General features: G+C 35.9%; 5 protein-coding genes and 2 long non-coding RNA genes across 18 annotated transcripts; 3 read left to right on the top strand and 4 right to left on the bottom strand.

The window, feature by feature from the left end:
• The first annotated feature begins 3,953 nt into the window (after positions 1-3,953).
• LOC116028432 lies at positions 3,954-4,677 on the top strand. Its single transcript, XR_004100148.1, has 2 exons — positions 3,954-4,063; positions 4,519-4,677. It is a non-coding gene; the product is annotated as an uncharacterized LOC116028432 (long non-coding RNA).
• Positions 4,678-11,976: 7,299 nt separating this feature from the next.
• LOC116029698 (ATP-dependent DNA helicase PIF1-like) lies at positions 11,977-12,886 on the bottom strand. Its single transcript, XM_031271742.1, has 2 exons — positions 12,880-12,886; positions 11,977-12,782 (listed from the first exon to the last, which is right to left on the bottom strand). The coding sequence occupies exons 1-2, from the start codon at positions 12,884-12,886 to the stop codon at positions 11,977-11,979; spliced, it is 813 nt and encodes a 270-aa protein (XP_031127602.1).
• On the bottom strand, positions 12,886-14,635 carry LOC116029697. Its single transcript, XM_031271741.1, has 2 exons — positions 13,738-14,635; positions 12,886-13,637 (listed from the first exon to the last, which is right to left on the bottom strand). The coding sequence occupies exons 1-2, from the start codon at positions 14,633-14,635 to the stop codon at positions 12,886-12,888; spliced, it is 1,650 nt and encodes a 549-aa protein (XP_031127601.1).
• A 5,085-nt stretch (positions 14,636-19,720) lies between these two features.
• Positions 19,721-22,052, bottom strand: LOC116029696 (replication protein A 70 kDa DNA-binding subunit B-like). Its single transcript, XM_031271740.1, has 9 exons — positions 21,906-22,052; positions 21,527-21,797; positions 21,272-21,368; positions 21,106-21,190; positions 20,890-21,008; positions 20,668-20,806; positions 20,289-20,573; positions 19,965-20,192; positions 19,721-19,879 (listed from the first exon to the last, which is right to left on the bottom strand). The coding sequence occupies exons 1-9, from the start codon at positions 22,050-22,052 to the stop codon at positions 19,721-19,723; spliced, it is 1,530 nt and encodes a 509-aa protein (XP_031127600.1).
• A 482-nt stretch (positions 22,053-22,534) lies between these two features.
• Positions 22,535-30,712, bottom strand: LOC116028899. 12 transcript variants are annotated; one of them, XR_004100245.1, is made up of 7 exons: positions 30,430-30,712; positions 30,216-30,249; positions 25,455-25,539; positions 24,888-24,942; positions 24,250-24,374; positions 23,228-23,300; positions 22,535-22,908 (listed from the first exon to the last, which is right to left on the bottom strand). It is a non-coding gene; the product is annotated as an uncharacterized LOC116028899 (long non-coding RNA). The 12 variants fall into 12 exon arrangements; XR_004100242.1 differs by having other exon boundaries at positions 22,536-22,908; positions 24,250-24,400; XR_004100239.1 differs by having other exon boundaries at positions 22,536-22,908; positions 24,250-24,400; positions 24,888-24,945; positions 30,430-30,711.
• Positions 30,713-53,023: 22,311 nt separating this feature from the next.
• LOC116029695 lies at positions 53,024-53,821 on the top strand. Its single transcript, XM_031271739.1, has one exon. It carries the CDS (start codon positions 53,024-53,026, stop codon positions 53,819-53,821), a length of 798 nt encoding a protein of 265 aa, XP_031127599.1.
• A 2,253-nt stretch (positions 53,822-56,074) lies between these two features.
• On the top strand, positions 56,075-56,778 carry LOC116029694. The gene is made up of 2 exons (XM_031271738.1): positions 56,075-56,329; positions 56,425-56,778. Exons 1-2 carry the CDS (start codon positions 56,075-56,077, stop codon positions 56,776-56,778), a joined length of 609 nt encoding a protein of 202 aa, XP_031127598.1.
• The last annotated feature ends 10,340 nt before the right edge of the window (positions 56,779-67,118 follow it).

Below are 67,118 nucleotides of genomic sequence, written 5' to 3'. Positions count from 1 at the left end.
GGAGAAAAATGTGTTTTGAGAAATTATATATTTTTGAAGAAGATATTTATCATGAGGAAATGATATATTTTGGAAATTATATGTACATATTTAGTCCTGGAGGATAAGAATACTTGCTGCCGGGGTGAGCCGGAAATCTCACAAATTTTTTTTGGAAAATATATGAGAATCTTGGGCTGCGGTCCAGATTATTATGAGCACTAGAGCTGCGGTTCTATTTGCTATTGAGATGAGAATCTAGGGCTGCGGTCCTATTGGTGGAATATTGGTTTTTTTTTTATTGGTATCTAATCCTCCTTGACAAATATGTTATTTTGGAAAATGATATCTCCACATGTATTTTGGGAAAATATTTTATGAAGATTATGAGACTAATGATATATATATATATATACGATTTTTTGGAAAAGAATATGATTGTTGAAAATCATAAAACCCAAGCCTATATTTTACGGGGTGAAATGGAACTTACTTAGCTTATGCTAATTTTGGGATACACCCGTTTGTTTTTGTGTTAAAATGATTTTTGCAGGTGAACATGAATAGGATGGAGGTACAGGTTGAGGTCTACTCTATCCTATAATAGACACCTTGTAAGGGTTATTTCCATATGTATTAAGTTTGATGTTGATGTTGTATATTGATGTTGTAAGTTTAGCCTTAACGTTTGGGTATAGGAGAGATACCTAAGCGTGGCGGTAACACCCAGTTTTCTGCTGATAAGATGTAAGCTTCCGCAGCGTTTATTACGGATTTTGTAATAAATGTAAGAGTTGAAAATTGGGGTGTTACAAATTGGTATCAGAGCTCAAGGTTGAGATCTAGGTTTGAATTTTAAGTTTGAACCTTTGGGAATTAGATTGGAGCTTAGGTTATGAGATCTCTATTGAGAATAGAATTCCCTTCTTGATTTCTTCTTGGAATGAATTGGTGCAAGGTGACAACCTTCTTTCCTAAGTTGTGACTTTGATCATGTTGTTCTTGACTCTATCCCTAATTTGATCCTGAGTTTCGAGGACGAAACTCCTTGTAAGGAGGGTAGTATGTGATACCCCGAAATTTTAAACTCAAAATTTCTTTGCAAATTGAGATTATTTTGGATTTATTATTAAATCCAATATTATTTAAGAATATTTCGTTATAATTATGTACCTTTCAAAACAAAGGTTGTTTCGCGAACTCTGGACCAACATATTGCGAATCAAGTTATTATTTTAAAAATGGGTCCAAATGTTATGTGAATTTAACCTATTGTAAAATTCTTATCTCAAAGGATTATTTTGTGCAAAAATATTAATATTAATATTTTAGTACCAAGCTTATGAGATAAGTTTCATCTATATTTTATTATTATTATATATATATGAATAAGCTTGGAATATTTTATTATTATTAATATTATTATTATATATATGGATGGATAAGAATTCCACATATTATATTATTATTATTATGTATCATATGTACGTGTATATAAGATGGGAAGAAAGAAGAAGCAATTTCATTTTCTTCATTCCCATCCTTTCATTTCGTGAGAGAGAGAGAGAGAGAGAAGGAAAAGGGAAAAAAAAAATAGCTTCATCTTCAAGCTTGACTCCATGGCCAATTTCTTCACAAATTCATCATTCTTCGGTAAATTCTAAATCTATTCGGTTATAAAGCTTTGTTTCCTTCCCTAGAACATGAATCTAGGAAAAGAATTGTTAAATATGTTGATATTGATGATGTTTTCTACCTAGGGTTTTGGTAGATAGTTGAGGTATTTAGCTCCTTAAAGCTATGATTTATGTTAATTGATGATGATTTACGGTTAATTTGCATAATAGTGTATTTTGGGTACATGGATTACGAAATATGAGTTGAAGAATTGATTATGGAATATTGATATTGTTTGTAAGAAATGATGATTTAAGCTATATATGGTGTTATTAATGGATAAATTTCGATATTGATGTTATGTTGGTTCATAGATTATGAACTTCGATTAGTGTTGAAATAAGAATAAAAATTGTATGTTGGCGGTGGATTATAGCTAATTATGAATCTTGTTTTAAAGAGGATTATGTGATGAAATGATTAATTCGCAGGATTTGATATTAAAGTGGTTAATAGGTGATTCAAAGTGTTGATAATAACTGGGGACTTTGAAGGTAAGATTTCATGTTCACTAAAATTATTATTTACCCCATATATATGTATATTCATATATGGTATGCTATGATAACAAAACTACGTGTTTTACAAAATTATGTGCATAAGAATGTTCATGTGATCACAAGTTCATTGCATAATATGTGTGTGGATTCTCGAATTATCGAGAATGGATTTTTACGGGTCAAACCCGTATGTTGAGTAAATGCTTGGCTTGGAATTTTAGTATATGTACATTCCTATGAAGAATGATGTATTCTTATGGAGTGAATTATTGTGGAGAAAAATGTGTTTTGAGAAATTATATATTTTTGAAGAAGATATTTATCATGAGGAAATGATATATTTTGGAAATTATATGTACATATTTAGTCCTGGAGGATAAGAATACTTGCTGCCGGGGTGAGCCGGAAATCTCACAAATTTTTTTTGGAAAATATATGAGAATCTTGGGCTGCGGTCCAGATTATTATGAGCACTAGAGCTGCGGTTCTATTTGCTATTGAGATGAGAATCTAGGGCTGCGGTCCTATTGGTGGAATATTGGTTTTTTTTTTATTGGTATCTAATCCTCCTTGACAAATATGTTATTTTGGAAAATGATATCTCCACATGTATTTTGGGAAAATATTTTATGAAGATTATGAGACTAATGATATATATATATATATATACGATTTTTTGGAAAAGAATATGATTGTTGAAAATCATAAAACCCAAGCCTATATTTTACGGGGTGAAATGGAACTTACTTAGCTTATGCTAATTTTGGGATACACCCGTTTGTTTTTGTGTTAAAATGATTTTTGCAGGTGAACATGAATAGGATGGAGGTACAGGTTGAGGTCTACTCTATCCTATAATAGACACCTTGGAAGGGTTATTTCCATATGTATTAAGTTTGATGTTGATGTTGTATATTGATGTTGTAAGTTTAGCCTTAACGTTTGGGTATAGGAGAGATACCTAAGCGTGGCGGTAACACCCAGTTTTCTGCTGATAAGATGTAAGCTTCCGCAGCGTTTATTACGGATTTTGTAATAAATGTAAGAGTTGAAAATTGGGGTGTTACAAATTGGTATCAGAGCTCAAGGTTGAGATCTAGGTTTGAATTTTAAGTTTGAACCTTTGGGAATTAGATTGGAGCTTAGGTTATGAGATCTCTATTGAGAATAGAATTCCCTTCTTGATTTCTTCTTGGAATGAATTGGTGCAAGGTGACAACCTTCTTTCCTAAGTTGTGACTTTGATCATGTTGTTCTTGACTCTATCCCTAATTTGATCCTGAGTTTCGAGGACGAAACTCCTTGTAAGGAGGGTAGAGTGTGATACCCCGAAATTTTAAACTCAAAATTTCTTTGCAAATTGAGATTATTTTGGATTTATTATTAAATCCAATATTATTTAAGAATATTTCGTTATAATTATGAACCTTTTCAAAACAAAGGTTGTTTCGCGAACTCTGGACCAACATATTGCGAATCAAGTTATTATTTTAAAAATGGGTCCAGATGTTATGTGAATTTAACCTATTGTAAAATTCTTATCTCAAAGGATTATTTTGTGCAAAAATATTAATATTAATATTTTAGTACCAAGCTTATGAGATAAGTTTCATCTATATTTTATTATTATTATATATATATGAATAAGCTTGGAATATTTTATTATTATTAATATTATTATTATATATATGGATGGATAAGAATTCCACATATTATATTATTATTATTATGTATCATATGTACGTGTATATAAGATGGGAAGAAAGAAGAAGCAATTTCATTTTCTTCATTCCCATCCTTTCATTTCGTGAGAGAGAGAGAGAGAGAGAAGGAAAAGGGAAAAAAAAATAGCTTCATCTTCAAGCTTGACTCCATGGCCAATTTCTTCACAAATTCATCATTCTTCGGTAAATTCTAAATCTATTCGGTTATAAAGCTTTGTTTCCTTCCCTAGAACATGAATCTAGGAAAAGAATTGTTAAATATGTTGATATTGATGATGTATTCTACCTAGGGTTTTGGTAGAAAGTTGAGGTATTTAGCTCCTTAAAGCTATGATTTATGTTAATTGATGATGATTTACGGTTAATTTGCATAATAGTGTATTTTGGGTACATGGATTACGAAATATGAGTTGAAGAATTGATTATGGAATATTGATATTGTTTGTAAGAAATGATGATTTAAGCTATATATGGTGTTATTAATGGATAAATTTCGATATTGATGTTATGTTGGTTCATAGATTATGAACTTCGATTAGTGTTGAAATAAGAATAAAAATTGTATGTTGGCGGTGGATTATAGCTAATTATGAATCTTGTTTTAAAGAGGATTATGTGATGAAATGATTAATTCGCAGGATTTGATATTAAAGTGGTTAATAGGTGATTCAAAGTGTTGATAATAACTGGGGACTTTGAAGGTAAGATTTCATGTTCACTAAAATTATTATTTACCCCATATATATGTATATTCATATATGGTATGCTATGATAACAAAACTACGTGTTTTACAAAATTATGTGCATAAGAATGTTCATGTGATCACAAGTTCATTGCATAATATGTGTGTGGATTCTCGAATTATCGAGAATGGATTTTTACGGGTCAAACCCGTATGTTGAGTAAATGCTTGGCTTGGAATTTTAGTATATGTACATTCCTATGAAGAATGATGTATTCTTATGGAGTGAATTATTGTGGAGAAAAATGTGTTTTGAGAAATTATATATTTTTGAAGAAGATATTTATCATGAGGAAATGATATATTTTGGAAATTATATGTACATATTTAGTCCTGGAGGATAAGAATACTTGCTGCCGGGGTGAGCCGGAAATCTCACAAATTTTTTTTGGAAAATATATGAGAATCTTGGGCTGCGGTCCAGATTATTATGAGCACTAGAGTTGCGGTTCTATTTGCTATTGAGATGAGAATCTAGGGCTGCGGTCCTATTGGTGGAATATTGGTTTTTTTTTTATTGGTATCTAATCCTCCTTGACAAATATGTTATTTTGGAAAATGATATCTCCACATGTATTTTGGGAAAATATTTTATGAAGATTATGAGACTAATGATATATATATATATATATACGATTTTTTGGAAAAGAATATGATTGTTGAAAATCATAAAACCCAAGCCTATATTTTACGGGGTGAAATGGAACTTACTTAGCTTATGCTAATTTTGGGATACACCCGTTTGTTTTTGTGTTAAAATGATTTTTGCAGGTGAACATGAATAGGATGGAGGTACAGGTTGAGGTCTACTCTATCCTAGAATAGACACCTTGGAAGGGTTATTTCCATATGTATTAAGTTTGATGTTGATGTTGTATATTGATGTTGTAAGTTTAGCCTTAACGTTTGGGTATAGGAGAGATACCTAAGCGTGGCGGTAACACCCAGTTTTATGCTGATAAGATGTAAGCTTCCGCAGCGTTTATTACGGATTTTGTAATAAATGTAAGAGTTGAAAATTGGGGTGTTACAGACTAGCTCCACATCTTCCACGATAACTTCCTCCATTAAGCTTAAAAAATAAATAAGCTTAATTTCATATTCAAACTCATGCCTTCTTACATATATAATCTAGATCTTGTCCATTACATCACACATACTCATGTGTTCAAGTGGAAGCAAACGATTTACAAGTCTCATGACATAATGAACTCTATGATACAATAATTCATACCATTTTATGTCACGATTTTGACTTTTGGGTCAAACTAGCTACACTTTAAACATAAAATAAGAGATTTCTAAAATTACAAATTGGCTCATCAAAACTATTATAATTTTATTCCTAACATGCAGTAATCTTACTTTAGCGGATGTGGATGATGAAGACCTTTCCATGCAGTTGCCCAACATGCCCCTTGATGAACATGGTAACGAAAAAGAGTTTTATGTTGTTGGTAGGTTGGTATCGGACAAACCTGTCAAGTTCCAATACTTTCAGGACACAATGACGGGAGTTTCGAGACCCGGAATGGGCTTTACGATAAAGCAACTTCAAACTCACCATTTTTGATCCACTTCTATCACGAGGTTGATATTATACAAATATTGAATGATGGCCCTTGGAGTTTCGAACAACATCTGTTTGTGATGCGTAGACTTCTCCCTAACGAGGATCCAGAGGAGGCTAATCTACAGTGTGCTGTGCTTTGGATTCAGATCCATAGATTGCCAGCTAGGTTTCGTTCCGATGCAGTTGTGTCGGCTATTGGTGCTCTTTCTTGGGTACCTTTGTGAAATCAGATGACAGAAACTTAGATGGCTCCTTGCATACGTTTTTTAGGGTTTGAGTTGCTATTGATGTAGGGAAACCTCTAAAAACTAATATGAAGTTGAAACGCGATAATGGAGCATGGTCGATTGTTGAGTTTCGTTACGAGAGACTTCCTACGTTCTGCTTCCTATGTGGTATCATAGGTCATGGTGAAAAATTTTGTCATAAGGTGTTTCGTGGCAATGCAACAGAAGTAGATAAACCCTATGGCCCCTGGTTACGTGCGGGGCATCGTTGAGGAGCTGAGCTTAATAATCAGCGTTGGGTTGCACCAGCGTCAAATAGTGAGAGACAGAATTGGGTTGCTCCGGCCAAGGCTATTGATATCGAGTTTGATAATGGCTTGAAAAGGAATCTGAATTCTAATACTGATGGTGAGAATCAATTTGGGAAAATAAAAGAGTTAATGCAAGTGTGTGTTCCAGTGAATAATCCTATTGTTGTGCATGACAGTGTGTGCGTAGAACAGAAGAAACGAATGCTTGAGGAGGAAAATGAGGGTACTGGAACATCAATTACTATCATGGACTATGAGAATGCTAGTTCAAAAAACTTAGAGAAGGCGGGTTTGGAGTTTTAAACCCACCGAGATCAATGAGCATTATAGCGTGGAATTGTTGGGGGCTTAGCAACCCAATGGTAGTTCGAGTGTTAGCAGATTTAATCCGCTCTAAGAGACCAAGTATGATTTTCCTAATGGAGACTTTTTGTAACAAGCAAAAGATGGAGTTGATTCATGTACAATTGGGGTTTGCGAATATGTTGGTTGTGGATGCTTAGGTCCATTGGGGTGGATTAGCTCTCCTTTGGGCTGACACTTTGGATGTGGAGGTAACTAGTTTTTCCCGTAATCATATTGATGCTACTGTGGTGATTGATATTGGTAAGCCAGTGTGGCAGTTTACAGGTTTCTATGGGTTTCCCGAAAGGCAATGAAGGCGAGAGTCATGGAATTTCCTACGTACTATTGCTGGATTGAGTGATCTTCCATGGGTGGTGATGGGCGATGTTGGTTTTATCAACCACGGATGGTCGATCGGTAGGCCAACACTACCGAAAAATTGCTAAGTGAAATTCGAGCAGCATTTAGGCTCTTTTGTATTATGAATTGCTTAGCCTTTTTCAAGGCTTTACACCCCTATCTATACAGGTTAGGAGGGGTTTTCTCCCTTTGGTAACCCTAAACTATCATAAATGCTTTAAGATTTCTTTCCGTATTACATTTGGGCTAACTTCCTAAACTAGTTTGATCTCCTTTCCATATCTCCTGCATGAAATCCGCACCTATCTCCTACTGCCTTTAGGAAACCTTCTAAACTGCCTTTAGGAAACCTCCTAAATCGCCTTTACCGCGCCGCCCTTCGGCTTCAACTCCTAGATCGGTCGGACCACCCTCTTTCCCCGGCATTGAGCATCAATACTAAGTGCACCTAATGTTATAACTAGTTGCACCTAATGGTATAATTAGTTGCACCTAGGTGCACGAATGTTAACAAGGTAAATTACTTGCACTTGTAAGTGATTTTACTTGCAAATGTGCACCAACTACTTGCACTTATAACACATTTACTTGCACCAAAGTTCAAGATATTTACGAAAATACCACTGCGTCATTTTTTTAAAATTACATCTGATTTGTTGATCTGGACACATGGACGCCTGTGGATCGTTCTTATTTCTCTCCTGGGCACCCGTTCTCATTAGAGCGCGCCCCTATATATATATATGATCAGTATGTATGTATGTATATGCATAATATGAGTATGTATACATACGCATATTGTGTATGATATTTATTTTTTTTTTTTTTTGAATACGATATTTATTATATATATGTATGAAAAATGTAATTTTGTGCTACCACAATATGCGTATGTATACATACTCATATTATGCATATACATACATACATACTGATCATATATATATATATATATATATATATATATATATATATATATATAGAGGTCCTTATTCAAGTGAGAACCATGCCCCATGTGAGAACGTAAGGACAAATCCATACCATTGATCTAGTAGATCTAACGGTTGAAATAAACAAACTTTTGTAATATTTATGAAAATGACTCTGCTCATTTTAAAAGTTTATAATATTTATGAAAATGACCCCGCTCATTTTTTACTTGATTTCTCATCCATCAGATCTTACAGATCAATGGTTTGGATTTGTCCTCACGTTCTTACTTGGGGGCATAGTTCTCATATGATTAGGATTATATATGTATGTATGTATATATATATATATATATTTAGGATTATATATGTATGTATGTATATATATATATATATATATGGTCATAATCAGGTGTGGCCGCCCCTTAACGTGCGGTCAGTGCGACCGTACCACTATGTATACATATATACACCAGTCAATGTTAGAAAATGCACCACACAAATATGCACCATTAGGTACGCATCACCAAAAAACACACCAGTAGGTATCTAAATATACACCACACAGTGTTAGCAAATGCACCATTAGGGGCAGGGGAGTTATGGTGCATTATTTTGGTTGTTATATATATATATATATATATATATATATATATATATATATNGGATTTGTCCTCACGTTCTTACTTGGGGGCATAGTTCTCATATGATTAGGATTATATATGTATGTATGTATATATATATATATATATATGGTCATAATCAGGTGTGGCCGCCCCTTAACGTGCGGTCAGTGCGACCGTACCACTATGTATACATATATACACCAGTCAATGTTAGAAAATGCACCACACAAATATGCACCATTAGGTACGCATCACCAAAAAACACACCAGTAGGTATCTAAATATACACCACACAGTGTTAGCAAATGCACCATTAGGGGCAGGGGAGTTATGGTGCATTATTTTGGTTGTTATATATATATATATATATATATATATATATATATATATATATATGATCGCGTTCAAATGCTTACTGGCCGCCCATGAGAGAAATGCGGACGAATCACAGCGCGCCACGTGTCCGGAATGTAGTTGCACCTAACGTTATAACTAGGTGCACATCATGTTATAACTAGGTGCACATAGGTGCACCCAGGTGCATAAATGCTAACTAGGTAAATTACTTGGACCTGCAAGTGAAAATAGGTGCACACGTGCAAGTAAAATGTATTACAAGTGCAAGTAAATTGTACAATGAGCATCAATACTAAGTGTACCTAATGTTATAACTAGGTGCACATAGGTGCACCCAGGTGCATAAATGCTAACTAGGTAAATTACTTGGACCTGCAAGTGAAAATAGGTGCACACGTGCAAGTAAAATGTATTACAAGTGCAAGTAAATTGTACAATGAGCATCAATACTAAGTGTACCTAATGTTATAACTAGGTGCACCTAATGCTATAACTAGGTGCAACCTATGTTATAACTAAGTGCAACCTATGTTACAACTAGGTGCACCTGGGTTGCACCCAGGTGCATGAATATTAACAAGGTAAATTACTTGCATTTGTAAGTTAAAGTATTTGCAAAAATAGGTGCATGAATATTAACAAGGTAAATTACTCGCACTTGTAAGTGAAAATAGGTGCGAAAATAGGTGCACTTGTAAGTGAAACTAGGTGCACTTTTAAGTGAAACTAGGTGCACTCGTAAGTGAAACTAGGTGCACCAAAGTTCCAGTTATTTACGAAAATGCCACCGCATCATTTTTATATGTGTGTGTGTGTGTGTGTGTATGTGTGTATGTGTGTATGTGTGTGTGTGTGTGTGTGTGTGTGTGTGTGTGGTCGCGCATTCCCGTGCGGGCGGTGCGGTTCACACCACTATGTATACAAATATACACCACTCAATGTTAGAAAATGCACCACAATGAAAATACACAAAAACACCAAAAAACAAACCACACACTCAAAATAACGCACCATAACTCCACTGCCCCTAATGGTGCATTTCCTAACACTGTGTGGTGTATATTTGCGTACCTAGTGGTGTGTTTTTTGGTGATACCTACATAATGGTGCATATTTGTGTGGTGCAGTTTCTAACATTGAGTGGTGTATATTTGTATACATAGTGGTGCGGCCGCACTGACCGCACGTTAAGACGTGGCCACACTTGATCATGACCCTATATATGTACATACATATATGTATGTACATATATCTATGTACATATACATACATATATGTGTACATACATATATATGTGTACATATGTATATATATATATATATATATATATATATATATATATATATATATATATATATATATATATATATATATATATATATATATATATATATATATATAATACACAATGCGTGTATAAACTAACAATTTAATAATTTTTTTTAAAAAAAGAGTTTATTACCGAAATGGTCCCTCGTTGCAAAATTACCAATTTGGTCATCGACAATTTTTCTTACCCAATTGAGTCCTCAGACTTTGAAAATTTTAATCATTTTGGTCCTCCGTTTATTTTGGTGTTAAACAACCGTTAAATCAGGACTAAATTGGTAATTTTGCTATAGTCAAGGGACCATATCGATAATTAATTTTGACTGAAATGGTCCCTTGACTATAATTAAATTACTAATTTGGTCCCGATTTAATAGATATCAAACGATAAAATAAACGGAGGACCAAAATGGTTACATTTTTCAAAGTCTGAGGACTTAATTGGGCAAGAAAAATTGTTGAGGACCAAATTGGTAATTTTACAATAGTCGAGGGACCATTTCGATAATAAACTCTTTTAAAAATATACGAACCATAGGCTTATTTTCATAAATTCATATATTCAAAATCATAATCAAGAAATAGCTACAATTTCATATGCATACAATCTACTAGGTGTAGAAATTCCTATCATGAGAATTCTACACAACTCAATAACACAAGTTTTAGCCTTACACTAAAACATAAATTTAAGGGTAAAGCATGAGATAACAAATCCACTTACCTGAGAGTTTGATTCTATCCAAATTTCCCTACAACTTCAAATATTCAAGGTCTCCTCTTCTATCACCCACATCATCAACAACAACACAAACAAATTACAACCCTATTTCTATTCTATCCATAAAAAAAAAAAAAAAAACAATAAAGAAAACTAAAATCTTACTAGGCTTGAAGGGATATTCCAACTCTTGAAGAAACAAGAAGATGATAGGTTTTTTTTTTTTTTTTTTTAAGATGAAGTTGATGGCATGGGAAGAAGAAGAAAGGAAGATGAATTCTTCACTTCTAATTTTTTTTTTCGGTCAAGGGAAGGAGAAAAAGGAGTAGAAGACATCCACTAATCCTCATCTAATCATAATCTATATCTATATCTATATATCTATACTAGTATTATACCCGTGCGATGCACGGTCTAAAGTTAAATACTGTTATGTGATTTTATTATGTAGTTTACAATGATATAATCCATAGAACTTACTTTATTTAAATGTTGTAATTTACATAACACATGCTAATTTAAAAAAACATTATAAAATAAATCTTTTATAGTACACAACATTAATAGGCAAAAAGTTACAAATTATTAAAAACTTCATGGTACACAACATTCGTAGTATAGTTACTACTCTCACCACCTTCATTGGGTATTAGAATTTTTAACCCAGAAGGGTTACTAATCCTTGAAGCAGCCACATATAGTTGACCATGAACAAATACGGGTTTCTTTAGTAGTAACCCGACATGTGTTAAAGTCTGTCCTTGACTCTTGTTGATAGTCATTGCATATGACAGCATTAGGGGGAATTGCCTTCTTTGAAATTTAAATGGCAATCTTGTATCAGTTGGAGTCATTGACATCCTTGGTATCAACACGACATTACCGGCATTGTGGCCTCCGACAATCTTTGCTTCTACAACATGATCAGATAACCTAGTAATGATCAATCTTGTACCATTACAAAGTCCCATTGAGTGATCTATATTTCTCAACAACATTACGGGAGACCCAATCTTCAAAGTTAAAGAATGGTTGGGTATGCCCGAAGCTTTCAACCCGTTTAGAAATTCTGGAGTGTGCATATCATATAGTATACCATTTGTTGAGTCAGACTTACATACACTGTCGCAACTTAGGTATGTCTGGCTCTCAGCAACATGCAAATCACTCATATACTCATTTACCGCATTTACCACATCTAGTGTTGGCGCAAGTATGACACGATTCTCCATTTGTTGAAAGTCGGAGCCGCCCTGCCTGAACATTGGGAAGACACTATCAACTATTGTAGATATGTAGTCACCATTTGATGGCAATAACATTTCTTTCGGTATTTCAACTTTTGCATGGCTATCATTAGGTCCTCCTAATGTTCCATTTCCTATATCAGCCAACCAAGATGCAAACTGTTCACTGTGTAGGTTATTAGCGGACGCAGCAAGTGTTTTAAGACGCAGGTTTTTGGTTAGGCGTAGTACCTGGCATTACTCCAAAAGGTAGGATGAGTTGATTGCAGCTGAAACAATATCTTGCCTAGAGCCTTTAGGAACGACTGGCAATATTTGTCGGAAGTCACCCCCTAACACCACTGTCTTCCAGCCAAATGTCTTATGCACGCTATGAGGATCGCTGTGCCGCAGCAGGTCGCGCATTGTCTTATCCAGAGCCTCAAAGCAGTGTTTGTGCATCATTGGTGCTTCATCCCATATGATTAGCTTGGCTTGGATTAGCAATTCGGCGAGGTGACTACCTTGACTAATGTTGCACGTGGAGTCCCTGTTAACTGCAATTGGAATGGCGAACCGTGAGTGAGCTGTTCGACCTCCTGGGAGTAGCAATGATGTAATACCACTTGATGCAACATTTAGTACCATATCACCTGCCGATCGTATCTTCGAAGATAATGCTTTCCAAACAAAAGTTTTACCTGTACCTCCATAACCATATACAAAGAACAACCTGCCGTTTTGAGTTTGTATATCCCTTAGAATGGTGTCATATACAACAAACTGCTCATCAGTTAATTGCCTCTCCATCTTCTCGCATTCTTCTCTCATTGCCTGCTGGTCGTAGTTAAGCTCATCAAACAACAATCTATTGTTAGCCAATAATGCATCATCATAATTTGGAATTGGCATTTGCAGGTAATCTTTCAAACACTTGTTGTACAACTGCAATAAAAGCTCTAGTTCAAGAAGACCTAGGTTTTTCTTCTCATCATCACACAAACACAACCCTGAAATTTTAAACATACGACATAGTGATTTTATTAATGATAGAGCAAAACTTTACTTATTATGTAAATAATATGACTTGAAATGGAATTAAAAAATTACCCATGTCTTTCAACACTATTCTCCTGTTAAATTGTACATCCTCACATAGATGGTGCCAGACGTGATTCCACACATTCTTGGGTCGATTCACCAAGTTTGCAGTGAGTAATATGACAAATAATTTCCTCATAGATTGTGCAGTAGACCAATTACTTGCTTCATTGATTGCATCAATGTATTCTCTATCATCGTCTAGCAGCCCTCTAGTATAGCATGCATCTCTAAAAGTTTGGTATACAACACCTTGAACTATCTTGATGTCTTGAAAACTCGTCGGACCACGAACTACGTTTAAAAGACATCTCAAGTAGTAGACTTCACCACTTCTTGGAGATACAAAAAATATGCGTCCAATAGAGAACCTCCTCTTCCTAGGATGCCATTCCCTAATATCTTTCTTCCACACAAATTTGCTTGGCATGTCAATATAAGCCAACTCTTTAGCTGATGCATATTTCTTGTTAGCATCAAACCATGCTATGAACATACTTTGATTGACAGTCGGTCTATTAAGCACATTTTCGATCCTATCATCATCCTCAAACACAACGGTTTGGCAATCTGGCAAATGGAAACTTAGTCTCTCAACAGGGGGGTGCCTAAGCTGTACATCGAAACTCAACAACCGCCAAGCTGCCTCGCACGCGGACACGTAGCGACAATCGTAATACATTGTAATTTCATCCACAACTGCATTTTCGTTTTCATCATTTGTGGTCTTGTAGAATTCAGCAGTGACCCTGTCATTCCCTTTGTTGACATATTTGAACAAATATTTGATTGATCTGGATTGGTTGCACCATTCTACGTTTATATGTGCCTTATATTTCAACAGGAGGTATCTATTATGCGGAACACAGTATCTGCTGTCCAAATGCACAGCAATACTAGGGTGCATGCTTAGCTTAATTGATCTTCCCATGACCACAGCACGTTGAATATTTAGCTGTTCCGCTACGCACAGCCTTATTAACACGCTCCTCAAACCAGTAGATTGCGTTGCAATGTTCGGATATATTGTTTGGGTCACCAATATCCATGTAGGCAACTACAAAAATGTAAGCAACTGAGATATATAATGCGATTTGATTAAATAAAGTGTAATAAAATAATAAAAATTAATTTTGAAGATTGCAATTAGAATAGCATACCAAGAGTTGGTGTTGGTGGTATAACCAACTGTTTCTCTGGTTCAAAGCATTGACATGTAGGGTGTTCATTAATGTTCAAGTGTGAATCTGTTTGCAAAATGACACAATGAAAAATAATCGAATATGATATGCAAAACAAATTTTTCCCAATGAAAATATAGCATATATTTTGCTAAATGTACTAATAACAATTCATTGATATTTACTGAACCAATAAAATAAACAATTGTAGGCAAGTATGTATGAAATTTTGCAAAAATAGTTCATAACATATAATACGTACCTTTATCGGGGATTGGCAGTTGTTCATGTTCGTTGCCTACCTGGAAGAAATCTTGTGCTAGATTGCGAACTACTGAATGGTCATCAACTGTATGATTGACATGAGTTTCGCCACAGTTACCTGTTTAGAAAAGAAATGCGTTATTGAACATTTTTTAACCATGTATCATTGCTAATAATATCTAGGAAAGGATTACTATAAACATAATAAAACTAAATGACCCTATCCAAACTAAGTAATAATTACACTAACATATAATAATGTTAACTTATTTTTCTCCACATAGAGTACATATGGCATTTTTTTTTTGCTTCGGAGTGTTGTATGAGACAAAATTGCCATCCAGAATTAAATTCGTATTTAACGGATAGTAACAGTTCACGTGTAAGGCAAATGAAACTGCATTTAAATGTCTACTACGATTTTGTTTCCTTGTCATGCCAATTGGATATAATAAAGTGTACACATTATTAAGTAAAATAACTAACCGTGTGTGACATCGGTTAAAGTCCCGTTCACTCTTGTTGTAACAGAAGTAGGCAAACGTCCATCACTACTGTACGGGGTCCCGTTGTTTAACTCTGTGTGGTATAACATTCCATGACACCGCGTTTAGTGGGGTCCCCTTTGAACATACCAAAAATATCTCAATTGATGCATGCGAAAAAAGTATTTATTATGTCATAATAATATGGACAAAATTGATAACTAACCATTAGTCAAATCATGTAACGGGACTTTTTGTTTTTTCCTCCATCCTAAACCTGCATGTAAAATGTACTATATATTACTATTCAATACATCCAAGTGGGTCAACACATAATATAATTCTTAAAAACATCTATCGAACCGTTAGTAAAAATTATTAATATGGAATAAATCTCGGGTCGGAAATTGTTTTTCACATACCTTTTAAATCAGGTGACGTCTCTGATGTGTCATTCATGCAATTAATACTGGATTTGATTAAGTTACCACCTGAAAATTATCATGTCGTTGAGTCAAATACATTGTTTGTAATATTACAACAATGTATACAATCTCTCTACAAAGTAATGGTTATAATAAATGAAAAGATATAAGAACTTACTCTTAGTCAGGATGCTCAAAGGTTAAATTATTAAAAACACCGGATATGCACGAAACTTGTGTCTGTAAGCCTTTTCCATTGTTTGGAGTGTTAGTATAAGTATCCGTTATTCCCGCATTGCTTATGTTCTCTGAAATATTACAACAATATAATATATTTAATAGGTCGATAGTAAACAACAAAGTCTGCCCGTTATGATGTTATTATCAGTAATTCATTTACAGGCCCGAAGTACTATTTTCATTCTATAACATAGATACACAACTATTTAAATATAAATTAAATAATCAAAAATCACGTAAATATATAATAATCTATATATATATAATACGTATGTAGAAGACAAACTCTAAACAATAAATTAATCCATTAATTTATACTTATATAATCTATATTAGCTAAACATTTTAGGACAAAAAAACAACACGCAGTGCTCTTTCCATCTGCGATTTGCGTTCAGACCCAACCTAACACGCAGTGCTCTTTCCATTTTCTGGATTGTGGTTACCAAATCGATGTTCAGATCGATTTTGTGTACTAAATTGGAGCTGTATGAGCTCCAATTTGGTCGATCTACCCAGTCTTCGACACAGAGATGGCGAAATCCACAAGTCGAATCCCGTTGTTAGGTTTTTATTCGCAGATGCCGACGATCAGCGATTATGTTTTGTGGATCTAATCAATCGAGCTAGGGTTACTGGTAATTACTGAAAACCGTAGTTATACATACTAATTCTGTGCTGTTTTTGTTTCACAGGTTAGATCTGTTCGACATATGTGGATTAATTGATTCCAGGCTAAGGATTACAGAGACCATTTAGGTACGGTTATCATTTTTTACAATCTGCAGTTCTTGCTAATCTAAGCTCTAGATACTGTATACAATATTTTGGTATAAATCAATAGCTAGAGTTTACATTTAAGGAATACATACTTCTTAAAAAAATGGAGTATTGTTTAGAACAGTTTATGTTTACAGCGTAAATTTGATGAACTGTACATGCTAGTGAATACAAATTTGATTCTTAGATAATATGAATTGAAGTGATTAAGGTGATAATGTAGAAGGGAATGCAAAACTGATTTGAGTTTACTGTAGAATACCTTTGTTCTGAGTTTGAAGTTTCCTTTTGCTGCCTATGACTGCTGAACTGGTTATCTGCCTCATATTTGCATTCCCCAATTTGTATCTAGGCTGATTTGGGACAAAACTGTTTTAGCTGAACTTGAGATTGGTATTTTAATAGAAGGGATGGTTTTTGGCTGGGTAGATAATATGTAGTTTAAGCTGGGAATACCAAAAGACACTAACATCATTAAGGCAGAAAAGCATAATGATTACTTAGTAGGACTACAACAGTATTTAATTTCATAGTCCACCCAGTTAAAAAATGAAATAATTTGTAGTTTTTGAGTTAAACTGTAACCTAGATATTAGAAAGAATACTTAACGTACTACTGATTTGATTTTTGTTTAGTTAAACTGCAATTATTAGTTTGACCTTTATATGTTTCTAATGTACTAATTTTGTATACCAATTATTATTAATAGCAGATTGTGTTATTTTCAGCCTGACAACAAAGATTTTAGTGCTGTAGGGGAAGTTGTGTTGGAGCTGAAGTTTATGTGTAACCTTCTTTCTTTCATACAACCAAATTTATGATATCAAGTCATACAATATTCTTATAGAACTATAAGAATATTGAGTAACCTTCTTTATTTCTTCTAGATAGAATGTAAAGATTTAAGATATTAAGTTATTGAGTTTTTGTAGAAATTAATACTTATTCTAGTTATGCTCCCTTTTTTATATCATTGTCTTACTTCTAAATGACTGTGCAAATCCATATTGGTATTGAAATTTCTTGTACAATTTAGTCTATCTAAATTGGTCAACCTATTTAGTCTACAAATTTGTCATGCAAATACACTGTCGAAATGGTTGTAGTAAAATCGATTACTGAAAATACAATATGGTATTGTGTGTATTCAAAAAAGAATGCGTACTATAAATACGAATTAGTAGACATTGATGCTTCTAAGGAGTTCATGGCTGAATAATGCACTTAGAATGAATAAAAAAAGGGGAAATTGCCCATTTAGTACTATATTTAGGATTGAATTGTATTCTTGTATTGTATTATTACATAGAAATTCCAAGCATGCTGCCTTGTAGGTTTTAATTGGTCTGTTTGGGATAATAAGATACTACAGAATAACTAACTTTAAGTGTTAGTGTTAAGGTTTCCCCTTGCCTTTATATTAGCAAGTGCGTTAGAGTGCACTTATAGTGCATTCTGTTTATACGTAACAGAACTTAGGCTTTCGAATACACAGGTATCATATGTACTTTGACTCCATTAGTAGACGTTGATGCTTATAAGGAGTTCATGGCTTAATAATGCAATTAGAATGAATAAAAAACAGTATTGGTTCATTTAGTATTAGTTCTGGGATTGAATTTTATTCTTTTAATGTATTCTTACATAGAAATTCCAACGTTAATGCCTTAATGGTTTTAATTGGTCTGTTTGGGATAATAAGAGACTACAGAAACACTACATGCTTGCTCAATAACAGTAACTAAAGAGTCAATTGTGTTTGTTAATAAATATGACCTTGTTAACAGGTCATACTTCTTATTTCCATTTGCCTTTAAGTGTTAGTGTTAAGGTTTTCCCTTGACTTTATGTTAGAAATTGCCAATGAGTCCACTTATAGTGCATTGTATTTATACATAACAGAACTGAAAAGTGCATTAATAGAACTGAAAAGTTGAGACATTAAAGACCATGGGTGCATAAAAAAGTTGAATAGCTGATTTATTTCCATTATGGTTCCAAACTGGAACCATTTATTTACTACTGTTAATATTTCACAAAGACTTTATGTTAGAAATGTTTATTCATTGCTATGTATTATCTATGTGATTAAGTTATGTATTCTAAAATTAATAGCATATAGGTCCTATTAATACAGAAGGAAGAAAGGAATACACAGAGCAGGCAAAGGTAAGGTGTACAGTTATTTTATAGCAGCTTAAGTACTAATTTATTCACAACCCATGGATCAAAAAAGAGTATTTGACATTTACATTTACATTACTACTCATACATTGTTGTATATTGAAGAATTGTCTACACAACAGTATGTAGGAATAATACTTCCACATGCAGTCTTGGAATCCAACATTTTTACAACAACTGTAGAAATTATAACTGACCCCTAACCTGCAAAAAAAAAAAATACATGCAGAAACCTACTTTCAATTCCAAAATATAGGTACTGGATGAAAATATTTAATACAACCCCAGAATTCATCAAGTAGCAGTTCCAAAACATGAATAAAACATAAAAATAGTGTTAACATTGGTCTAATTAAAAATGAAATGCAAGCAAAACATCCAGTTTTTGAAACAAAGAGTCATAGTCCATCCATGTTCATTAGAAACATCTTTTCAATCAATCTTCACTTTAATGTCTTTCAATTTCTTGCAGCCCTTGGTGGAAGAGAACTGATCCAGCAAGCATCTCTTCACCGGTCCGTCAGAGGTTTCTGCATTGTTCGTAGGTGGCAGCATCTGTATCGGGCTCTCAGCTTCATCACTGTCAAACCCCTGAAATGGATAAACACTAATCAATATTGCAAGGTATTTTCTTCTTTCTTTTCATTCTGTAGTAATTAAATGAAGTATTTGTTACCTGTAGGAATTCGTCATCACCATCACTTAATTGCACAGTAGAGTTAACTTCCTTGTCCGCCCTATCCAAAAGTTCCTTGCAATACTGTTGAACAAACTTGCTTTCAGTGTTAATCCTTAAAATTGGGAAGGCATACGACTGATTGATAAATTGGTTTGTATTTGCCGATACTCTAAATAACATTATCCTGCCAATTAATCCAGTAATTTCCTTTAATGGACTTGCAGTCTGTAATTTAGAAATGAAAAATATTATTAGTATAGAACTATTACTTCTAAATAAGGAAAATTTTTTAGAATGAAAAAAAATGATAAGGATACTTACATTCTTATTCCTCTGATATAACTCACTGGCAAATGTACCAATAAGTTCCATGAACTCTCTATCCCACAACAAAAAGGCAGCAGTACCCTTCATGTCAACAACCCTAAGTCTAAGTTTGTACCTTAGCACTCCATTTTCCCAAGTCAAGTTACACTTGAAACATTTAAGAACACCTTCTGAAAGTTTAAGTTTCTTGTTGCAACCCGGTTTTCGACATGAAGTATAACACCAATCATTGGACTTTTCAATACCATTTATCTTGGAAGCAACCCAGAATTCTCCATGCTGCCAAGCGAAATTAAAATCTGCTTAACTTACAGATTAAATATTATGATACAAATTCTGAACAAATAAAGTAAAAAGAAGTTTTTTTTTTTACCGTTTCATTCTCATAGATCTCAGAAATGGTAGTCATCTGCATTGATCTACTGGTTGAATCCTCAATACTGTTTGTGAAACTGAAGCTTGTCATTGAACCTATACTGCGCATTGGAGTTTGTTCCCCAATGTCCACCAGACTGTAGTAGTTTTCATCATTTAAAAGCAAGATTTAGAATAAAAAACAATAGAAGAAAAGAAAATGTATTAAATTTTATGATACCTCTCTTTGAAGTTCTGCATCTCAGGGCAGTCCACATCAATTAGGAGTTGAGTAACATCATATGAAGACGATATTTTCACATCACCATCAAGAAATATAAAATATATATGGTCAATAAACTGTTTAAATCAACTGTCTAATAAGCAAAAAAAATAAATATGGATTTTACTAACCTCTAGCACCAAGCTTGATTCTACAGAATTGGATTAACACTACAATAGGGTCCTTGGAAGCAGATCTGTACAATGGTTCAAGTTTGGCCACATGTTCATCCCAAAAGGTACAGTTCAAACGACTACCCCTATTTGAATACATTTAACATATTGTTAGTTAAAATGAAATACAAATGAAATGAAGGTAGATGAGTATTTTGTTGACTTACATAGTATCTTTTAAAACAAAGTCTATGAGGACAGTATTCTGTCCAGAAATTGGTTTTTCTTGGGGAGCATGTATTTCAACAATACGGCCAATTAAATCTAATAACATTTTAATAAAGAAAATAACTCAGCAGACAGGAAGATAAAACAAAGTATATGCTGCACTATCTAATAATATGTATTGGAAAATATACAATAGAAATAGAAATAGTATGTAGAGAAAAAAAAGCTTAGTATGTAAAGAAAAAAAAGCTTACCAATCAACTCCTTCACATCTAGTGATGGATTACCTTTCAAAGTATGGAATGGTCTCGGTCTGTACATGTGGTAAGGGAAATTATCTGACCTAGATTCTTTCATGATAGTCTCGTGATTGAACTGCAGCATGAACTCGTGCATGCTAGTCTTGTATGTATGCCAATTTGCAACGACATAGAAGTTCTTGAAACAATAGACATTGCCTTCTAAAAAGCTTTCGGGGAATTTTGGTAAAACATCCTTTGGTATACAGGCATGGATTACTGTTGCCTGTACATAGCAAGTGTTACACACTAAACCCTAAATCTATAAATCTTATATGATCAAAATACTAAATAATTATTTTTTTTTTGCAGAAATTTGGATGATGAAAGATACCTCTTCGTCGTGCAGCACCAACTCCTTACTCTTGATTTCTGAGGATCCTCTCCTTTCCATTACAGTGTATGATCGAACCACTCGAACCTTGACAACACTCCTCCTCTTAAACGTCGTCAACTCATTTAAAAGACAATACATTCCCATGATTCTGAAGTTGGAATGCAAATGGGATATCAGTTTCAATTCGATTAGTAGATTGCCTGAATTTCAATTTGATTAGTAAATTGCATTTATTTGGGATCCTTCACTAACCTGTAATATATAAAGCTGCGTATTAATGGACATTTTGGCCTTCCCGGTGAAGGCACACCTGGGATGTCGAACCGACAGCAACGATTCCTTTTCTGATGTAAAGGGAATAATTTCGTTTACAAACGTGTGCCCAAAAAAGTAGAGTATTTGAATTAATTATGTTTCCTTTCACAGTAGTTAATCTTCCCTTTACATCGTTGGTATTTCCTTATTAACGTTGGTAATTCCAAAACTGCACCGTTTTGCAATTCTCGGTGATACCATAATTATAGCCAAAAACTAAGCCGTTTTGCACTGGGCGGGAACTGCATTTAATGCTCTTCTTCTGGCTTTTTTATTATAGAAGATATATATAAAGAGACAAGTTTTGGTAAATAAAAAAAATTCCGTTTTCCCGCCCAATGAAAACTACGCCGTTTTAGGCATTTTTTGGGGAATTCAAATTCATTAAACATATTTTGGATTCTAGATGTCTTGGAATCCGAAAGGTTGCTTTTGCTTACATATCAGAATTATTTTTCAACATAACATTGATATTAAATACATGGGGAAATGCAATATGAATTTAAATTGAAGATGACTGTTGCCATCTTCAAGACCTAGGACACTATAAATAAGTCTTCACAACTTTGGAGGAGAATGATGAAATGATATGCGATCTTAGGGCAGCAGTGATTCCTGAAGCCTTGCTGGAGAGGAAGCAGCTATCTTTAAGTGGTGGATGAAAGCCAACATTTCAATTGAAGCTCTGCAGGAGGAAAAGATCAAGAAAAGAGGTGAAATATTCCATTGAAGCTCTGCACTTTCTCTATTCTGAAATATTTATGCAGTGAGCTTTGGTATCTATGTATTTGTTTGTCTCTGTTTTGGTACCAGATATTTTGTTCCTTACTAATAGGGCTGCTGTTTACTTGGAGATGGGAAGGTATACACTTTAATTTGTAATTTCTGATGTTTTCAAAACAAATATCTGTTGTTCTTTATCTCAGGTTCTATTCATTTTGACGCAAAACAAAGGTATATCTAGGTAATATCCATGGCCTTAAAGGTTAGAATGTCATACGTACCTAACACACTTTCTCTTCTTTGTGTCAGCTATCAACTCTTTGTGTGTGTCTTCTTCCTCTCCAGTTTGAAAGCCTACAAATGTTTCAAATGTTAAGTCCTTGGGAAAAATATCTCAGCAGATCACACACATTGAGGTATTGTTTTCTATATCTTTAATGCCTTCAATTAAGTAGAATATAGGAACACTTATACATGCCTTCAAATAAGTAGAATATAGGAACACTTATACACTTATATAAGAATGAGGAGAAAGTTGGCAGTAGAAACAACATGCACTTTAAGTTTTAGTCATGTGATACCAGAAGTGTAGATTTCTGAAAAGTCATTTGTGAAAAAAAAAAAAATTGTTCTAAGAATTAAGCATGGTACATTATGCTTTCTGATGTAATTGATGCTACTTTATGAGACAAAAGCATATTAGCAATAAAAAATCAGCATCAATTGCTATTGAAACTTTAAACTAATTTCAAAAGCAACTCCAAATGGATCCCTCAGACAGCTAATATATATTGCTTCTATGAAAATATCATGACTGTAATCAGTGTATATATAAATATATAAGATTACTTTTAGTTGCAAGCAAACAACACAAAAATTTATAATGCAATACAAGCAGTCATGAAGAAGCTTTAGAGATCAGTTACCATAAGCTGGATGAGGAAGAACCATATAGATGCAAATAAAGGTACAATTCTGAGCTTAACTGATTTTACCTGAACAAAAAGGTTTGTGTTTGACTAAGTACTTTACAACTTTAATGTTTGGTTCTTACAGAGCATATTTTATTATCTTCCTGTTATTTGTTAACTTTTTTTTTCTTTTTTTTTTGGCCTTTATCACAGTGAAATCTATACATTCAGTTAGATGCAGTAAATGAACTCTTGGTATATGGTGCGGAAGCAAGCACTTGCATTTTTATACTGTTATAGAAAGTTCAAAAAATTCTTAATTTGTTGATCATGTAGGTTGACATGGGGAATAAATGGGTATTTATGATGCTATCCATAAGTGTGAGGGATACCTGTGGATTCTGTAGAAAATCAGATATATCAGTTTTGCAGGATGGGCGTTTCATTACATACTTCAGTGTCCCCATGTTCTTCTTCCTCCAAAATTCCTTTGTTTCATGAAAGACTGAGCTGAATTCTGCACCATCCTTAATTCTTAGAATTCTGCACAAATTATTCTATTATTTTCCATTGTTCTTTTAGGCTTTTTTTTTGCAGGTAATTAAACACATCATCTGTCATGAACAAACATTTTAATGCGATTGAAGCTGTCAAACAAGCAATCAATAAGACGATATTGTATTGGTTTAGCCCATACAAGAATAGTGGTGTTCTAAATCTATTTATTTTTTAGTATTGGTTCTGTATAGGGTATTCTTTTTTTTTTTTTTGGTGAACCTGTATAGGGTATTCTGTTTTCAAGTGTAAAGTCAGCTCCAGTATTTTTAGTTCTAATATATGAACTTTCTACTTTGGGTACGTTTTCATGTATTCTGTTTTCAAGTGTAAAGTCAAATGTATTTTTAGTTCTAATATATGAACTTTCTACTTTGGGTTTTCATAACATAATACCAAATTTTATTTTGCAACATACTTAAAAACAAAAATTGAAAGTAATAAAAACTGTAATATTAAAGGTATGATTCTGTACCTCAAGTTGATTCCTTACAAAGCAACTATGGAATTGGAATTCTGTGTTATTGCACCTGCTAAATAAAGTTGGTACATACAAATGAAGGTTTATCAGTAACTATAAAAATATATTCACTTTTATGTATTCACTTACTGTACACATCTTATGTCTTATATTTAATAAAAATATAATTTCAATGAAAACATTTCTGTAGGAAACTTAAGGATACAAATTTTTAATATTCACAGTAAATTCTCAAATTAAGGTAATACTCAGTATATAAAATTTGATAGTATAAATAATCTCTTCCGCACCCATTCACATATATTGGTTTTCAACTGAGTTCATATCTCCACAACCATACTCAGGAAAACCCACCATAGGCCACAGAATGATAAAATTTGAATATTCACACTAAATTCTCAGATTAAGGTTAAATTCAGTGTTCTTGATGTAAATAAGAACCAGATTAAGCTCATCATCAATAAGCATAATGTTTATGTTGAAACGAAAACTCTAAAATATTCCTAATGTAGATACTACAACCCTAGGTTAAAAAATTGAGATATTATGTAAACATTCAACCTCGACTTTGGGGTATCATCTGAAATTAAACCTGGAGAAGTGCTACCCAGCTCTCGCTGGTAGATAAATCCGGTGAACTAAAACCCTGAAAAACAAACAAAAAAAAATTATTACAGATTATAGTATATGTCACTCTGCATGATAGGAAATTAACAAGATCATTTCTGAAATCTATAAAAATGTAAAGATCAATGGATTTCACACTTCTCATTCCTAAGATTAAGCCCTGAAAATTCCAGAAAAGTAGAGAGAAGTAGAAGTATCGTGTGTGAAGTATCATCCGAAATCTATCAAAATGTAAACATCAATGGACTATCCACTTCTCATAACCCACAGATCTACCACTGGAAATTTCCACAAAAGTAGAGAGAAGTAGGATGTATTAGAACTCTCTGAGTTTGAGTCACGTTAGGACTAGCTATTCTACTCTACCTGAGACTCCCCTTGTATATATATCTCCTATTCCTCATCATTGTAATTGTTCAATTGAATCAATACAATATTCAGTTCTCATCTGGTATCAGCTAGCCAAGGTTTATTTTCCAATGGCTGACGGCTCTGTTAATTCTTCCGAATGGACCGTTTCTGATGTAGCTATTTCTTTTGCGGTTTCTTTAGCAGCCGCTTCTCTGTCTGCTGCGCATCACTATGTTAGCATTAAGCTAACGAACAAGAATTTCTTGTTTTGGAGGACGCAGGTTATTCCGTTTCTTCGTGGGCACGACCTCATGGGTTTCGTTGATGGCACGAACTCTTTCCCTAATCGTTTTCTTCCCGTTTCTGAAGGCTCCTCCGCTGCTGCTGCTCTACCCAACCCGCTGCATGCTCCATGGGTGCGCCAAGATCAAGCGGTCCTTAGCATGTTAATCTCTTCACTTTCGTCGGAAGTCATGTACCTCGCAATTGGTTGCACTACGTCGCGTGATCTCTAGTTGGCACTTGAGCAGGCTCTCGCCTCTTCCAGTCAAGCTCGGATTATGCATATTCTTGGACAGCTGCAAACAATACGCCAAGGTAATGCCTCCGCCGTCGACTACATTGCTCGTGCGCAAGTTATGGTGGAAGATCTAGCTCTTGCTGGCCGTGCGGTTCCTTTGGAGGATCAAAATATGTATATTTTCAGGGTTTTACGTCCAGAATATCACTCTGTCGTAGCCTCTTTGAATGTTCGAGGTCAGCCGGTGCATCTTCCCGAACTCGTCGATCTCCTTGGCTCGCATGAGTTCGCTACCGGTGATAGCTATGGCGGTGTTCCAGCCCCTACAACTGCGGCTTTTGTTGGCCAGCGTGGTAGTGGAGGTCTATTGCGGTCTTGGCGAGGCGGATCGAATCGTCGCGGTGGGACTCCGTCGCGTGGCGGTGCTGCTTTCGCCGACCAGCAGCAGCAGTAGGGCGGTGGTGTGCAGCGTGGACGTGGCTCGCATGGTGGTGGCAGGTCACGTGGGCGACGTGGTGGTAATTGGCAGCCTCAATGCCAATTATGTGGCAATTATGGCCATCTTGCACCAGCCTGCTTTTCTTTAATTGGCTGTGGACTCCAAGCTCATTTAACATATGCTGAGGATGCGCCGAATCTTGTGTCTGACTCGCATCTTTGGATTTCAGACACTGGGGCGACAAATCACGCGACCCTTGATATTGTTGCGCTCTCTACATCTGAAGAGTACACTGGTGGTGATGCTCTTCGAGTTGGTGATGGTACAGGTTTGCTTATTAGTCATACTGGTCATGCTTCTTTTTCTACCCCGTCTAAAGTATTTAGGATGTCTGATATTTTACATGTTCCTGGTTTGTCTTCCTCTCTTTTATCTGTGCAACGCTTTGCAAAAGATAATAAAGTCTTTTTTGAGTTTCATCCATCCTTTTTTGTTGTCAAGGATATAGCAACCAAGGAAATTCTTCTTCGCGGCAATAGTTGCGGTGGTCTCTACACGCTGCCCATTCCGAAAAACAGTCCCCGTGCGTTTATCTCGTCCCGTGCTTCCTCTTCCGTATGGCATGATCGTTTGGGACATCCTCATCAACGAGTCTTAGATCGTATTCTTCCTTTTTGTTCTGTTAGTGGTTCTAGTCGCAATAATCGTTGTACTTCTTCTTTGTGTTCTGCGTGTCAATTGGGCAAGTCTGCTCGTTTCCCTTTGCCACGTGTAGACTCTGTTAGTTCGAATATTCTTGATTTGATTTATACTGATATTTGGGGACCAGCTCCTGTTTTGTCTTCTTCTGGTTATCGTTATTTTGTTCTTTTTGTTGATGACCATTCTCGTTACACGTGGTATTATCCTATGAAATTGAAGTCTGACTTGTATGCCATTTTTGACAAGTTTCGTGCCTTAGTTGAACGGTCATTTAATCGCAAAATTAAGGCTATTCAGTCTGACTTAGGAGCTGAATACAAAAAGTTACATACTGTTCTTCTTCAGTTAGGGATTAATCATAGACAATCCTGTGCCTACACTCATGAACAGAATGGTCGTGTTGAGAGGAAGCACAGGCATATTGTCGAAACTGGTCTTACTCTTATGGCTCGTGCGTCTGTTCCATCTCGTTTTTGGGACTTTGCTTTTGAAACTGCTGTTTACTTGATTAATAGAATGCCATCTAGTGTTTTGCAGAATTCCAGTCCTCATTTATTGTTACATAAATCTTCTCCCTCATACTCTTTTCTTCGTGTGTTTGGTTGTCTTTGTTATCCTCACTTGCGTCCTTATAATCGTCACAAAATGTCATATCGGTCATCTCCTTGTGTCTTCTTAGGTTATCCTGAGTCTTTTAGGGGGTACAGATGCATGGACTTAACGACTAATAAGATTTATATCGGCTGCATACTTTTTTACTCTCTATTGGGTTTATAGCTTCAAAGACTGATGTGTCATTATTCTATTACTCTCGTGGTTCTGCATGTGTGTATCTTTTAGTATATGTTGATGACATTTTGGTAATGGGGACTGATGAGCTACTAGTGTCTGATTTACTCTCTAAACTGTCTACTGCTTTCAAAATTAGAGATCTTGGTGAACCTGGTTTCTTTCTTGGAATTGAGCTAGTCAAAACTAGCAATGGTGTTATTCTTTCTCAGCAGCGGTACATGTCAGACATCTTGAAACGGGCTGGAATGACTGATTGTAAACCTCTCGCAACTCCTATTTCTACATTGAAAACTCCATTGCTTAATTCAGATTCATACGAAGATCCAACGAAATACAGGAGTTTGGCTGGTGCTCTCCAGTATCTCACAATTACACGGCCAGACTTATCCTTTGCCGTCAATCAATTGTGTCAACATATGCATGCTCCAACATTGTCTCACTGGGAGCAGCTAAAACGAGTGCTCAGGTATGTCAAAGGCACCCTCTCATTCGGCTTGCGTATAACTCAGTCAAATTCTAGAGAGCTTCATGCTTTCTCTGATTCTGACTGGGCTGGTTGTCCTGAGGACCGTAAATCTACTAGTGGGTATGCAGTGTTTCTTGGCACCAATCTTATCTCTTGGGTGTGCAAGAAACAGAAGACAGTTGCAAGATCATCCATGGAAGCTGAGTATAAAGCCTTGGCTGATGTTTGTGCTGAGGTAATATGGATCATGTCCTTGCTGCGTGAGATCAAAATTGATGGCATCCCTACTCCCAAATTATGGTGTGACAATCTTGGTGCTACTTATATGTGTGCGAATCCAAATTTTCATGCAAGAACTAAGCACGTGAAGATTGACTACCACTTTGTTAGAGATAGGGTTGCCAATGGAGATATTCAGGTTAATTTTATTTTCACAAAAGATCAATTAGCTGATATCTTTACAAAAGCTTTGCCTAGTCCTAGATTTTCTTTTCTTAGGGACAAGCTTCAGGTTAGTAGTTTACCCTGCGCTTGAAGGGGAGTATTAGGACTCTCTGAGTTTGAGTCACGTTAGAACTAGCTATTCTACTCTACCTGAGACTCCCCTTGTATATATATCTCCTATTCCTCATCATTGTAATTGTTCAATTGAATCAATACAATATTCAGTTCTCATCGGATGGAATAATCAACAGAGTGTAAAGAGGGACAGAGAGATGAAGAAATGAATCTTCTCAATTCATTTGTCTCTCTTTTTTTTTTAAAAATTATAAAATGATAGATATTTATAATTTTATCAATACTAATAATAATAATAATAATAATATTATTATTATATAATATCTAATTATTCTTCTTAACAATGTTTTTTTTTTTGGTTTTCGATTTGGTGGCTTGGAGATTATTCTGAAAAACATTTGTTTTTTGTAAACTGCGTAAAAATAATTATTCTTACAATTCATTATTCAATAATTATTTTTAAAATTGAAAGAAAAAGTTATTACAAACCAAGTGAAAAGGAAAAACCAGTGGATCCCAACCAATTGGAACCAAAAGTTATTATACATGCACACAAAAAACACAAAATATAAAAAATTTCTGTACAGGATGAAAAAAAAAAGCTAGGAAAAACCGTATATTACCTATGGTTTGTGTTTGAATGTATTTCTCTATCATTGGCAAAGTCTCATTCTACTTCCTTGAGCAGAAATTTCAGACCCCTCCTAACACCTAATTCAAACACACAGAGTTAACCCTAATTTTAAACACCCAAACAGAGTATGAATTTAGAAATTTAGCTAGATATTAACAACAAACAGACACGGGATCAAAAAAGGCAGCAGCATTCCAAACAAGATAAAATCGAAACAAACAATCAATTCACGAGAGATCTGAACAATCTTCGAAATGGTCGATCGGGCTCACCTTTTGAGATGTCCGCGTCCCTCCGGAAGATTAGCTGATGCTCAAAATTGTGGTTTTAGACAGGGAAAAGAAGGGAGAGAGTTTGACAGAGCTGGCAAATGTAAAAAAAAAAAAAAAAAAAAAAAAAAAAAAATTAATTGGGAATGCATGCAGAGGTTGACGTATCTAATAAATTAAAAGAATTTATAAATTTGATAATTGAAATAAACCTTACCTTATAGTATACCATCTTTGCTCCGAAGGCTTCGTCTGTGATATCTGAAAATCGAAGAAGTTATAGATACAATGTTTTGCAGATTTTGATTATTCGATTTGCGCTGTTCAAAAGTGGAATTTGTAGACGATTAGGAGTTTTGCTGTTGGGGATGAGAGGTAGAGGTTTTAGGTGGATGATTTTGGCATGCTTTCCATTTCTGTAGAGGGAGGTAGTAAGGGCCAAGGGGTTACGGGCAGAGAGGCGAAGAAGACGACGGGAAAATAGGATAGGGGTTGGGTTTGATCCAGATTCTGTGGCTTATATATGTTGGGTTTGTGGATCGGGTTTGGGCTGTAGTAGTGGGCTTTGGACCATAAATACTGATTGGTTTTTTTTTCTTTTTTTTTTTATATCAGCACTTTTGATTTGAATTTATTTTTGTTAGGATTTTTGTTATTTTTTGTTTGATTTATAGTGGAAATGTAAATTAAGAATGATATGTTAATTAAATTATATTATTTAATATGTTTTATTTATACTTTATTTATGTAGAAAATATTGATGACAAAGCATTCCAATGTTCGTTTTGGAGATTGTGATGTGTATGAATTACATTTGGAAACTCAATCATTTCTACGAGATGTTTGTCCTTCGTTATCTCCAATATTGTTGTTCATAATAATGGTACTTGCAATTCAAAATGTATATTACATTAAATGTTTTTTTTTAAATTTTATAATCTATGTTGTATTTTGTAAATATTAATTTATGATATTTTAATTGATCTTGACAAACAATATTTATTTATGCAAAAAAAAAAAATCAAGTTCAATAGTGATTAGTTGTGTAAATTAATGAAATTAAATTTCATGTTTTGGATTTGAAATTTGTAATATGTGGTGTGTATTTTTATCAAGTATAGGTTTTGCATGTATATGTTTTTATCTGTAGTGTGTATCCCTTTTAAGTTTTTTTATGTTTTCAAGCTGCGCATATCTGTAAAGTTGAGTGCAGACTACTTCACTGTTGACAAACAAATTTAGCATTCATTTAATTGTTTTTTTTTTTTTTTTTTTTTTTTTGTAGTTATTGTCTTCAGTTTAGAAATGTCCAGTGTTTACATCCTGTTTTAACTTTTAATTAAGTCCAAATCTTTAAATCTATTTATGTTTATTTTGTTGTGAGATGGATATATATGACCAGTTCACTTCAGTTAAAAGGATGAAGTGTCTTTCTTGGTATACTCCAGAAGATCATATAAAAGAAATATTTCCATATTGAAACATTTGAATTGTAGTATACAGTAAAACAGTGTTATAATAGTTCTGTACTAAGTTTGCATTTTTATAATAAATTTAAATTTACCAAGTTTATTGAATATATAATCTTTTTATGTATTCTTCTAGGCAAACATATATCAGTGATAAGTAAATCAAACTTTAATGTTCTCTATTTTATATAATTTAGATTAAAAATTATAAAGTTTACTCTTAAGTTTGATTAAAAATTATAATTAGGTAGCCAAAACAAATAAAAAATGTAATTAGACCCAAACTAATATTAAATTAATTAATTTAACATATTAGAGGTCTGCATCTCTTAAGCATATGGTCGGTAAGTCTCTCAATACTAATTAAAAAAATCAGTCTTTGTTCATGGTTAATTATATGTCGCTGCATCAAGAATAAGTCACCTAGACTGCCTTAAAATATTACTTTGTGATGAATCAATAATTAATTGTACTTCTACTACTAATGTAATTTACAAAGAGATTTTTAATAATTTATAATTTAATCTTTCTTTCAATAATATTTCCCCGTGCATCACTTGATATATTTTCATTCCGTGCATCGCACAGGACAACTGCAAGTTAAATATAATAATAACTAGAATAAATTAAAAATTTGTAACTTATGTAACATTATAATCATATCCATACGTAAATACAAGATTGGTAATCATAATTAATATAATATAATATTATGTATTTAAAATATATAATATACTATAGTATGTATATCTACACACGGTCAATTTATAAAATAAGTAATATATATATACATATACGTATAGTCACACACACACATTTCTAATCTAAAAACATAATAAGTCTCAATCAAAGTTATATCCCTCATTTATGTCCATATCTTTAGTGCTAATCATNGTAGTTATTGTCTTCAGTTTAGAAATGTCCAGTGTTTACATCCTGTTTTAACTTTTAATTAAGTCAAATCTTTAAATCTATTTATGTTTATTTTTTTTTTTTTTTTTTTTTTTTTTTTGTAGTTATTGTCTTCAGTTTAGAAATGTCCAGTGTTTACATCCTGTTTTAACTTTTAATTAAGTCCAAATCTTTAAATCTATTTATGTTTATTTTGTTGTGAGATGGATATATATGACCAGTTCACTTCAGTTAAAAGGATGAAGTGTCTTTCTTGGTATACTCCAGAAGATCATATAAAAGAAATATTTCCATATTGAAACATTTGAATTGTAGTATACAGTAAAACAGTGTTATAATAGTTCTGTACTAAGTTTGCATTTTTATAATAAATTTAAATTTACCAAGTTTATTGAATATATAATCTTTTTATGTATTCTTCTAGGCAAACATATATCAGTGATAAGTAAATCAAACTTTAATGTTCTCTATTTTATATAATTTAGATTAAAAATTATAAAGTTTACTCTTAAGTTTGATTAAAAATTATAATTAGGTAGCCAAAACAAATAAAAAATGTAATTAGACCCAAACTAATATTAAATTAATTAATTTAACATATTAGAGGTCTGCATCTCTTAAGCATATGGTCGGTAAGTCTCTCAATACTAATTAAAAAAATCAGTCTTTGTTCATGGTTAATTATATGTCGCTGCATCAAGAATAAGTCACCTAGACTGCCTTAAAATATTACTTTGTGATGAATCAATAATTAATTGTACTTCTACTACTAATGTAATTTACAAAGAGATTTTTAATAATTTATAATTTAATCTTTCTTTCAATAATATTTCCCCGTGCATCACTTGATATATTTTCATTCCGTGCATCGCACAGGACAACTGCAAGTTAAATATAATAATAACTAGAATAAATTAAAAATTTGTAACTTATGTAACATTATAATCATATCCATACGTAAATACAAGATTGGTAATCATAATTAATATAATATAATATTATGTATTTAAAATATATAATATACTATAGTATGTATATCTACACACGGTCAATTTATAAAATAAGTAATATATATATACATATACGTATAGTCACACACACACATTTCTAATCTAAAAACATAATAAGTCTCAATCAAAGTTATATCCCTCATTTATGTCCATATCTTTAGTGCTAATCATTTTGTACATTGTGCTATAAGAATTGTACTATACAATTTTTTGGACAAAAATACCCTTACCGTTATAACTTCCGTTATCTTTTCCATTAACTTTACAATGCACATGCATCTATCATAACTTTTCTTATATTATTTAATGATAATAACATTTGTAGACATTATATATTGGATTAATATAATAAATAATTTTTTATTTAGATTTTAATTAGTAACAATTTGTAAGTTATTTTTTAAAATATAAATATTGGGCATACGTTTTTGCGCATCGCGCACAGAAAAGACTAGTAAAAATATAATAAGTGTGAATGAAGGTTATACCCCTCATTTATGTCTGTTTTTTCTGTTATGCTATAAAAGTTATAGTTTACAATATATTAGACAAGCATACCCCTACCGTTATAACTTCCGTTATATTTTCCACTATTGTTACCATGCACATGCATCTACTATATATTTTCTTATTTTCTTCAACAACAACAACAACAACAACAACAACAATAATAATAATATACACATTATATATTGGAGTTATATGTTAGTTATTTCTTAAAATATAAATATAAAATTTAAAAAATATTTCACATTATTATTATTATTATTTACAATAATTTAAATATCTAAAATCTAAATAAATTTAAAATTTTAATATAAAATATTAACATTGGGCACCTATTTTTTGCGCAACGTGCTTAAGAAAAACTAGTATGTATATATATACCATAATATAGTTAAGTAACAAATACATATTGATGGATTTAATTAACCCGGAGGTCCGGATTAATAACCCCAATAAATAAAGAAAATAATAAATGGATAAGAAACACAATGATATTTAACGTGGAAACCAAAACGGTGAAAACCAGGCCACGAGCCTTTTTGGGCTAAGCCAAGCCGAAATTCACTATGTTGTAGGTGTAGTAAATGTACAAAGGTATAGTAGCCATGGCATTAGTTTCGGCACCCGAATCATAGCGTAAATCCAACAAGGGAGACGGGATCATTACGGGGGTGTGTAAGGCTAACATGCATGCGAGGTGGATGTGCAGATGGTTTAATGAGACGGTGTAATGTAACTAGGGAGTGATTCAGTGTGAGCTGAGAGTGATCTCATCATTGTTGAGGTGTTGGTTTTGTAGAAAATAGGAGCACTTTCATGACAAAAGAGAATATAAACGGCAATTAATTAGAGATGGAGAGCAAATTAACTTGAGTGTTTAATCAGCTCTCAACATGAGCACCATTGAAAGATTTAGGGTCCGTTCGGAAAGCATGAAAATGTTTTCTGGAAAAATGAGTCATTTTCCATAAAACATTTTCCTTTCCTGTGTTTGGTTGTGTTGTGTTAAACTGAAAACTGTGTTGGTGTGTTTGGTTCATTTTCTGGAAAATGAATAGAATTGTATAATTAACCGTTTTAATTTCTTATATTTAGAATATAACATAACAACAACAACAACAACAACAACAATAATAATAATAATAATAATAATAATAATAATTTTAAATATAATTAAGCAAAAACAGTTTTATTTCAATAAACAAAAATAATATTTAATTAATTATATAAATAAGAAGAAAATGTGTAGTGTCAATAAACAAAGTTACTTATTTATTAAAATAAAAAATTAAAAAAAAATAATAAAGCCTTTGGTTTCCGGCAGAAATCTGCGGAAACCAGATTTCCGCCGGAAACAAAATAAAGCTCAGAAACCAGAGCACAAACCAGTGCTCAAGTTTCCGGCGGAAACCAGTGCTCTGGTTTCCGCTGGAAACCGGTGAGCACTGGTAAGTCCGAAACCAGAGATCTGGTTTCTTTGGTTTTGGATAAATTTTCTGATGTTTCTGCATCTATTCTAGCTTTTAATTTTTGGCTTCACAATTGTTGATTTTGAAGAAGGTGAAGCAGCAAGAAGATGAAGAAAGTGAGTTCTCTGGCTTCAGACGAGGATGGGTGAAGCAGCAAGAAGATGAAGAGAGTGAGTGACGAGGATGTCCTCTTGGCTTCAGAAAAAGCATGCAACATCCGGAAAATGACTTCCCCTCAATAAAAGGGGAAGTTGTTTTCCGGAAAAACAACTTGATTTTCCATTGACTAACCCTTCATTTTCCTTTGACTTTAAATTTTCCTCCTTCCGAAACAGTGGAAACCCGGAAAATGATTTCCAGAAATCATTTTCCGGGTTTCTAAATACACCCTTAATTAACTCGGGGGTCTGGATTAATAAACCCAAAAAATAAAGAAAATAATAAATAATGGATAAGAAACACAATGATATTTAATGTGGAAATCAAAACGGTGAAAATCACGAGCCTTTTTGGGCTAAGCCAAGCCAAAATTCACTATGCTGTAGGTGTAGTACATGTACAAAGGTATAGTAGCAATGACCATGAGAAAGATGGAGAAGAATATGTAGAAGAAAGGTTATGGCTCTGTTTGGTAAATAATCAGCCTATCAGCCAATTTTGGCTTATTTGATCATTACTAGTTGTTTGGTTAATAAGCTTTTTGTAACTCTAAAATACTAAAATTCAAAAGGCTACTCAAAGTAGCATTTTCAATTAGCTTTTTGAGAAAAAAATTTTTATACCAAACAGCTATCAGCTAACAGCCAACCCAATCAGCCAACTTTTTACAATCAGCTAATGTTATTAACAAATCATACCTTCTAACCCAAACAGCCAACCCAATCAACTGACAACACTTGCGTGCATAGGGTGGAATGTCAAAAGATATTTGTATGATAAAATGGAAAGTCTGTGACTCCCCGAGTGTCGGTCTCGAAGGAGGGACGTGGAGGTGTCAAACATTCGGGAGTTTACTTCTTTTAAGCTAAAAGTAGCTTTTGTGCATCAGTTAGTGATTTTCAAGCATTTACGCACATAATTTACCAAATAAGGAGGCTATAGACGAGATAAAACACCCTAAAATGTGCCTGAAATAAGGGTATCTCGGAGTCTTATCAAATTTTCCACACTTTGTTTCTTGCTTGTCCTCAAGCAAGACATTTTAATCTCTAAGCATATAANTTGGTGTGTTTGGTTCATTTTCTGGAAAATGAATAGAATTGTATAATTAACCGTTTTAATTTCTTATATTTAGAATATAACATAACAACAACAACAACAACAACAACAATAATAATAATAATAATAATAATAATAATAATTTTAAATATAATTAAGCAAAAACAGTTTTATTTCAATAAACAAAAATAATATTTAATTAATTATATAAATAAGAAGAAAATGTGTAGTGTCAATAAACAAAGTTACTTATTTATTAAAATAAAAAATTAAAAAAAAATAATAAAGCCTTTGGTTTCCGGCAGAAATCTGCGGAAACCAGATTTCCGCCGGAAACAAAATAAAGCTCAGAAACCAGAGCACAAACCAGTGCTCAAGTTTCCGGCGGAAACCAGTGCTCTGGTTTCCGCTGGAAACCGGTGAGCACTGGTAAGTCCGAAACCAGAGATCTGGTTTCTTTGGTTTTGGATAAATTTTCTGATGTTTCTGCATCTATTCTAGCTTTTAATTTTTGGCTTCACAATTGTTGATTTTGAAGAAGGTGAAGCAGCAAGAAGATGAAGAAAGTGAGTTCTCTGGCTTCAGACGAGGATGGGTGAAGCAGCAAGAAGATGAAGAGAGTGAGTGACGAGGATGTCCTCTTGGCTTCAGAAAAAGCATGCAACATCCGGAAAATGACTTCCCCTCAATAAAAGGGGAAGTTGTTTTCCGGAAAAACAACTTGATTTTCCATTGACTAACCCTTCATTTTCCTTTGACTTTAAATTTTCCTCCTTCCGAAACAGTGGAAACCCGGAAAATGATTTCCAGAAATCATTTTCCGGGTTTCTAAATACACCCTTAATTAACTCGGGGGTCTGGATTAATAAACCCAAAAAATAAAGAAAATAATAAATAATGGATAAGAAACACAATGATATTTAATGTGGAAATCAAAACGGTGAAAATCACGAGCCTTTTTGGGCTAAGCCAAGCCAAAATTCACTATGCTGTAGGTGTAGTACATGTACAAAGGTATAGTAGCAATGACCATGAGAAAGATGGAGAAGAATATGTAGAAGAAAGGTTATGGCTCTGTTTGGTAAATAATCAGCCTATCAGCCAATTTTGGCTTATTTGATCATTACTAGTTGTTTGGTTAATAAGCTTTTTGTAACTCTAAAATACTAAAATTCAAAAGGCTACTCAAAGTAGCATTTTCAATTAGCTTTTTGAGAAAAAAATTTTTATACCAAACAGCTATCAGCTAACAGCCAACCCAATCAGCCAACTTTTTACAATCAGCTAATGTTATTAACAAATCATACCTTCTAACCCAAACAGCCAACCCAATCAACTGACAACACTTGCGTGCATAGGGTGGAATGTCAAAAGATATTTGTATGATAAAATGGAAAGTCTGTGACTCCCCGAGTGTCGGTCTCGAAGGAGGGACGTGGAGGTGTCAAACATTCGGGAGTTTACTTCTTTTAAGCTAAAAGTAGCTTTTGTGCATCAGTTAGTGATTTTCAAGCATTTACGCACATAATTTACCAAATAAGGAGGCTATAGACGAGATAAAACACCCTAAAATGTGCCTGAAATAAGGGTATCTCGGAGTCTTATCAAATTTTCCACACTTTGTTTCTTGCTTGTCCTCAAGCAAGACATTTTTTCCACACTTTGTTTCTTGCTTGTCCTCAAGCAAGACATTTTTTCCACACTTTGTTTCTTGCTTGTCCTCAAGCAAGACATTTTATCCACACTTTGTTTCTTGCTTGTCCTCAAGCAAGACATTTTAATCTCTAAGCATATAAGTCTCCGAGATACTCTCCCATGCAAAATAAAGCTTTTGGCAAGTCAAAATAATGGGTGTCTAAGACTGTTGAAACGGGGGAAATCATTTGTGTTATCTATAAAGGATTTTGGTCAGATGTCAGCAACTCAAGAAATATCTTCGGGAAATAAAAACCTTTCGTAGATAAACAAATAAAACAAGGGATCACACTTCTCGCACCATATGCAAGTATGCATTTCCAAAGTTTTGGTTCACCTTCTATTTAAATAGGGCCTCTAGCCGATCCCACTAGTGGGAACGATGTGCACTAGCTAATCAACTTTCCATCCTTATACGCCAAAGCCCAACGTAAATGTAAATGAGGGTAGGGGCATGGACCACTCACCGCTTTTGGCTTAGCGCGGTCCCTCTTTCTTCTCACTTCCTAGGATAACGTCATCGAGCCACCCGACTTCACATGGAGATCCATGCTTTTTCGAAAGTCAGTGCAATGGGTACTCGAATCCTAGAAAAGTGGCTCACCTCAGCTCTATTTTCTCAATTCTTGGGATCTTTTTATGTGAACAACCGACTCCAGATAAAGCTTTTTGCTTACCGAAGACTATGGTTTGGACACAACCCAACGAATTGGCTTCCCTCAATTTTAAACTCTTTGGTGATTGGCCTTTTGCCTTTTCGACTTCTCCTCGTGTCAACCCCTCATGCCTTTTTCTATTTAATGTTCAAGGGTTTTGTTTTCTCATTAAGCTCACCATTAGGCTCACCTTTTGCCCCATGCCCTACCAAAGTTAGTTCAATTCCGGGCCTTGCTAGTTTTATCTTTCTCAAATTAAAGAGTGCACACTCCCACTTCGAGAGATCCTTGACTAAGGTCATACGTAAATAAGAGGTGAACATCATGCAAGCAGGCAAGAATATAAACTTATTTGGCTCTAAACACTCTCATGGGTGCGAAAAGTAATTTCCTCAAAGATATTTCGAGAGTAAAAATTTTTGGGCATCTAGTCAAAATTCTCCCTAGATAACACAAATAATAACTCTCTTTTCAAAACTGCAAATGCACCCGCTTATCATTCCCAAGAGCTTCAACTTCTAAAACTAAGCATGTAAGCATGTAAAGCACGAAGTGCGTCCTTTCCACACTTTAAAGTAAACATCGTCCTCGATGTTTCTATACGTACAGGGTAAAAGAACGAAACAGGGATTCTAAGGATAGACAAATAAAAATACCTTTCCACACTTTGGAAATTGCTCTGGGATAAAGGGTATGCATCAAACGATCCTATTAATCATGGTAAGCTCTAATATACTCATACACAAAGCTATAAATAAAATATTTCCACACTTTAAAGATCAAAACGGGGCTTAAAATTAGAAAAGGGATAAGAGGATAAACCAAGTACGCATCCCTCCTTCCACACTTTAGCTTCCAGCATAGGCTTGCTCCCATTATAGATGCTCTATAAGAAATGGAGACATAACATACAAAAAGGGTTTTCGGAGTACTATTCAGTTATTATAAGCTGATAGAAATATAAAAGCAATAAAAATAACAAAAACTTAGATAATAAAGCATAAAAATAAGTAGAAATATCCGAATAGAAATGCAGAAAAGTAAAGCAGTTGGAAATTAAATAACATAAAGCGATAAAGATAAATAAAGCAAAGTAAAGAGATAAAAGAAATAAAAGTCGGAACCCCGCGCATAGGGATCCTAATGTTCAGATGGGGCTAGCAACCATAGTAACCAATAGTCAAGGAACTCATAATCAAGTGTCAATCAGTCAGGACCGAGAAAAATTGAAGGAAGGTATCACTCATCACCGAAGGGATGGAATTGCCTGTCGAATCTAGCTTTAAGAGCGGCAATTCTTCTATCATTTTCCTCCACCGCCTGTCTCATGCGGTTGAGGTCCTCGGTGTGAACATCCTGTCTTGCGGAGATGGATGTGAAGTGGCCTTGCTGCCAAGTATGCTCCTCACGCCAATAGTTCATTTGTTCCTCATGGAGCTGTCTATGAAAATTCTGCGACGCGGCCCAATCCATAGGAGTAGGGCCTTGCTCCTGTGCAGCGTCCTCTTCCTCATTCTCTTCCTCGTCCTCATCAGAAGCCTCTAAATCAGGTGCATCATCACCTCCAAGCCTTAGTTCTGCAGCAAAGAACTCACCCACGGAGAAAGAAATTGTACAACCATCGGATCTCTCTCCCATCAACCGGTTCAGTAGGCCCAACCCAATGCACAGTTTAGTAACGAAAGGTCCAATGAATACAGTCTGAACCTTAGGCTTTTGCTGGGTCTGGAGCCACTTCTTAGCTTGAACGCCCATGTTGATGCGAACATCATTCTCTATGCACCACATGTAGAATAGATCCTGCTTGTATACCTTGTTGCGGTTTGTGGTTCTTCCTGAGAGATTTATAGCAAAGGCTAATCTGATAGCCTTCAGAGCATTCCGGGTGATGAGCTTTGCTTTCAAATTTGAAGAGTTATATGGGGCATTGTTGGTGATTCTTCTCCAATACTGTCTAGCAACTTCGTCAGTATCAAAATCTTCCTTGAAATCTCTGAAATATGGCATAGATACACTTGCTGCATCATGAAAACCAAGTGTAACACCTAAAGTGTTGACAGACATACTGTAGTGGTTGCCGAAAAGAGTGAATGAAATAGACTCCCTTGCATCGTTAACTTCCCTTCTAATCTCCAGGGTCACCAAGAACTCATAGGTGACAGGCGCATAGGTGAGTCCTCTCCACTGAAACAGATAGCGGAGCTGTGGGTGCCTAAGGAGCATATTCACTTCTTCTAAACAACCAAATTCTCTTAAAACATTGTCCTCAAAGTGACGGCCAACAGAAAGCTGCTTCCCTTTATAGTTATCCACCGTTGCAAGTTGAATAGGTGTCAAGTGTCGCAATGACCTTGACCCCGGCTCTTGTATAGCCTGTTGAGCAGTAGCTTGTTGCCGTGTCCTAGATCGACTCGATTCTCCTACATCATGTTTTGATTTCTTTGCAATTTCTTTCGAGCGTCCCATCCTACAAATTATGTAATTGGCTTTAAACAAGTCACCATCATATTAGTGCAAAATTCCTTGTCAAATTAATGGATTTCAAACATATAGGGTTAAGAATTTTTGAAAATTTTGTCATAGTTTCCCCTATATTTTGGACAATTCTATCATAAGAATATCAACAATATCATTCCATTATCACACACATGCATAAAATCATCATAAGATATATCAATTTGATAGTCAAATAAGAAGTCAACTACAAAAGTCAAGAATTTCAAAAAGTCAACTTCATCTTCTTCCCCAAATTCAAAATTAGGGTTTGAAATTGAAAATTTAATTTGGGCAATGTAGCATGCGAAAAATCAAATTGATGGCATATAATAGTTCTATAACAAGTTTACTCATCAATTCAAACATCAATTTCATAATTTCAACAAGAAATCTAACAAACCCATTTGTTCATCAATGGTGTTCACACTTGAAGTTCAAAAATATATAACAATCCATCAATGTAACCATCAATAATGAAAGAAAACATCAAAGGATAGTTCTATGAAGCATTATAACCAATTTAATCATTCAAAATCATGCTAGGCAATGTAGAATAAATTTCACATTCAAGCTCTTCCAAACTCATGATTCAAGGATAAAGAGTTAAAAAGATGAAAAATTACCTTGATGTTGATGTTTTGATCTTCCTTGAAGGTAAAAAAAAAGTAAGAAATATGTTCAAACCTTGAGTTTGGTTCTTCCTTGCGTGGAGAAGAGAAGAGAAAAATGGTGTTTTGGGGCTAGGGGGCGTGGAGTGGCCGAACAAGGGTTTTAAACCCGTAGGGGGCCTTCCACGCCGGTCACACTCGTGTGACCGTGCGTGGGAGCTCTCTGCCTCGCTCCCACGCATGGCAACACGCGTGTGAGCGTGCGTGGGAGGCTGCTGCCTCGTTCCCACGCACGACTACACACGTGTGAGCCTCGTGTAGGTCCACTACATTATTTTCTTTCGATTTTTGGCCTTGCCTTCCATACCTATGTCCATATTTAGCCTTTCCAAAGCAATTTTTAGTCCCGATTCCTACAAGTTAGTCCTCAAAATATGGTTCTAAAATGATTGTAGCAATTTACTAGAACAAAAACATTAAAAACGAAAGCATAAAAATAATGTAAAGCATATTATTAAAACCTTGGGTTGCCTCCCAAGTAGCGCCACGGTTTACGTCATTGGCTAGACGCATCATTCCTTGGTTGAAATTCAACCATATTCCTTGGTAGTGGGTAGAAAGCATTTTGGTACCCACGTGTTCTTCCAGGTAAGTTTATCATTTTTCCGCTTCGGTTTTGGTCTCACCTTTGATTTGACCTTTGCCCTTTCATCATCATCAGTTCCTTCTTTTGCTTTTTCCTTGTCGTCATTTGTGGCTTGTCTCTCGAATCGCAGGGTAATTTCACCTGAACTAACATCTATTCGTGCACGACAAGTAGCCAGAAATGGTCTTCCAAGAATTAAGGATTCATGGGGATTATCATAACCCATCTTACAAACAATAAAATCGACAGGCACAAAAAACTTTCCTATTCTTACTAGAACATCTTCCGCTAAGCCTTTAGGATACCGTGTGGTTCCGTCAGCTAAACGTAGAGTCAGCCGTGTCGGTTTCAAGCATGGTAAGTTCAATTTCTCAAAGAGATTTGAAGACATGACATTAATAGAAGCACCAAGATCAGCAAGAGCGTTTCTAGGTTCCATGTTCTGTATAGAACAAGGAATCAATAAAGCTCCAGGGTCACCCTTCTTTCTGGGGTTTCCCTCAGTTAAACAAGCCGAAGATTCTTGGCTTAAACAGGTAAAATTATCACAAATCTCATTCTCAAACAACTCACGGCATTCTTTGCTATTGAAAAATTTTCGAATAAAAGCTTTAATTGTACGTTCTCGAGCTGTTTCTTTTTCTTTTTGAACTTTTGATGTTGTCTTGTGGTAGCTCCTTTTCTTTCAGGCATTCTTCCGAAGTGGTTTTCTCCTTGTGTTCTTTCATTGATATGGTGCACGAGCTGTTCGCATTCTTCAATTCAAGATTTGGACTACAAGAGGTAGTCTTGTTTCTTTGGTCATCTACCTTACATTGACATGTTCCACAGATAGCATCCATTGGATCACACTTCTCATGAGTTTCTTCTTTGGCATCAATGGCGTTGACTCTTTCTTTCGGATTGTTTTCAGTATTACTCGGGAGTTGTCCGTAGTGGCGATTTGACATCATCTTAAACATTTGAGAAATTTGATTCTCAATTGTCTTAAGTGTGGCCTTAGACTCTTGTCGAAGACTAGAAATTTCTTGTCTAATCTCTTGTTTCAGATTTGCTAGATCATTTTTTAGTTCCATGATCGTCCTTGTAAGTCTTTCATCTACTTCACGGATGTCATCCCTCCTTTGTTGAGTAAAATCAAGTTGAGAGTCGTATTATGGCCTGAACTGGGTCATTTGATTTCCATTTCCTTGGTTTTGATTGTACATCAGTCTGTTCTTGTCATTTTGTCCATATGCAGGCTTGTGTCCATAGTTGTATTGTCTTTGCGCTTGATATCCATCATTGTGGTTATTGTTCCAACCCTCTCCCTGTTTCCAATTGTTATTTGATCTTTGGTTTTGTCCATAAGCATTAAAGTTGGAGTTCCTTTGATAATCTACCGCCTCAACTTGTTTAGATACAGACGTAGAAGTGCAAATATTGGTGTCATGAGGTCCTCCACAGATATTACAATAAAGTGCCAAGGCCATGCAAGGCTTGAGCTTTCCTTCCATTTTTTCTACCATAGCCTATAGCTTTTTGATTTCGTGATTCATTACTTCGATTTTGGCCTCACTTGCCACTCGATTATCAACTTCATAAATTCCTCCATGATCTCTTCTTCGTTCATACCAACAGGATGTGTTTTTAGATATTCTCTCGATTAGTTCCTCAGCCTCTTGCAAAGCTAGGGAGACAAAGGCACCGCTGGAGGATGAGTCAAGCGACATCTTTCCTTCATCCGTCAACCCTCCATAGAATGAGCTAATCATGTCCCATGGGTGCATCAGATCTTGTGGGCATTGTCTTTTAAGAACTTTGAATCTTCGCCAAGCCTCTCCTAAACTTTCAAGTCTTCCTTGTTTGAATTCTTGTATCAACCTTCTAATCCTCATAGTTTTTGTGATGGGAAAGAACTCGTTCATGAATTCACGATGCAACTGTTGCCACGTTCTGAAATGATTGTCGTCTTGGCTTTCCAACCATCGTGCTGCCTCTCCTATAACTGAAAATGGGAATAATTTGAGTTGAACTATTTCCTCGCTAACGCCTTCTTGTCTGTACATCCCACATGCTCGTATAAACCTTGTGATGTGTGCGTTGGGATCTTCAGATGGTAATCCCGAATATTGACTATTTTGAACCAGTGTGAGAATAGTTGGATGCACGTGAAAGTTGACATTCTCCATTGGAGGTACATAGATCGAGTTGTGCATGTTAAAATCCGGAGTCATGTAATCTGCAATTGATCTTTGTGGTTCTTGAGGATTTCCATAATATTCCTCTTCACGAATGTTCTCTTGATTATTTGCTTTGTTAGCTTGTGGTTCTTCAATGATTGGTTCTTCATGGTTAATCGGTACTTGTGGATTAATTGGAACTGGGGGTGGATTTGGTACTGTTGTGCCTCTTCCTTGTGGATTTCTTGTTGCGCTTGATGAAGCCATTAGTGATCCTTGTGTATTTTTCCTTCTAGTTGCTCTATTAATTTCAGGAATGTAGGGTAGTAAACCTTGGTTTCCTTTTGCTCTCGTGTGCATTCACCTAGTAAAATTATTAATGAAACGAAAATTTCCACAATTGACTAGAAGTAGTCAATTGGGTTAGTAGCAAAAACAAGTAAAAACAAAACAAAATTAAATGGAATCGATTAACATTTCTCAAATCTAGCATTCATGCAATCAAAGTAAACAAAAACATATGACAACATATTGCCCTCCCCGGCAACGGCGCCATTTTGACAACACTTGCGTGCATAGGGTGAAATGTCAAAAGATATTTGTATGATAAAACGGAAAGTCTGTGACTCCCCGAGTGTCGGTCTCGAAGGAGGGACGTGGAGGTGTGTAAAACATTCGGGAGTTTACTTGATTGGATCATGCATAGGACTCGAGTGTGGTGAAGGGTGATTTGTGAGTGAGAGTAGTTCATTGGTTGGTTTGAGTGCAAGAGAGTAGTGGTTTTGTGAATATGTAAAAGGGTAGGGATTGGATAGTGTTCATAAATATTGCATAGTGAGAGTCTAAGGTCATGGATTAGGATTGCTAGGATATTGTCTATTCAAGAGTGTGTTGTGTTAGTCCTTTTCCACCTTGTGTACTAAGGCTTCTTTGACTTAGGAGTGCCTTCAAGCATCCAAAGCTGTAAGAGGAATTTTATCAAACACTTAAGCTACACACTATCCTACTATTCTTAAGAAGTCCATAGGAACTTTGATTGTGTAAAGCTTCAAATCCTAACTCTAATCAAAGACATGAAAGAGTCAAGAGCTCAATCTCTCATCTAGATTGGCCAAATCCAAACAAGATCTCATCAAAACAACAATCAAAAGATAAGAATAGATAATCCATCAACACAAACTCATAGATCCAAGATATAGAGATAAGATCATCACAAAAGCAATATTCAATCACACAATCCAAATCCCTAGACTAAATTAGCTACTCATGATATGAAATGCAAGCAAAAGCTAATTTAATCCAAGAACAAGATAGCTAAAATTATAGAAATGAAATAGAGATCACCTAGAGAGAAGAAGATCTTCAATCCAAGCTTGTTGTCTTCTACAATGGAGATTGATCTAATCTAAAAGCTAAGAAAAATGGAGAAAGTTCTCCAAAGGAAAAACTAAGAAAAGGGAAAACTAAAATTCTGGAATCCTCCTCTGAAAATTCATCAAAGGGGTTTAAATAGTCTCCGAAATGACAACCCTAGCTGAAATTCGCGCATTACTGTCTCCACGCCTCTCACACGCGTGTGAGCGTGCGTGGGAAGCTTCTGGAAAGTTTTCACGCTTGCTCACACGCGTGTGGCCTTCCAGATTGGTCCTCCGGGGCTCCGCTCTTGCCTGGTTTGCTCTTTAAGCTTATCTTTTGGTCCTATTCGCTCCCGGGGCTCCTGTTTTACTTCTTTTAAGCTAAAAGTAGCTTCTGTGCATCAGTTAGTGATTTTCAAGTATTTACGCACATAATTTACCAAATAAGGATGCTATAGACGCGATAAAACACCCTAAAATGTGCCTGAAATAAGGGTATCTCGGAGTCTTATCATCAGCCAACAGCCATTTACCAAACAGGACCTATATCTTTAAAACTGGATGAGTCTGGGGTCCTTTGTTTGATCTTTCCGAGCCTTTATATAATGTTATTCCTGTGCAGTTGTAACTTCCCATAGCACTTCCTACTTTCTTGCTGGACTTCTTCTTCTTTGATTGTTATTATTATTATTATTATTATTATTATAAATTATAAATAATAATAATAATTATAATAATAATATAATAATAATAATAATAATAATGATAATAATATGGCATAATATATTATTCCATAAGAAGTCCCCCACTTTCTTAGCCGCAAGTATTTGTTGGGCATAAGAAAGTAGAAAACTGGTATATATTGAACTAAATCACATATAAAAACACTCGAAGTGTGATGGATGTAGTTTAGACTACATGTTTGTGCACGGGGCACTAAAGAAAGTTGAGACCTCCATCGCACGGAGCGCTGGGATCATATAGAGAGTCACAATTAGGTGTGCAAAGCACCTAGGATCTCATGACGTACAATTACTTCCTGCAATCCAAATATATAGCATATGATTAGTGGGTCATGCCCTTATTATTGGTTTAAATCTAAAATTGAAATTGAAGATAGATTCAGAAATCTCTATCTTCCTTTAATTTATTGTGACCAAGATCAAACTTATTCGTTGTAACTGTTGTTGTAAGAGGTAGCGCGGAGCTTACCATGTAATTTAGGCCACTTGTCGTACAATACAATCGGTAGCACAGAGCGTCCTATATCATATTATATTGTGCAAGTGACATCACGGAGCTTGTCAAATTATGCAGTTATTTGAATAAGTTGGTTGTTGGACCAACCAACTAGTTTAAAAGGTAATATATATAATAATATAAAGAATAATAGTAATAACAATGATACTTATCTTTTAGCACTGCATGTTGGGAGCGATGTCGCCACTGTAGTCGAACATCAATTTTTATATTCCGGGTTGAAAGGGGCAGCAGTGTGTCGAAATTTCATCCATGTCGTCATGATCAACACAGATTTTACAATCGCGGGAATGGAGATCTATGGTGGTTCAGTGGTCGAGAAGCCGCGGATACCTGAGGTGGTTAACGTACTAAACCAACAATAATAATTCCATGCATAATCTTCACCTTCCCCATAATTTTGATTCATAATAATTAAGGGATTAAAGAGAAGTGATAATAATATGCCCAACATTTCTCTCCCCATTTTCTTGGTTGCGTAATTTTTTGCCACCATTAAAGAGAAATACTTTCTCCATCCCCAAGAATCATTAATAAATTAAAGAACATGAATTAAAGATGCATGGAACTCCAGCGGGATCTCCGTGTGGCCAAAGAGCTTGGAAGATGATATAATGGGAGATTATCAACTCTGGCAAAGGGAGTGGGCGACGGAGCGATCATAACGGCGATCTGACAACCCGAGGATGCTGGCGGCGGCGACGGCGACAAGTAAACTGAAGTTTTTTGAAAAATGCTAGATTGCAAAGCATCAGACTCCTCCCAGAAAGAAAGGTAGTACGTTGGAGCTTGGAGGCAACCGCAGGGGAAATACACCTTGAATTAATCATTCTCTTCAGCCTCGACGGTGATGGCACCGGGGCTGCGGAATCCGAAGCTGTAAGTATGACGCTAGCTAGAGAGCACTTCATTGGCGACAATAGTGCAGCGGTTCTAGGGGTTTTTGCCTTTCTTACATCCATCTACTACTGCATGCAAAATATGTTTGTATGTATCTATCTAATGTATGTGCATGGTGTGCATGTATATATGCTGTGTGCCTGTGTGTATGGTATGGGGAGAAGATAAGATGGAGGTTTCAGAGAGAGATAGATGATGATGTACTGGATATATGGCATTAGTTTCGGCACCCGAATCATAGCGTAAAGCCAACAAGGGAGACGAGATCATTACGGGATTGTGTAAGGCTAACATGCATGCGAGGTGGATGTGCAGATGGTTTAATGAGACGGTGTAATGTAACTAGGGAGTGATCAGTGTGAGTGGAGAGTGATCTCATCATTGTTGAGGTGTTGGTTTGGTAGAAAATAGGAGCACTTTCATGATAAAAGAGAATATAAACGGCAATTAATTAGAGATGGAGAGCAAATTAAACTTGAGTGTTTAATCAGCTCTCAACATGAGCACCATTGAAAGATTTAATTAACTCGGGGGTCTGGATTAATTAACCCAATAAATAAAGAAAATAATAAATGGATAAGAAACACAATGATATTTAATGTGGAAATCAAAACGGTGAAAATCACGAGCTTTTTTGGGCTAAGCTAAGCCGAAATTCACTATGTTGTAGGTGTAGTACATGTACAAAGGTATAGCAGCCATGGCCATGGGAAAGAGGGAGAAGAATATGTAGAAGAAAGGTTATATCTTTAAAACTGGATGAGTCTGGGGTCCTTTGTTTGATCTTTCTAAGCCTTTATATAATGTTATTCCTATGCAGTTGTAACTTCTCGTAGTCCTTCCTACTTTCTTGCTGGACTTCTTCTTCTTTGACGGTTATTATTATTATTATTATTATTATTTTATTATAAATAATAATAATAATATAATAATAATTATATGGCATAATATATTATTCCATCGCATATATATTAAGTACATAATATAATAATATATATCTTATCACTATAATAATTTAGAAATGGTACAATTTTGTACCACTGATGTACCAAAATTATTTGGTACTTCCAAATCGTTGGAATCTAAAATAACAATTTATTATAATACCTAAATATTTATATTCAACATAATATATATTATTTTATATAATTTTGTTGTATACTCAAAATAGTATATATAATACTCATAACAATATTAATGAGGCTATAAGGGACCAAATAGATTTGAAAAGAATAAAGATTTGTGAAGTCTTGATGGATGGTTAATTTAAGATCTTAGTTTTCAAAATTAGAGGTATAAGGTTCAAATCTCAACATAAAGTTTTTTGATGCTCCATAAAGATTGATACTATTTCCCAATTAAATACTTATTTTCCTTAGCAAAAATCAGTTACATCTGGCCGCCCGAGCTGACTCGTCCCTTCTTAAATTCTTTTCTGCTTGATCGCATCCTCCATGTCAACATGCCTGTTGGCTCTCTCGATTGCATCGGCGTAGGAGGTCGGCTAGTCAGTATGGAGGTTGGAATAAAGCTTTCCCAACCTCAAGTTCTCCATGAACAAGATTAACAAGGTGTTATCCTCCAAATCATCGACCGACTGAACTTCCTTTTGCAATCTAGTCAGGAACAACCTAAGGGGCTCGTTAGGGTCTTACTTTATCCCTGATAGATACATGAAATTCTTCTTAGGTCGAAGGTTGGCAGCGCAGTTGGTCAGGAAAAGCTCTGTCAGCTCCTCAAAGTTATTCACTGAGTGGTCGGGCAAGCCCATGCACCACCTCTGAGCCGCGCCGATCAACGTAGTCAGAAAGGCCTTGCACATTAAGGGCTCCTCAGCTCCAATGATCTACACACATACATACATACATACACATTTTCTAAAACAGGGTTTATATCAAACATATGATTTATCCATCAATTATAATATAGTTTATATCTCTCAAAATAAATATAGTTTATACCTTTCAAAAGCCATATAGTTTCATACTCAAATAATTTCTCATAGAATCCTCAATATATAAATGTACGCATACTCATAAATTAGTAAATCTCAATTTAACACCAAAATATACACATTTTGCTATTTATCGCATTTTATAAACCCAAATACATTTTTAAATAGTTTAAGGACCCAAATCAAATAAATAGCACATTTTAGATAGGGAAATGTAGTTTTCACGGACATAGAAACTTACATCACAGCTAGGCTCTCAAAGCATCCATTATAGGCTCATTCTTAAACTATTCACATCAACTGGAACCTGAGAATTAATCCAATCTTTACTTATTAAGCAGGACTATTATTATTAAACTATGAACACCCTAATTACTTCAGGTAATTTATGAACTGACAATAATTCTGTACGTTACCATTAATTCATTACTACATGATCAATCCATCATCCTTAATCATTAAACAGTAAGCTCAATCATCATCAATTAATCACCTTTAATCATTATTAAATCATCATTATTCCATAATCAACCAACATCATAGTCAAATTATCATCATTAACAATAATCATCCTCCATAATTATTATTAGCCCATTACCAAACTTCATCCTCTCACTTCATAACAATATCAACAACACATAATTATTATCTAATCATGCCCATCTTCATCAAATATTACTAATCCACCATTAACCCCTTAATCTATCATTAATCCATATCATCATCAATATATAATGACATCATTATTCAATAACCATAACCCAAACATCACCATGTATCTATAATAAGTCTTCAATCACCAATAATTCACACTTAAACCTTAATCATCATTAGACATTTATGAGATGATGAAGTGTGGTATCATCTATCAATTTAACCGAATTAGGATCAAAAAATCTTCTCTCTAGTTTTTTTTTCTCTCTTCTTTCCTTTGCTATCTTTGGTAAGTTACCGGTAGCCCACCGGTGGTGGAGTTGCCTTCCATGGACGCTGTGGCTGGCGAGCCACTGTCAAACCCTCCGCCGGTGGTGGAGGGGGAAGCTAGGAGAACTCCTCACGCTGGTAAACGGATTAAGATCCTCAAACGCTCCTTTGCTGAGACCATGGTTGCTCCTCCCAACCTTGGAGATGAAAATATATCGGTTGAAGATGCTTCCGACTGGCTGGATGAAGCAATAGAGGTGGAGTCAGATTCGGAGCTTGAGGAGATGAGAGAGGGAATCCCGGTGGTTACGTTCTCGAAAGCTTTCCGGGAAGAATTGATTAGGCCATGGCGGAGAGCCTTAATCATCAAGTTTCTAGGAAAGCCTCTGGCTTTTCCCCTCCTTCAACAACGCCTCTTCCGGTTGTGGGACATTAAAGGTAAGGTGGAGTTGCTGGATATTGGCATGGGATACTATGTGGTGCGCTTCAATGTGGAAACAGAGTACAAGCATGTGTTCCTGGGCGGACCATGAAAACTATTTGACAGCTACGTCATTCCCCAACGATGGCGACCAAACTTCGATCCTCAAACTACAAAAATGGAGAGAATGGCAGTTTGGGTGCGTCTCCGAGGACTGCCGGTGGAGTTTTTCCGAGACGATGCCGTCAAAGAGATCCTGAATCAAGTGGGAAAGCCAATCAAACTGGACAAGACTATGGCGGGGGTGTCAAGGGTGAGGTTTGCAAGGGCGGCGGTTGAAATGGACTTGCTTAAACCCCTTGTCTCAATGGTTTGGGTTCATGACAAGCTGCAACGGGTGGAATTCGAGGGTCTGCACGCTATATGTTTTGACTGTTGGGAAGTCGGACACGTATCGAACAAGTGCCCTAAGAATGAGAAAATACATGCGGACGATGCTCCTCGGTCTACTCCGAATATGGAGATGAATGTAGACAATGCTGCTGGTCTTGGGGATCTCGGTCCAGAAAAATCGCTTGTGAAATATGGTCCCTGGATGATTGTCTCAAACAAAAAGCATTCTCAGCAAGGAAAGAATCGTGCCAAGGATCCCAAAGTGCATGCGAAAAACCTGAAAACCAAGGAGGGTTCCAGGAAAACCAAGGGCACGGCGGCTGACGGAAAACCTAAGGGACCTACCACGACAGTTCCTCCGGTCAATAAGGTTAGTACAAGCCCTACGCCTCTTCCGGTTGGTAACGCTTTTTCTGTCTTGCAGGACACCGGGGAACTTCACGACACCCCTGTCTTCGTGGAAGGGGAAGCTAGGATGGCCAACCATCGTGACAATGACCCTCAGAAGAAAGGGAGGCGTAAGAAAAGCTCTAGGATACCGGATGTTAATAAACAGACTCACAGATCGACTGGGGTGATGGCCGAGGAGTCAGTGGTCCCTAGAACCAACGTAGGGAACTGCACCTTTGTGTTTGGTTCTGTTCCTAGAGTCACGGGAACAACACAATGTGCAGGAGGACATGACTCCGGTTCTAGCAATGTGTGGACGCGAAAGGAAGGCGGTGCCCAAACTTCCTTACCGCCTGGGCCTTCTAAATGATTGTGACGTCCTGGAATTGTCGAGGCGTGGGGAACCGGGAAATGATTCGCCATACTAAATTCCTTCTTTCTAAGAAGGAGGTGGGGGCGATTTGTTTCCTTGAGACCAAAACGAACAAGGCGGATAAACTGCTCACGTTGTTAAGTAAGTTGGGTTTTGATAACTATTTCATGGTTGACACTCTTGGTTTTGTAGGGGGTCTACTTTTAGTTTGGAACAAAAGTATGCTAAACCTCGAGGTGATTGATAGTAATTCTCAGACTATCCATTGCAAGGTGTTTGAGGGAGGGACTACCCATCTCCATGTGTCCTTCGCGTATGTGCGCCCCAACCCAAGAGCCAATGAGTTATTTTGGATAGAATGTAAGACTTTTAGTGACGCTCTGTCAGGGCCGTGGGTTATGATGGGGGACTTCAGTGACATTGCTAGTTTGAATGATCACTGGGGGAGCGAACAGATCAACATGAGTAATTTAGATCGATTCTGTTCAGCGTATAGTGACTGTGGTCTTATGGAGGTTAGCTCAACCGGGCCTAACTTCACTTGGCTTAGACAAATTGGAGGGCGCACGGTTACCAGGAAGAAGTTGGATCACGTTTTCTGGAACCTCGAAGCTCAGGAAGCCTTTCCCGAAGCCAAAGCTAGAGTTCTTGCTAGAACACACTCAGACCACCACCCCATCTCATTTGACAGCAGGGCAGGTGCGGCTCCGGATAGGTCAGCCAGGCCATTCCGGTTCGAGGCGGCGTGGATTTCTCCTGAAGACTATAAGGAGATTTGGAGGAAAGCTTAGATGGATAAAAGCGGCGATGTGGTGGGTGCTATCGAGGATGTTACTATGCACAGTAAACAGTGGAACGAGGAAGTGTTTGGCAACATTTTCAAAAGGAAAAGACATCTTCAAGCTAGACTCCAGGGAATTCAAATGTCGCCTTGGTACAATAATTCCCGAGGCCTACAAATTTTGGAAAGGAAACTCTTGAAGGAACTTAATTTGACGCTTGCCCAGGAGGAACTATTTTGGTTCAAAAAATCTAGAAAATCCTGGATTAAGGATGGCGACAAAAATACCAAATTCTATCATACTTCTACCATCATTCGTAGAAGTAGGGGTAGAATCCGTTCCCTCAAAATCAATGGTGAGTGGAACTACGACCCCAATGTGCTGAAAGACCATGTTACTCACTTTTATTCTAATTTGTTCAGCAGGGTTGATCATGATGATCCTTTTTTGCCTGAACCCCACTCGGGTAAGAGGATTAGTGAGAGAGAAGCTAAGGGTCTTATCCGACCGGCTAGTCTTGAGGAGGTGAGAAAAGCAGTTTTTGGGATGAAAAGATGGGGCAGTCCGGGTCCGGATGGGATTCAGGCTGCTTTCTACCAAAACTATTGGGAAGAGGTAGGTATCTCTGTTACCGGGCTTGTGAACGAGTCTATGAACACAGGTATGATACCGGTTAAATTCCTTGAAGCTTTCATTACTCTTATTCCCAAAAAAGACAACCCTGAAAGTGCAGCGGACTTCAGACCTATTACGTTACTCAACGTCATTTTTAAAATTGTGTCCAAAGTCATTGTTAACCGGATGAGACCTTTAATGGATAAGCTCGTGGGTCCTCACCAAAATAGTTTCCTTTCGGGGAGGTCCACCTTAGACAATACTGTTCTAACCCAAGAGATCATGCATAGCATCACTAAGAAAAAATGCAAGAAAGGCTCTTTAGTGATGAAGGTGTACCTCCACAAGGCGTATGACAACATCGATTGGAGATTCCTGGAAAGGGTTATGATCGATTTTGGGCTCCCAGAACGTTTGATCAACTTAATCCTTTTTTCTCTACGAGAAAGTACTATAGGGATCCTCTAGAACGGCGGCAAACTCCCCCCCATTCGTACCTAGTAGAGGTCTTAGACAGGGCGATCCTCTTGCTCCCTACCTCTTCATTCTGGCCATGGAAAAACTCTCGTTAGCTATCCAAAAGGAAAATATTGATAAAAGGTGGCGCCCAGTTCATATTTCAAGAGGAGGTATTGGATTGTCCCATCTATTTTTCGCTGACGACCTTATGCTATTTGGTGAGGCATCGGAATCACAAACGAGGGTCATCATGAACTGTCTTAACAAGTTTACCCGTTGGTCAGGTTTGAATATCAATCTCTCTAAATCTCTTATTTACTGCTCTCCTAACACTCCTAACAGGATTAAGCGGTTAGTGGGATCCATTACCAACATCCCGGTTACTGAAAATCTAGGAAAGTATCTTGGAATTCCTATTGTTCAGAAAAGGGTGTCTAAGCAACACTTTTCCTTCATCCTTGATAACATGAGGAAAAAATTGGCCAATTGGAAGGTAGGGACTCTAAGCTTAGCAGGAAGAAGAATCCTTGTACAATCGGCCCTAGGCATGGTTCCAGTTTACACTATGCAGACAATGGCCCTCCCCTCAGGTACGTGCAATGATATTGACAAAATTGGTGGGTGAATGACAAACCCCTCGGTCTTGAAATGGATATTGACATTCCGGAGCCAATATACAATACTAAAGTCTCGGACTTCATAACAGGTGATCGCAGTTGGGATGTGGACGCCATGAAAGATGTCATCCCGGTAGATATCGTTAATAAAATCCGCGCCATTCCCATCCCGGTGGAGGAGGATACGGTCGATAGGCTGGTCTGGCCGAACTGCACCTCAGGTAAGTTTTCCGTCAACTCTGCTTACAATTTGATTGCAGGAACTTTCGAAGAAGGTGAGGCCTGAGCGTGGATTTGGAAGCTCAACTGCGTAGAAAAGGTCAAGACTTTCATTTGGCTCCTCATGAAAGACAAACTCCTCACCAATGTGGAAAGAAAGAAGAGGAACCTAACTGATGACGACTTCTGTTCGCGTTGCTGGGACGAGGCCGAATCAACATCGCACCTTTTCCAGGAATGTAATTTCGCGATGGAATGTTAGAATCTCGCAAAGGCCAGAGGTGGTGTAGAGCTAGTGAGGTACTCACCTATGGACGCATGGGTGAAGAATAATTGTCTAAGCAAGAAAACGATGACGGATGGGTCTGCATGGAACTCCACCTTTGTCTACGTCCTTTGGATGATCTGGAAAGATAGCAACAATTTAATCTTTAATGATAAAAGGGAGCCTCCAGATCAGGTGGTGGAGCTTGCTGGTAAGATGGCTGCAGAAGCGAGGAACCTTATCACTAGGCACGCAGGTGTCGCCAACGGAGCCCAGAAATGGATTTGCTGGTCACCTCCTCAACCAGGTTGGGTAAAGCTGAATACTGATGGGGCAATGAAAGTTAGTTCAGGTTTGGCGAGCGCCGGGGGACTTGTTCGGGATGATCGCGGTAGATGGATTAAGGGTTTTGCCTCAAAAATTGGGTTGACATACAGCTTCTCGGCCGAGCTGTGGGGCCTAAGGGAGGGTCTACGGCTCTGCCTGAGAGAGGGTTCGAGAATGTGTGGGTCGAAATGGACTCGGCGGCAGTAGTGGCCATTTTGAATGGGGGGCTAAGCGGGGAAGCAACGATTACTTCGCTCATCAAGGATTGCTTGGATCTCGTGAAAAAGTTACACAGGTTTCGGGCTTCTCATATTGAGAGAGAGGGGAACAAATGTGCTGATTGGCTTGCAAATCATGGCCAGATAATTGATTGGGGGACTCTAACCCTTCATAATGCCCCGATCGAGTTAAACGATCTTCTTAACGCAGACGCTCATGGCACACCGGCTTTACGGATTAGATAATGCTCTCCTGTGAGGGCTTCTGATGTACCGAAAAAAAAATCATTAGACATTTACTTTATAATCCACTATAATCCATCATTTTCCATCTTAATTATCTCTCCTCTATTTTTCACCGTCAACACACACCACCGGAGTACACTGTTGTCATCCACGATTTGCTACGCTGGTTGTCACCTTCAAGATTGCCGTCGTGGCTGCCAGAGAAATAACCAGTAGCCAGATCTACTGCCTCACTTCTTCTCGCTGATCAGCTGCTATTCGTATTAGAGGATGATACATGCTCAGCAGACAGAGGATAGCAAGGTTGACAAATATCAAAAGGGATTTTATGTAAATCTCTATTTCTTGGGTGGTTATAACCACCCCTGTCACCTTTGTATGTATTCTCCTGGACCTTCTTCTTCCCAACTGTAACACTGAAATATCTCATTAAATAATATCACCTTGATCTACTTTCCTCTTTCCATCGTGCATGTAGCATTAATCATCATAGTATTAGAGTAGAGGCGTAATTCCTACGTTGCCGCCATCACCGGCATCGGCAATTCCAATCAAGGAGTTTAGGTCGCACGTCGACCACTCAATTTCCAGCTCATGCAATTTCAGAGACAGTTCCGTAGAGGAACTCGCCATTTCAGCCAAACAGAAGCCTTAATACAGAGGATTTGGAGAATCCGCTTCATTTAAGCGCCAATGACAATCCTTCTATGGTCCTCATAAGTCTGGCACTGACAGGCAGTGATAACTACAGAACTTGGAGCATATAGATGAGAATTGCTTTAGAAGTTAAGAACAAGTAGTCATTTGTTAATTGAAGTATTCCACCACAGAACAGAGAACAGATTAGCTACGCTCCCTAGAGACGGTGCAACTTGATGATCTATGCATAGATATTCAAGTCGGTGCATCCATTCATAGCTTAGAGTATAATGCATATTGAGAAGGCTAGGGATATATGGGAGGATCTGAGGAGACGCTTTTCACAACAAGATGCGCATAGAATTTCGATCTTACAGAGTGAAATCTACAACCTAAAACAAGGTACTCTATCTGTTAATGACTATTATACAAAGTGTAGAACACTGTGGGAGCAGATGAACTCCTTAAGGCCATTTCCCCTCTGTAAATGTGATCCTAGATGTAGTTATGATCTTGCTAATAAAATCCAAAAGGAAAGAGACACGGATCAAGAAATCCTATTCTTGCAGGGACTCAATGAAGACTACAACAGTCTGAAATCAAATGTGCTTGTATTGGATCCTTTGTTGGAGGTTTACAAAGTCTTCAAATGGCGGAGAAGCTTGAGAGGCAAATCAGCTTGAATAATATAAACATAGGAGGTCTAGACAATAATCAAGCAAATGCAGTGCAGAATTCTATGAGTGATGAACCTATAGCTGCGGTGTTAGAAAAATCATACAAGCGCAGCGGAAGCATCAAAACACATTTTCTATGATTCTATGTAAACGAGGGAGTTAAAAAGGTTTACCCTTGAAGCGTGCTTTGGTAGAACCAAAACCGTCCAATCGTCCGGCCTCTAGTCTGTCCACCGGTCGGGCATGCGAGAACTCCCAGAGATTTCTACGTGAAACTCTTTTCCAGACTAATCTCTGTATTGTTTCTTTCACTATTAAGAAATGGGGTAAGGCTATATATATATATAGCCTGGTTTGGGCCCAAAGGTGCTAGCCTTTAAAAGCCCAAAACTACCCAATATTGAATTAATCCATTAATCAATTATTAATGTATTAATTCAATATCGATAACTCTTTATCGATTTTTTTTTAAATTCTCAGCATTACCACGAACCATTAAGGTGTGACTTTCTAGGTTCATAGTCAAACTAGCAACGAGTAATATTTAATAACTCATTATTAAATAACTCGTAAGTCATGAGTGACACCTAGCAGTATGTCATGACTACCTAGTTAACAATAAATATATTTTATAATATATTATAATGAACCTTTCCGTTACAAATATCATGTAACATTCATTCCACACAACACTTGTTCCGAACCAGGTAAAGGTTATGGTCAAACTTGGTCAAACCCATAAACCCGGTCAATATGTCTATTCAGTATTCTTAACCTGAAGTCCAACTTCATTATACTCTAGCCAGAGATTCTCGTTGTATGATTATTGAATAGACTGGAACATCCTTGTTACCTCAAGGCGGTGGATCCTCTATTGAATGCACACATGTCTTCGTACAATACTGAACTAGGCCACCAAGTACACTTATAGTCCCATAAGGAACAAAAGACGCATACTGGAAAAAACTAGTCTACCATATGTACGAGACAACCATGTCGTCTCAAGTCAAAGGATTATTGCATACTTGTAACATACAACATACCGATGACACGTAGGTAATCACCATGCGGTACGTTGTAGTCAGTCAATGTTCAATGACTTGTTCTCTAACAATCATCCACATGTCAACTCTCTGTATCTCATACAGAATGGCATGAGACTCACCATAAGAAGGACAATGTGTTAGTCTTATCGGAATTCTAATGCCTAATTAGAATTCCTATGACTAGGAACATTTTTACAATACTTCATTTATTAATTCTTCGTCACTCATATTCTTAACACTTAAGAATGAAGAATTAAGAAGATTGTATGGAATAATATCAAATATTAACTAAGCCTTAATAAATAAAATAATTATATTTATTTAATAAGAAATTAATGCCCAAAACAATAAATGTTGGCTCATAGGGCATACATGTTCAACATGCAGTTTTGAATAATTACAACAGAAGAGGGAATTCAGTGAAGGCAAAGTTCTCTTATTGTGGCATGACTGGTCACACAGTAGATCGGTGCTACAAGAAGCACGGCTATCTTCCTGGTTGGATGCCGGGATACAAATCGAAGGGCAAACAGCAGCCTGTCACAGTAGTAGTGAGCAATACGGGAGATTTAAGTATTTCTTCTGAACAGCTGCACAAGATTATCACCCTCTTGCAGAGTCAATCAAGCTAAGTGAATGGCTCTTCTAGCTCAAATGGTGTTATGACTGTTGTTACTCTAACACCTGAGTTTGATGAAATGCAATCCAATGATGAAGGCAAGTATTCTGTCAATTCTCTTTCTTTAAACAATTCTACTTGGATTCTTGATTCAGGGCCTACAAACCACATTGTATGCTCCCTTGACTTGCTCACAAATTATCATAAGGTTAAAGGTGTTGAAGTGGACCTCCCAACTGGACAGTGCATCTCAGTTGAACACATAGAAAATGTAAAGCTCAGTAATAATCTCTAGTTGAAAGAGGTATTACATATCTCTGCATTCAAGTTTAATATAATTTCTGTGAGCAAGTTGATTATTGACATTGGCTGCAAGCTAACTTTCATGAAAACTCAATGTGTGATTCAGGGGAGGCTTGCGTAGATAACTGGTTTAGCTAGAGAAGAAAGAGGCCTATACCTGTTAGTGGAACCACCAAGATTGTTTGACAAAACATATGTTATGCAATACACTAGCTTAAAAGTTTGGCACCAAAGGTTGGGGCACTTCCCAACTAATAAGCTGCACCTTTTAAGTGATATTGATAGTTCTAAACTTGAGAATGTGCCTTGTGATGTTTTTCATTTAGCTAAACACAAATGTTCTCCTTTTCCCTTAAGTACTAGCTTGTTTTGATATATACTGAATGTTCATCATTTACATACAAAATGTTCACAATTCAAATTGTGAACATTCAGTATGTAAATGTACACGGGTCTACCTTGCAAGGTGGACCCAGGTCCATAGTATAACTATTAATTAATATCCAGTTGTTATGCCATGGACTCGGGTCCACCTTACAATGTGGACCCGGGTTCATGTTCACAATTTCATAACTCCATGTTCATATTTTTATAACTTCATGTTCACAATTTTATAACTCTATGTTCACAGTTTCATAACTCCATGTTCAAAATTTCATAATTTCATGTTCACAATTTCATAATTCTACGTTCACAATGTCATAACTCTACGTTCAAAATTTAATAACTCTATGTTCAATGGTATCAAAACTCTATGTTCAACAGTATAACACAATTTTTGAATCTATATAACAAAATTGTGAATATAGAGTTGAAAAATTGTGAATATTAAGTAATGTAATTTTGTATATTGAGTTCTAAATTTGTGAAGATAGAATTCTAAATTTGTGAACATAGAGTTCTAAATTTGTGAACATAGAACCGAGTCCACCTTGTCCATAACATAATTTGCCATTAATATCCACATGGGTTTCTTCTTTCCAAAATAGAGCTAGACCACCACTATGGCCCTCACTATTTACCACAAACATATTTTCAAAGCCTAGCCTACCTTATATTTGTTGCATTTTTTGTTAGCTATCATAGTCTTAATAAGGAACACAATCTCTGGTTTCTTTGAGTGGACTAGGTCCACTAAAGCACGAACCGTTAAAGGATTGCCTAGCCCTCTTATCGTAGTGCAATATAGTGGATTGTTGAACAAGCAAAAATAAATTTGTTTTACATCGTCCTCAGGGATTGGGGGTTGGAATAATCAAAGAAATAACTATGCACAAGCATGAAGTATTTGATGGAAGCTAAGCAAATAAATAGATGAATGGTGGCAAAATAAGCAATGAAATAAAAGTAAGGGAATAAAAATGGTAAAATAAAAGTAGAGATTGGAATAGGTCAAGGCTAGCCCTAAGCAAGGGTAGGTTGGGCCCTTGCCCATGCTTGGAGTGGGCCTACCCCACCCCCACCCCCACTTCATCCTTTATATATATATATATATATATATATATATATATATATATATATATATATATATATATATATATATATGTATAAGTAAATAAAATGCATTTATTTTAATTAAGGATGAAGTAGCTTAGTTGGTAGGATATATGCGACTTATAGCAAAGGTTATAAGGTCGTGACCCATTGACTGTAGTTTGGATATATTTTTCCCAACACTTTGTTAAATATAATAGGGAAAATGGTAAAATATACCCTCGAACTTTAGTTCAAAAGTCAATTAGCCCCCTCAACTTTTTCAAGGTACAATTACACCCATGAACAATCGATTTTGATACAATGAGACCCAAAATTAGGTTAATGACCTGCTATCACAAATCATTAGAAATCTAGCCACGTTCCAGTACATTTTCAGGTAAAAAAAGTGACCGGCGACCGGTGACACGGAGGAGAAAAAGAGACGGCGAACCAGTGGTTCCCCTTCTCGCGACGAGAAGGGGAACCACTGGTTCGCCTTCTCCCAGTGAGAACGCGAAACCACTGGTTCGCCTTCTCCAGTGAGAAGGCGAACCAGTAGCCGCCTTCTCGCTGGTGGTCGCCTTCTCCGGTTGAGAAGGCGACCCACTGGTTTGCCTTGTCGCTGGAGAAGGTGACCACTCTAGTTCGCCTCCTTACCAGAAAAGGCGACCACTGTTGTCGTCTTCTCCAGCGACAAGGCGAACCAGTGGTTCCCCTTCTCCGGCGAGAAGGGGAACCTCTGGTTTTCCTTCGTGACCGGTGACCGGTTGATCGCCAGTCACTCTTTTTGGCCTGAAAATATCCAATAACCTGTGATAGCAAGTTATTAACCTAATTTTGGGTCACATTGCATCAAAATGAATTGTTTATCGGTGTAATTATACCTTTAAGAAGTTGAGAGAGCTAATTGACTTTTGAGCTAAAGTTCGAGGGACTATTTGACCCTTTCCCCAATATAATAAATAAAATTTTGATTTATTCATAATTTTGAAATCTATTTATAATTGAGTAATTTAATTTAATATTTGTATTTATAACAAGTGTTATTTTGTGAACTTTTATAATGCCCCAACACTCTATTAAATAAAAATTTGATTTGTGAGACTTATTTATAATTTTTGAAATCTATTTTTTATAATATTTGTCTTTTTTTTTTTTATAATTGAGTAACTTAATACTTGTATTTATAACTCGTGTTATTTTGTGAACTTTTATAAGGAGTTATCAATCGTAAAAATTATTTAACTTGATTAATTAATTTATATGAAATATATTTTGTGATTTAGTTATTAAGAAAAATTTAATTGATAGTTTGATTCTTTTATGAATTATTAAGTCAATGCATTATGAAGTTTCTATTATGTTTTATCGTATTCAAATTATTCTAGAACAACTTGAAATTGATTTAGGTAAAAGAAAAAATAATATTTATAAATATCATATCAGTATAGGAGATGTGTGGTTTATAATGCGTTTTCTATTCATACAATTTTATCAAATTAACTTAATTATGTTTCATATTTTGTTATGAATATTTTACCGCGTTTTGAAATATTTTGATTTCGCACCCTCAATTACAATGATTTTTAGCTTCGTCCTTGTTTTTAAGTTTTTTTTAAATAAATTTTTATTAATAATTAATTTATTATTTATTATTTATTATGATAAAAATGTTATTGTTTTTAAGCTTATTTGATTTTAAATTGTTTATTCATTTTTATAAACTATAATTATTTATTTATGAAGGCACTAATGCCGTTATTGATTATTTTGTGGTTGGTCCCGATTAGGTGGTGAAAAGTCTTGAGGGGGGTGAATAGACTTTTCTAACAAATAAAAACTTTATAACACTTCAACAAAAGTAATTCCAAGTAAATGAATTCAACTTGAAATGCACAGCGAAAAATCGTACGGTAAAGTGCTATAAATAAAAGTTACATAAAACTGAAGAGATAACTCGCATGCAACACGTTGGAATGCCTTGAAATAACTCAAGAATATGTATGCAAAGTTTGAAGCATATGCGGACGTGGGAACACACAAATTCAGATGGATAAATCAACACAGTATAAAAAGGGTTAGTGAGTTAAATATGCAAAGTATGTAAAGTGCAGTAATGTAAAGAGAGACAAAGATTTATAGTGGTTCGGAGGTGGTGTAATCCTCCTAGTCCACTCTTCTCCTTTCACTCCAAGGAGGGAATTCCACTATCTCGTTCACCCAGATACAAATAGTGAAACACCAGTGCTACACAAGCACTTCCTGAGTGTCTCACACAGAGCTACACTCAACCACGAGCTCCTCGCACAAAGCTAAGCTCCCGAGCGCTTCACACAAAGCTATGCTCCAACCAAGTGTCTCGCACAAAGCTACACTTAGTTCCCCCGAGTGTCTTGCACACAACTACACTCCTTTCTACACTCAGTAGAGATGTTGTAAGAAATAAAGATTTCTTTTCTAAGACTTGAATTTTCTCGTGTATAGCTCAATATCTCAACACTTTGTAATTTTTCGTTGTAAGTCCGATGCAACCGTAATGCCTCTTCTGTTAGTCTGTGCTTGTCTTCAAGTCTTCTTGGGCTTTTTATAATTCAAAGAATTATTTGCCCGTTGTGAACATTCACATTTTGAACGTTCACTTGATTTGATTGGTCATGCCAATTCGATCTGATGGTCATACCTCTTCATTTAATGACCATATCGTTGATCTGATAACTTTGCCAATTTGATTTGATAAGATCTCCAATTTGATATGTAACATTTAATGCAGCTGGTAATTTTTGAAAAATTAACTCTAAAATTTGCTCACAAAGTTTTCTAATTCGGCTTGATTGATCTTGAAACTTGTAGCTTCCAATTTTTGACTTTGTTGCCTTCAAAGCTTGATATTATGGATTTTGTATCCTTCAGAGTTTGATATTTTTGACTTTGTTGCATTCTCGACTTGATCTTGGCAAGTTGATCTTTCAAAATATTTTTCGGGTGATTCTTGCTTGAGTATGAACAATGATCTTCAGAAAATCACCATCTTCAAATTTATCTGGTTCATAACTTCACGTACTGGACCTTCAAAATGTATATGGAACTTGAAAATATGGCTAAGTGTAAGTTTCACTCAAAGTTGCTACATAACATGCTCTAAAAAGCCTTTCATGCGTGTATAGATGATGTTTGGTTCATGCGCTCAAAGTCTCTCCCTTTGACTTCCTCCATAACTAGCTCTTCAAAAAATTCAGCCGTGTCAAGTAGTTCCCAAACTTAGTCTAAAGAAACTACAATGTTGCTAAAGAATTTGAACACTAACCAGTAGATAGTGTGCACAAGCTTTTAACCAATGCTCCATATCAACTTATTTGGTTAATATCACCAAGATAATATATATGTTCTTTCTTTGCATTGTGTAGCGTATGGTGTAGAAATAGTGTTTCCAAGCTTCCTCCGCTTTGACTTCTTTTGACCTTGACTAGCTCCATGGACTCTTGACTTGCTCCATAGCTAGCTCCAATTGTTCCTCCATTGACCAAAAACTTGACTTCCTCTTTTTGAGTTTTAGCCGTGACAAACTAGCTCCACTCCTTGATCTCCAAGAGCTAAAATGTTCTCCTTGGTCTCCATGGGATTCCAACTCATGCCTTCTAACATAGATAATTTGGGTTTTGTCCACTGGATCACACATACTCATGTGTATAGTGGAAGCAAACGAATTACAAGTCTCATGACATAATGGACTCTATAATACAATAATTCGAACCAATCTAATGTCATGAACTTGACTTCCGGGTCAACTCTCTACACTCTAAAAATAAAATAGGAGATTCTAAAATTACAATTTGGCTCATCAAAACTATTACAATTTTATTCCTAACATTTGTATTTAGGAAAGTATCAATAACTTTTTTTTCATGATTATTATTGTATATGTAAAATTGTAAAAAACTCATGAATCATATTTCTAAGTTATATGACATGCAATAGTATTTTTTTCTTTTAAATAATTTAAATTTTAGGTAAAAAATATATATATCTTAAGTTCAGATATAGCCTATTCTTTTGACATACCCCGGGCCGATAAAATGATAGGACCGGGCCTGGAATAGGTATACATTGGTTTAATGCCGAAACAAAGGATTGAGGATTATGAAACTTCACTTCGACTTCAAAGACTGCCAACACCAATTCGGTGTACTAACATGCCACTCTCGTGATCCAATGTTAGGCCGAATCAAAACACAAGGGTTGTCTCACTCTCGTGACACTACCAATCCCCCTCAATAAGCTCGAGTAGTTTTGACATTCAATGTTCCCTACTCTCATAAATAAACTTGAAGGTCGTGAGATGTGGTTTAAGAGAGATTGAAGGTTGAGAGACGGGTCTAGGGGTATGCTACCTGTGGACTCCGTGCTTGAACAATTGCCAAAATCTCATACTAGATAAGTATTGACAATGTTGTGCACAAACTCATCAACACAAGAATACAAAACATCTCACAAGAACAAGAACCCTTGGTTGGGTTTCGAACCCTTTTATGCAATATGCATCAAATGGGCATCAAACACAATATACACTACTATCCAACTCCTATACTAAACTACTCCCTCATAATAAATATGAAAAACAAAAGAGCATTCATAAATAACATCATCCAACAATATATTAAGGAATAAATAGAGAATTAATCCTTCAACAAAGTAAAGATTCACAAGATAAAAGCAATAAACACAAGAACAAGCAATAAAAGCAAGCCAATGCCCATGGGGGTGCACTAGTTAGGCACGACCCTAGACCGTGCGGAAGGCAAACCGTGTTGGTAGTTCACACACGGGCGTGCCACCGCTTATGCGTGGCTTTGCCTCCACACTACGAACTTCGTCTTCGCTCTTTTTGCGCGTCTTTTATCGGGTTTGCTTCCATGTGCCCTTTAACATGCATTTTTTCTCCATTTTGATCAACTTTTGTTTCTTTTTTCCATTTTCCTCTCTCAAAAGTGTATTTGGGCACAACTGAGCATAAAACACATCTTTTAGTTCAAAAACACAAATAAACACTTTGAAATGTGCATGAAAAGGGGCTAAGAATGGGGTGAAATATAATATAAAATAAGAGTCATCACCCTTAACAATTCCAAGACAAAATACTCATTTTTCTAGGTGGGCATGATATCTAGGACCCACCCCTACAACTTTTCTTGACACAATAGCAACCACAGTATATTCCTCCAATAGAAAGTTTGACCCATAGTCCATTGTTTCTCGGCAATTTATATCGTGGACCAGGGAGCACAATGCATTGTGCACCCCGTAAGGAGATGAGTTCTGTGTATTTTAGGCAATCGTTCTGTATATTCTATGCAATCATTCTGTGTATTCTAGGCAACTGTTCTATGTATTTATGTTAGTAACACAGGTTTGATGTGTTTGTGCATTCGAATGTTTAGGAGGATGAGTTCTGTGTATTTTGTGTTAATATTCTGTGTATTATAGGCAACCGTTCTGTGTATTCATGTTAGTAACACAGGTTGTGATGTGTTTGTGCATTCGAATGTTAGGAGGATGAGTTCTGTGTATTTTGTGTTAATATTC

Source organism: Ipomoea triloba, chromosome 9, assembly GCF_003576645.1.
Source record: "Ipomoea triloba cultivar NCNSP0323 chromosome 9, ASM357664v1".
Taxonomy (NCBI): Eukaryota; Viridiplantae; Streptophyta; class Magnoliopsida; order Solanales; family Convolvulaceae; genus Ipomoea; species Ipomoea triloba.
This window is presented reverse-complemented; position numbering and strand designations above follow the sequence as displayed.

What these genes read in the sequence shown, in the direction of transcription:
- LOC116029695 (XM_031271739.1), top strand. Translation starts at nt 53,024, where the DNA reads ATGATTGTGACGTCCTGGAATTGTCGAGGCGTGGGGAACCGGGAAATG.
- LOC116029697 (XM_031271741.1), bottom strand. Translation starts at nt 14,635, where the DNA reads ATGCACCCTAGTATTGCTGTGCATTTGGACAGCAGATACTGTGTTCCG. An exon ending in AATAGTGTTGAAAGACATGG is followed by an intron (nt 13,638 to 13,737) that starts GTAATTTTTTAA and finishes TTAAAATTTCAG; the next exon opens with GGTTGTGTTTGTGTGATGAT.
- LOC116029694 (XM_031271738.1), top strand. Translation starts at nt 56,075, where the DNA reads ATGACGGATGGGTCTGCATGGAACTCCACCTTTGTCTACGTCCTTTGG. An exon ending in ATACTGATGGGGCAATGAAA is followed by an intron (nt 56,330 to 56,424) that starts GTTAGTTCAGGT and finishes GTTGACATACAG; the next exon opens with CTTCTCGGCCGAGCTGTGGG.
- LOC116029696 (XM_031271740.1), bottom strand. Translation starts at nt 22,052, where the DNA reads ATGGGAATGTATTGTCTTTTAAATGAGTTGACGACGTTTAAGAGGAGG. An exon ending in TTTGTTTTAAAAGATACTAT is followed by an intron (nt 21,191 to 21,271) that starts GTAAGTCAACAA and finishes GTATTCAAATAG; the next exon opens with GGGTAGTCGTTTGAACTGTA. An exon ending in TATATCAGAGGAATAAGAAT is followed by an intron (nt 20,193 to 20,288) that starts GTAAGTATCCTT and finishes TCTAAATTACAG; the next exon opens with ACTGCAAGTCCATTAAAGGA.